General features: G+C 44.3%; 2 protein-coding genes and 1 long non-coding RNA gene across 4 annotated transcripts in view; all 3 read left to right on the forward strand.

Moving 5' to 3' along the window:
• Positions 1–4266: 4266 nt before the first annotated feature.
• On the forward strand, positions 4267–7960 carry Rpl34 (ribosomal protein L34). Of its 2 annotated transcripts, none has more exons than XM_021158141.3 (5): positions 4267–4307; positions 5473–5546; positions 5626–5725; positions 5909–6012; positions 7831–7960. In XM_021158141.3, exons 2-5 carry the CDS (start codon positions 5482–5484, stop codon positions 7913–7915), a joined length of 354 nt encoding a protein of 117 aa, XP_021013800.1. In that variant the 5' UTR covers positions 4267–4307; positions 5473–5481; the 3' UTR covers positions 7916–7960. The 2 variants fall into 2 exon arrangements, with proteins under 2 accessions (XP_021013800.1, XP_021013801.1); XM_021158142.2 differs by lacking the exon at positions 4267–4307 and adding an exon at positions 4327–4504.
• Positions 7961–25264: 17304 nt separating this feature from the next.
• On the forward strand, positions 25265–37991 carry Ostc (oligosaccharyltransferase complex non-catalytic subunit). Its single transcript, XM_021158204.2, has 4 exons — positions 25265–25462; positions 27584–27677; positions 30122–30319; positions 37433–37991. Exons 1-4 carry the CDS (start codon positions 25324–25326, stop codon positions 37449–37451), a joined length of 450 nt encoding a protein of 149 aa, XP_021013863.1. The 5' UTR covers positions 25265–25323; the 3' UTR covers positions 37452–37991.
• Positions 37992–60376: 22385 nt separating this feature from the next.
• Positions 60377–71254, forward strand: part of LOC115030590 (uncharacterized) — a 129525-nt gene continuing 118647 nt past the window's right edge. Inside the window, exon 1 of the long non-coding RNA XR_003836171.2 lies at positions 60377–60685. This is a non-coding gene — a long non-coding RNA (uncharacterized LOC115030590). The remainder of the gene's footprint in view (positions 60686–71254) is intronic.

Below are 71254 nucleotides of genomic sequence, written 5' to 3' on the forward strand. Positions count from 1 at the left end.
TACAGAGTGAGCTCCAGGACAGACAGGATTACACAGAGAAATCCTGCCTCGAAAAACCAAAAGAAAGAAAGAAAGAAAGAAAGAAAGAAAGAAAGAAAGAAAGAGAGAGAGAGAGAGAGAGAGAGAGAGAGAGAGAGAGAGGGAGGGAGGGAGGGAGGGAGGGAGGGAGGGAGGGAGGGAGGAAGAAAGGAAGAAAGGAAGAAAGGAAGAAAGGAAGAAAGGAAGAAAGGAAGAAAGGAGAAAGAAAGAGAAAAAGAAAAAATGCTGATTGTTGTTAACTGCAAAATTTTGTTTATACCTTCTCTTTAAAGTTTTCTGTTAGCATACAAAATAATGGTTTTACTATGCTGTTTCATATATGCCATTGTACCTTGCTAGTCACTCTAACTATTCTTCTTCCTTCTCCCACCTCCACTGGCCCCCTTTGTGCCCGTTTATGCTTTCATGACCTGCATGTACACACACATCTAAATCTTGATCTGCACATGAGAACAAACACGGAATGTGTTCTTTTCACCTTATAACCTTTTCTTGGCCCCTGCCTTTAGTTTCCATCTACTTTCTTACCATATAGTCCATGCATGAGAGAAAACATGATATTTGTCTTTCTGACTTTGGCTTATGTTGCTTAATATCATCTCCAGTTCTATTTATTTCCCTACAAATACTATAATTTTATTCTTCATTACAGCTGAATAAAATCGTGTACATACGTGTAGGTGTGTGTGTGTGCACGCCAATCACATTTTCTTCATCTAGTCATCTGCTGAGAAGAGTTTAGACTGTGTTTATATATGTGGCTAAGTATGGAGCCACACATCTGTAATTCCAGCATTTGGGAAGCTGGGTGAAGAGGAGTATGAATTTGAGGCCAGCTTGGTCTACATAGAGAGACCTTGTTTCAAAACAAAATAAAACCTATTTACAGATTCATTTAGACTTCTCTCTTTCCATATAGAGTGACATAATTTTTTCCACAAGTGTAACTGTTTCCAACGTTAATTACTGCATTTTTATTCAAGTGAATCCAATATGTAAGCTTTGTCTTCAAAGCCACATCCATCTACTAAGCTGTGATCTGCCTTCCTATTTTGTTCCACTGGTTATGATGTCTTTGCTTTATCAGTTCCACATTTTATTAACTCTTTGTAATTAATAAATCTTAACCATGGAGATGGCATGTATGCACCATATTTTCTTCCACAAGAGGAAAAATCTTATCTTTTCTAGATTACATTTTATAGTCAGCTCATATGAACTTTGCATTTGTGGGATTTTTTTTTTTTGGGTTGTTTGTTTGTTTGTTTGGGGTTTTTTGGTTTTTCGAGGCAGGGTTCCTCTGTGTAGTCCTGGCTGTCCTTGAACTCACTCTGTAGACCAGACTGGCCTGGCCTCGAACTCAGAAATTCGCCTGCCTCTGCCTCCCAAGTGCTGGGATTAAAGGCGTGTGCCACCACGCCGGCATTTTTTTTTTTTTTTTTTTGCATTTGTGTTAAATTCACAAACCAGTTAGAAAAGAATGGATGTTTTATAGCGTAAGTTTTCCTAAGTATAATAATTTATCTTCATGTATTCAAGTCCTCCTTAATACTTTTGAATATGATTTTATAGAGATTTGAATAACTTCTGTTAGGTCAGCTTCTAAGCATTTGACATTCTCTAAATTTATTGCAAATGGTACCCTTTACATCAGTGGTTCTCAACTTTCCTAATGCAGAGACTCTTTAATATAGTTTCTCATTTTGTTTCTTCATAACTATAATTTTGCTACTGTTATGAATCATAATGTAGATATCTGATATTTTTGAAAGGGTCCCTAAGAACCACTGCCTTACATTATTAATTCTATTTTGTTGCTGGTATTCAGAAATGTAATTTATTGTATATTATTTTTCAGTTGTCTTGGTAAATTCCTCTATAACTACTTGTAGTTTATACAAAGATTCTTTAAAACATTTTAGATTCATTTTCTTTTATGTGTTTCGGTGTGTGGTGTGCTTGTATGTCTGTGCTGTCTGTGTGTTTAGTTCCCACAAAAGTCTGAAGATGGCATCAAATCCCAAGGATGATTGTGAGCCACCATGTGTGCTGGAAATTAAACCCAGTGCTCAGGAAATGCAGTGAATGATCTTAACTGCTGAGCCAGCTCTCCAGCCCTGTCCTCAAAGATCCTGTAGATGCAATCATTAAAATGTTTTCATGAGTGATAAGTATATAGCTCCATACAGATTCACAAACTTAACCCAGAAGTCAAAACATTATGATCATCACTCCAGATATGTCCTCTGCCTTCTTTTCCTCCCTCTTTCTCCAAAGATAACACAGTGCTGACCTCTGACCGTTTGAGGTCGCTCTTCTCATGTTCTTTTACATATATGCTGTCTCTTACCTAATTTTTATACCATTCATCTATAGTCTTTTTAAAATTTTTTTCTTTTTAAAAAATTTAAAAAATAATTTTTGTTTTGTTTTGTTTTTTGAGACAGTTTTCTGTGTGTGGCCCTGACTGTACTGGGACATGCTCTGAAGACCAGGCTGGTTTCAAACTCACAGAGATCTGCCAAAAGGTGTGTGCCACCACTGCCCAATTATTTTTTATTCTTATTGCTACATAGAATTCCACTGAGCAGATGTATATAGATCAAGCTAGCCTCGAACTCACAGCGATCTATCTGTCTCTGGTGAGATAAAATCATGGGCTATCCGTTTTTGTCCACACTATTTTTTTAAATGAATGACTGGGTTGATGTGGATTTAACTAAGGGAAGGAGAGAGGGAACATTCCTAACTGCATCTCTTATTTGAAATGAGCTGCAGATATAGTTTTTAATGTGATTTCTAAGTGTGGCTATGTTTATCTGCATCGAGATGGAGAGATTGGAAGGTTTTCAGTGTCGACTCTTTTTCCTTTTACACCATTACTAGTCAGAATCTGTAGTGCTCCATGGAGTGGAACACTTTATTAACTGTGTGGTTGTTAGCGGGTAGCTGATTATATCAGGGCGTTATATATTATGCAATGAAAACATGAATTGACTGGATGAAAACATTTAGGTCATTAATTTGATGACTTTTTTTTTTTTTCTTTTTCGAGACAGGGTTTCTCTGTGTCGCCCTGGATGTCCTGGAACTCACTCTGTAGACCAGGCTGGCTGGCCTTGAACTCAGAAATCTGCCTGCCTCTGCCTCCCATGTGCTGGGATTAAAGGCGTGCGCCACACTGCCCGGCTTAATTTGATGATCTTGCCTTGGCATGTCTTCATTTAAAAATGAATAAGAAAATGTATTCATTCATTTATTCAAAACTAGGTTTGTCCCTCTACACCAGCCTTTATCCAACGCCTAAAGCAGAGACTGGAGAGATTCCACAGTGGGAAGAACAGAGACCACAGGCGCATGCATACTAGACAGCTATTTGAGAGAGACCCGAGGAAAGGATATAATCAGAGCGGTTTACCTAGTTTCTTGACAAAGATGACAGTGATAATGGGCTCTTCTTTCAAGTCCAAGGAAGGTGTTCATTACTTTTGACAACATGATGAAAACCAAGGACCCATAGTGTAAACGTTCACATAGACATTTGGAGGTCGCTGACCCCCTCTGGTCCTCCTCTTCATCTCGCAGACAAAACTTTACCATCCAGGCAAAGCCTCAAATAGTCGTTTACACACAATCATAAATTAACCACCCTTTATAGCGCCCGCTCTTGCTCTCTGTAAGACTTGCAGGTTAAGTGCTTTAACTTCGGGAGACCTTTTGATCAGAGCGCCGCAGGGGTATTTAATAATATCTTCCTTTTAGAGACTTACGGACTTGCCCAAAGTGAGATAGCTAGTAATTAGCAAATGTTCGGTTAAAAGTCTGTAAAGTGTGTGCTCTGGCTGAATAACAGAAGAGGCCGGGAAGCAGAAGGGCCCGGGCTACCTTATGTATGGGATGCCATAGAGATTTAAAACCAGGTCTAATTACCCTAGGCTAAAGGCATCGTGGCCCGTGTTTTCTCTTAGGGAAGTGGGGACGCCTCCTCTGTCACTCGCTTTTGCTCCCACCAGGGACCTTACACCTAACTTCTCACGTGACGTTCCTACGGGGGCTAGAGAACGCGCCCGCCTACGGAAGCCGCACTACACTTCCGCCGCTCAACGCGGCGCCACCCACACAGGTCCCCGCGTCCGCTTCCGTACAACATGGCGGCGCGCTCGCCGACGCGCCGCTTTCCCTGACGTACTTCCTGTCCGGCGCCGTCACACTTGACCCCTGAACTCACCCGCCCCTTCCTTTTCCTCTTCCGGGGACGGTGCTCAGAGGTATGGTGGCTTTCTTCTGCTCTGTTTTTTTTTACCGTTTGCGATCCGTAGCCATCCGAGGCGTCAGGCGGGCGGGACGCCCTTGGGGACAGGGCTGTCGCTGGGGTCGGTGGTGAGGGACGAGGAGAGGTGCGTACCGGCCGGGGCCTCGGCTCGTAGATTCGGGAAGCCCGAGATCAAACCCGGCTTCCGAAGCGGTGAGTGGCGGGAGCTCCGGGACCCCTCGGCCGCCGGCTACGGCGAGCGAGAGGCCGAAGTCGTGGTCGTGAAGCGCAGAGCGAGCGGAGCGCGGCCTCCGGCTGCTCTCCTGGTGCTGTCTGCCATGGTGGCTAGTCAGCGAGCGGGACGCGGTGGCAGGGACGGTGGCGGCGGCGGCGGAGCCTAGCTTGGTTAGGAAGATACGAATCAAGCAGTGGCGGCTCAGGGCCCATGGTCGCGCTTGGCGTTTGGGCTCCTTTTACGTAAAGTGGGTGTTGGGAAGGTGTGGAAGACAGGTCACCTGTAGCGTTTATTAATCAACTCCAGCCATTCGTCCCAGGGTGTGAGATTTAAACGAAGTCGCCTGTGTGTGAAGCTCTCGGGTAGAACGTTTGTCTGGCACGTTGACGGTCTGGATTCCACAATGCAGCATCGCTGCTGCGGGCGGGAGAGTCGTTTAGTAGCTGGTCTGCTAAGGAATGAACGAAGTTGGGTTTGAAACAGCACGAAACCCGGTCCCAGTAGTAAACAGATTTACTTCGCCAGGATGCTGCTTTGGGACAAGATAACTTACCAGCTGCCGGCACTGGGGTGGTTCGGAGTCTTCATCCTACTGGTAGCTGTATAAATTAGGGGGAAATACTGTCTTAGAGCCCAGGAGCCGGCTCTGTATTGCCAGGAAATAGCACTGTTGGAGGTTCACCCAAAGGTCCCATTTGTCATCCTTTAAATAAACTAGTGTTACCAAAGCCCATGATCAGGATTCTAACCAAGCTCCACACTTGTCTACCAGTAGGAAAGTGTCTGGTATTTTATTCGTCTCTAGTTTAAATGTGGGATTCTTTAGAACCGGGCCTTTGTAAGAGCACAGTGTGAATGAGTGTGTGTATGAATGTAAGATTTGTTATGTGGTGATGCTTTGACTTTTATTAAGGTGAAAGGTGATTGTATTCTCTCTAAATTGTAGGCACTCAGGATGGTCCAGCGCTTGACATACCGCCGTAGGCTTTCCTACAACACAGCCTCTAACAAAACTAGGCTGTAAGTATCTGCAAGTTTGAAATAACTGTCGTCAGTTTTCTCTGCGGTATGCTGAGCTACTTACAATCTCCCTTCCTAGGTCTCGAACCCCTGGCAACAGGATTGTTTACCTCTATACCAAGAAGGTTGGGAAAGCTCCTAAATCTGCATGTGGCGTGTGCCCAGGCAGACTTCGAGGGGTGAGTGTCCTTTTGAGAGAGTTTTAATCCCTTGATATCTGCAGTCCCGAAGTAGCCAATGTGAGAAATGACCAAAATGGCTTCCCAGTAAAAGCAGACATCCCTTTGTAACCTAGTTCCCCGTTACTAGGAAATGCCTTTTTCCTTGAGCATCCTAAGGTAATCACAGTCTTTGTTCTACAGGTTCGTGCTGTGCGACCCAAAGTCCTTATGAGATTGTCTAAGACGAAGAAGCACGTCAGCAGGGCCTATGGTGGGTCCATGTGTGCCAAGTGTGTCCGTGACAGGTGAGTGCGTGAGGGGCCGAGGCAGGCTGTGTGTTACATGGTGTGCCAGCCTGGAGTCTCCCCTTGACACCTGCTAGGAGATGGGGTCCTGTATAAAACAGTGGTGCTCCTGTTGTGTCAGAATTTGGGGGCGTCTTTAAAGTAGTTTTGGTTTACAGAGAGCAGACAGGAAAGAGATGCTGAATTAGTGTTTGATAGTAGGCAGCTGGGGAGGAGTCTTAGAGGGTTAGGAACAGTGTTGGTTTGGGTGGCTGATTGAGGAGGTGACAGGCAAAGCTAGAAAAGATTGTGAAGGGCTTTAGTCTTAGATGGTGGGACCAGGTGACTCGCAAGCAAAGCTGAGGGTTTGACTTGACAAGATGAAGGTTTGGGATCTACAGAGGCTTTTAGGCAGCAAGCCTTTGCCTTACTACCTGATGCTGGCCTAGAGAGGGTTTGGTGGTGAGGGGTTTAAATCATTTGGATACTGGGAAGAGTACAAGGATGGCTGTGGTTTATTTGCCGAGCACCAGATGACAGTTCAGAACTTCTGGATGGACTTTCTGGCTAGGTGGAGGTGTTTGGAGGAGGAAACCGGCACTTCCAATTTCATACTCATAGTACAGTGCAATGCTCGGTGTCGTTAAGGGGAGAATACAGAAGCTGGGCTGGACTCTGATTTGTTTGGTAGTTTTACAGAACGCTCTGACCAAGTGGGATATTTTGTTTCTTGACAACAATCTGCCTGCCCTGTTTGTGGTAGTTGTTCACTAAAAGGAGGAAGGCCTCGTACCTTAATACAAGCACAGGACAAATGTTCTAATGCAGGCCATCTGAACTTCATAACATAGCAGAGATATTTCATGCAGTTGTAGAAACTGGGTTGGCATTTGAGGCCAAACCGGAATGATGCAAATGGAAAAGAGTTCCAGGCTCTGGTGATTGACCTTAAGGTGGTGACTTTTGAGCTACAGGGATTTGCTTGGCATATTTGATTCATCCCCTACAGAATCTAGATTTGGGCCTAACAAGATGGTGGGAGGCAGAGGCAGGCGGATTTCTGAGTTTGAGGCCAGCCTGGTCTAGAAAGTGAGTTCTAGGACAGCCAGCAGCCAAGGCTATACAAAGAAACCCTGTCTCGAAAAAAACAAAAACAAAAGAAAAGTGATGGTGTCCTTGTCTTTAACACATAACACACACGTTCTAGTTCATAGCTGGTAGCTAGGTATTATGGAAAACCATAAAGTGAATAAAACATTATTTTGATATGTCCTGGATCCTGATGCAAGAAATAACGTTAGTCAGAAACTATCTTAAGTGATGGTCTTGTCTTGGGTATTGTCTGTTAGGTTTCTATTGCTGTGATAACTGTGACCAGAGGTGACTTGGGGTGGATGTTATTTTGCACTTGGAGGTGCTAGTCCCATCACTGAGGGAAGTCAGGGCAGGACCTGAAGCAGAGGCCATGGGGAATGCTGCTTGCAGGCTTGCTCTCCTTGGCTTTTTCAGACTGCCTTCCTAAAGCACACATTCACCGCCCAGTGTGGTACTGCCCACAGGCCAATCTTGGAGGCATTTCCTGATTGATGGTCCCTCTTCCTGTATGACTCTAGCTTGTGCCTAAGTTGACAAGTAACTTGGCCAGCACAGCCACTTTATTTTATATGATCATGAAGCAGTCAAGATTACTTGGAATTGGAGAAGTCCTCCACAAATGTTCATGTAACTTCATAAGCTTTGTGAAATTTTTTTGTGCATTTTTCTAGGCCCTTGATTGCTTTGCTTCATCTTATAGAGGTAACGTTCCCGTGTTAATAACTGGGTTGTTTTTCTTTCTAGGATCAAGCGGGCTTTCCTTATTGAGGAGCAGAAAATCGTTGTGAAAGTGTTGAAGGCACAAGCACAGAGTCAGAAAGCAAAATAGACATGCAAATTTTTTAAGTAATAAAAATCAAGACTTGGTCTACTCTTCTGTTATCTGTGATTTGTTTAGGACTAATTTATAATTGGGTCGTTCTTTTAAGGAGACGCTGGCTGGAGGTCACTGGATACTAGAACCTTGGGTGGTTCTTCTGATTAGGATGGGTCCTTCTGCTCAACTCTTAACGACACTTAGACCACTTCTTAGTATCTCCTTTGCAGTGTCAAACCAGGAGCCAGCCTCAGGCTGTTTTGAATGAAATCTTTAAACTTTCTAAATCCTCTTTTGGACTTGGAGCACCTAAAACAACCCCAAATGATTCTCGGATTGTGATTTTCATTGTGGTTTTTCCGGGTTAGGACATTGAAATCCGGGCTTTACTTTGGTGCTGATGCTCACTAAACAAATTCCCTGACGCTCCTTAAGGCTAAGAGAACTAACACTGGTACAAGAGCCGTACAAAACCTACTTTTATTTCCTACTGTATTCTGTAGCTCCACATTTAGCCATTGCCTCATGAGCTGGCGATATGATAGGTCTACAGAGGGGGGTTTCATGGTAAAAGGCAGAAATCTACCACATACATGCCAGCAAGCACAAGACACTAAAGTCTTTTAAGAAGTGAAGCATAGTTCTGAGTTTGTTTTTGAGACATGATATATGGCTCAGCTTGAACTTGGGGTTCCTACTTAGAGTAGAGGAGCCCCTTTATAGCCTCCCCAGTACTAGTACTCTAGGTGTGTGCCCTGGTGCTTGGCTAAGAAGGCAGTTTGTAGAGGGGTTAAAGGGATCCCAGAAAATGGATAATGTCACATTAGAACATTCTCAGAGTTTGAAAGGTGGCTTAGGAAATAAAAGCATGGCCTGAGTAGAATCCTCAGCACCTTTACAGCCTAGCAAGATGGTGTCTGGTTCCAATTGTGGATTGGGAGGGTGTGTAATAAAGGCCTGCTGGCCAGCCAGTGTAGCCAAAACTCCACAGTTAGTAACTGACCCTGTCTCCTGTAGTGAGAAGAGGACAATACTTAGTAATGGCCTGTGACCTAAGGGTTCACACAAGAAGACTTCAGTGGGAATAAATAACCTTGCGTTCAATTCTTCCCATGACAGGTTAGTGAGATGGATATAATATGTTCAGTGTTTTACACTTAACATTATTTGTTCACTGATCCACAGGCTAGATTTTTAAAAGCTTGAAACCCAAGGTTTATAAACTGGAAGGGCAAGCCTCAGCTCTCAGTGAGTCCAGGCCCACTATTAGTGTTAGGTTGGGTAACTGAACACAGCCTTTCCCCACTGTTATGTATTTTATTTTTAATGATAATGTTGGTAGTATGTACCTGTGTGTTTAGGTATCCTCAGCATAGTGTTGGGCACTGGACATCAGACTTGGGTCCTCTGAAAGAGCAGTAACAACACTTAGCTTCTTGGATTCTGTCAAATTTCAGCAAAGTTTTAAAAAAAAAAATGGGTTAGCAGAGCTTTGAGAAAGCTACTGTGTTAACATGATATACTTCACAAGCTATTCATTTAACCTGTTCTAAGTTAAAGGTATTTATACTTTCCTTCAAAATGTCTTTGTAGACAATTTGGAAAGTATGGAAAACATTTTATTTCAATACTTAGAATATTAGTAGTGGATATTTTCCCTTCCATTTTGTTTGTGAGGCAAAAATGTAATGACAAAATTGAAAGCACAGTATATTTGTAATTTTTCATTTCCCTCATAAAACCCCTGATAGCTTTTTTGAAATGCCTGGTAATATCTTGGTATGACTATAATTTAAATATTTTCTTTCTTTTGGGAAGTCAAGCTAGTACCAGCTTTCTGTGACTAGAAAACCTGTGAATACTTTCACGTGTGTTTTTCCGGCCTGTAGTACCACTCTTACGATATTGTGGTGTGAACATAGTACCAACTTTATATCCCTGGTCACCCAAGAGGATTTTGTAACTGCTGTTTCAATTTGGCGGGGGTGGGAAATCAGGTTTTTATTGAATCCAGTTCTGTGTGTGACAAAGTAGTCTTGACAGGTCCCCTAAAAGGCCATATGAATGTACTCAGTGGTTTTCTTTTTAAAGTCTAGGATTTCTCCTTCCATTGAATTGCTTATAAATTTCATCAGAAGGTTGAAGTGGCTCTTTTACCCATAAAAGCACAAAAATCTCCATATGTTTAAGCAAATCAGGTTTCAGCAGCCGAGTATTAATGGCATACCATTTTTAGCCTAATGATTGGCCTGAGCATGGCTACCTCCAGGCGTAACTGCAGTTCCCGAGGAAGTCAGTCAGTCTTTAGGTTACGATGCTGCTTAGTTCTGAATGTTGGTTATTCTCTAGGTTGCATCACTTGGTGGTAGTGATCATTATTTTATAACTATTGGCATCACCGCTACCTCGTCTTGGCTTGTGAAAGCAGTCGTGTGTGTCCCTAACCCTGAACTGCAGTGTGTGCAGAATGGCTACCCAGCCCTTTTCCCTGGAGCTGGGTGCTGAGCACAGCCCACCCCATTATCTCATGGTCTGTTACCACTGAGTACACAGGATTGGACTTCTTTCAAGAGCTCTATTTAGTACTTAACTTGATAAAGATGTGCGCTTAAAATTTGTAAATAGTTACTAATAACTTGATTCTGTAAGACTCAAGGTTTAATTTTGGTTTCTCTGTTGCTTTGGAGGCAGGGAGATGTTTTGTCACTTTGGCTGACCTGCAGCTCACTATGTATATATACCAGGCTGGTCTCAGTCTCACAAAAATCCTGCTCCTGCCTCCAGGTGCTATTAAAGGCATGCACTATTGTACCTGACTAATTTTGAAAAAATCCCAAATAAACCATTTGCTGAATCCAGTTCTGTGTGTATAGATGTAGGGGGTAGTAAAAAGTCTTAACCCTTTACGCAATGAAAGTTGAGTGTGGTGGGGAGTCTTGGGTTGAAAGTCAGGAACCGAAAAGTTCACCTTGTCTCTGAGCTTGCTTTCCTGGTTTGTGCTGCTGTAACAACCATATACCCGGCAGCTTAACATTACTTCTCAGGGTTGAGGCTAAGGTCAGGGTGGCAGCCGATGTAGCATCTAGCAACACTTCTTAGCTTGTTAATCTTTTTCTGCTTTATGAAGGCTCAAATCTTATGACCTAACTTCTTCCCCAAAGCCCAGATCCTATGGCCATCCCTTTGGAAGCCCGTTCAACATAAACACACTGAGGACAGATACTTCAGCCTATAATGCTTCCCAAGTTAATATTTACAATACTGAGTCAAAAATTGCTTCTGGCCTCCCAGATCCCAGCTGCCCGTCATTGACAGACTTTCTTGAGTTAGTGTGGTGAACTTAAAGGCTTGTACGAATGGTTCCCCCCCACTCATATCCATTTTGTAACGGGCCTTAGTGCTCTCTCATTCATTCAGCTGACACTTAAAAACTTCCAAGAAGTGCTGAGGATAAATACTGGTAGCTAGCGCACGTGCACACACACACACACACAAAATGTAGGGAAAGCCCTGATGTTAAGCCAAGGAAGGAGCCTAGTGGGAACCAGGCTTTTCTCGAAGTAGGATGTAGGTTCGAGGTAAGGATGAGTGCCGAGTCGCTAACTAGTAAGCAGTGCATTCCAGACAAAGGAACCGACCTAGGCAAATACCAGGAGTCAAGAAGCAGCTCGCATAAAGACACAGTTAATTCAACACAATGCTGTTCTCTGTGTCTACAGCCCCCAAGCCTGCGACATGGTAACATTATCAGTCACAAGGAACATCCCTGTCACCATACAGATTTTAATAACAGGGCCACATCTGTAATGCTTTTCACATCCTGCAAGAGATCAGTGAGAAAGAAAAGCTTTCTATACTGCTTATTTCAGCAAGGTCGAAACTCCCTTTGCATTATGGAATATTTAAATTACAAAAAGCCCTGGGTAATTTGCACAGTGGCCTACTATGCTATTAAGGAGGGAAAGGATCAAATGTATTGACTGAAATCCCCTGACACTCATCTTGCTTCTACATTCTGTGGCCCATGCAAACAGCCTGAGGGCTCTGCTCTCTAACTCTCTCTAGGGTTAGAAATAAGCCTACAGCTTGGTGTGCCTAAAGAACAAACGGTCTTGAAGAAAATTCAGATATTTACTGCATTTGAGTGTTAGTCATGCAGAGACTGTGGGACTCTTCCACTGTAGAGTGAAAGTAGCTACAGACAGTGCACACACGAATGGGTGTAGCTGTATTCCAATAAATCTCGATTAACAAAAACATGTCAGATTTGGCCCACAAGTTGTCGTCTGTGGACCCTATATTTTCTGATTCCACTTCTAGCCACAATTGCACGACTGATTTCAAATAAGACCAGAGTATCGTTCATTGCCTTGTTAGAGCTCATCAACCCGAGGACGGTAAGATGAAAATGAAAGGACTTCTTGTCTTCATCCCACTTAATTTTGCAGTGATTGGTTACAGGGTACCACATCACTAAAGTTGGAGTACAGTGTAGCGAACAGTACTTGCTGGCACACCTCTTCCTTACAATGTTTTTGAAAAGTATATAGACCCTGTCAAATGTTTAGATTGCCATCTAAAACTTACTGTTAGGATTTCAAATCGTGCAGAATGTCATTTCCAATGGAGTAGACGTTTGAATAATTTTTAAAGACTTATTTATTTATTTTATGTATATGAGTACACTGTAGCTGTCTTCAGACACAGAAGAGGGTATCAGATCCCATTACAGATGGTTGTAAGCCACCATGTGGTTGCTGGGATTTGAACGCAGGACCTTCGGAAGAACAGTCAGTGCTCTTAACTGCTCTTCTCTCCATCTCTCCAGCCCCTTGAATAATTTTTTAAAAGAAGGTATTTTTATTTTATGTACATTGCTGTTTTGACTGCACGCATATCTGTGTGAGGGGCGTCAGAGTTCCTGGGACTGGAGTCACAGACAGTTGTGAGCTACCATGCGGGGGCTTGGAGTTGAACCTGGGTCCTCTGGAAGAGCAGTCAGTGCTCTTAACTGCTGAGCCATCTCTCCAGCGCTGTTTTGAGTAATTCTAGAGTAAACTGTTCCACCAACCTTTCAATAGACGGAATAAAGCTACACAGTGGCAATTTTAAAAGAGCCCAAAAGAGAAGCCACAGAGCTTTGCCTGGCTTGGTGTCTCACAGACAGAATAAGGAACCATTGCCTCTTGAACTGGCTTCTCTTTGCTTCAGTCTTAAGGAACTCCTCAAAATGACCAATTGCTTTGCCATTTGAGACAATAGTGAGGTATTTGGTAACATTAGCGAGGATATTAAATAAAAAATGACCGTAACCACTCTACCCCATTCTAATCTCTTCTGCGCTCCGAGAAGCCTCAGAGCGGTCCAGGACAGCCTGCTGCAGCGCCGAGTGCTTCTCTTCTGTGTCAGGCAGGGAAAGAACGCTACCAGGCGCTGCTGCTTTCCTCACAACCATTCAGACATTGTAATGCATTGTGGGTGTAAAGGCACCCTTCTAGGCACTGGGGTTAACAACAGAGACGGACAGACATCTCCTCAGCGGAATGATTTCATTCCCCTGAGAATTGGCAATAAAATGAAGACGTGGGATAAATAAAACGCAGGATACACCCAGCAAATGCTCTGGAGACAAACAGAGCATTTTCCCAAGGAGCAGAAGGCGCAAGCAGAGAGTCGCAGAGCTCTCCCTGAAGAATGGCATCCCCAACCTGCTGTGTCTGAGGAAGGAGCCACAGTTCTCCAAGAAGAGAGCTCTTGTGAACAGGGTGGTGTGACGCGGCTGAAGCAGAGGGAGGGAGAGCACTCTGAAGTGACAGAATTCACAGGGTATTGGATCATGTCCCTGATAGGACCTATGTACCTATCAGTTTTGGGCAAGACTCTGGGCCTAGACTTTAGAGGACACGGCTCTAGCTTCCTCCTGGAAATACTTCGAGGCCAGGAGACTTCCGGTTGCCGCGCGTTCCCTGTCTACACACTGGCCCAGAAGCTCCTGCCCTGGGATCCCCAAACTCATCCTTGAGGCCTGAGCATCCCTGTCCTCTAGAGCACTTCTCGGGAGAGGAGTGTGTTATTGAAGAGTTCCCCTGAAGGCCGTGGGTGTTTGAGGGGTTAGGAAAGAGTGTGGGTGTGTGCCCAAAACATCTGCAGATAAGGCCCTTCAAGGTAGAAATCGAACCAGAGGTCTGCAAAAAGCAGGGTTTTCTGCTAGACGGGAAACAAGCTGTGCCTTTAAAGCTATATTTGGATGGAGAAATCTGAAGAGGTTAGGAATCTAATGTCAGACCCATTTTAAACACCTGTCTGTCCAATCGGTAGGATGGAACACACCTTTCTGAGTTACGTGTTGGCATGGTTTGTATGACTCAGGCAAGCATTTGATATAAAGTGTTCAGTATTCTGTATTCTGAGTTCTGCAAATGTCAAGGCAGCTCTGGGATGCTGGCTCCTGAGTGGGTGGGAAGCCATCAGAACCACAGAGCCTGAAAGCAGCTGTGCTGATCCTAGAAGCAAAATTATTCACTGTACTGCCCTCAAACTCTGTGTCTCCAGTCAATTCACCACGGAACATCAGATGGGTTTGTGGTTTCCTTTCTTCTGTAAAATGGAAGAAACGTGGGACAGTTGTAAAGGACGGGCTGGGGTGGAGAATTTACATGCCGTCTTCTTGGGGGAAATCAATTTTCAGAAACAGTATGTGGAATTTGAAAATCTAGAAATCACTTTCATTAAAACTGACAATCCTCCAAGGCCCCCTGGGCTATCCTTAGGTAACTTTGCAAAGACACCCCTATGAAGAGCTCAGCTAGAATGGAGACAGTGTTTACTGGCAGCCCGGAGGCCTGGGATACAGTGCTGGTTCAGACTGTTTCTGTCTCCTTGGGTAAGTCGCTTGTCCCGGTCTTTGGAGTTTGGCACAGTGATCTCCAAAGTGTCCCATTTGTGCATCCATTGATTGATTTCACTGCCTTGATGGGAAATTGGCATCTGCTGTGTTCCAAGCACTGCAAGGGGACCTAAGGGTTGATACAATAGCCCCAGTGCCCCCTAGGAGCTCGGGTCTAGCTCTTGGTACATTAGCTTAGCCATGGTTCCAGATACGGTAGCACCTGTGACACATTAGGGAAATTTGCTGGACACCTATAGAATGTACTGGTCTGTCCTGCTAACCAAGCTGTCCTGACTCCACGACGTTCCAACATCTAATCGGCTTTTTATGTCGTTTATTTTCCTGGCCTGGGTAGATCCCATGTAAAGAAAGGTACACAAAGCATTTTCAGAATGGCTGTAATTAATACGTAAATTTCTAAGAATGAAGTCTCTACATAAAACTAGGGGAGATTATATTTTTCTTCTAAACATTAATCCAGAGAAATCTAACATTTGGGGAAGAGGTAGGAATCCAGAAAACCTTGATCTCTTACCAGGTAAACTGAGAATCCCAAAGGTAAAAACCTTTTTAAAAAATGTAAATGTGTGGGTAAAACTTCCTGGTTTACATTTTTAAAGAATTCTTTAGTGCTAGATATTGTTTGCACAAAAATCTGATTAATGATGAATTGGTTCATAGCATAATACAAAAAAACAAAAAACAAAACCACGTCTATCATGTTCTGCCAAGAGCAATATGACTCCTGGGTTCTTTGCCTTCTTATAAATTTGTGAACCTTGACTGTTGGCAATTGGAAAACATCAAAGGGTTTAAGCCCATTAGGATTTAGAAGGCTCCTTTGATGACTTGAAGTACTCACAGTCATTCATTCAGCAAACATTAACTGTGTGCTGTGTGTGTACCAGGCACCGTGTTAACACTGCCTCTGAGGAGAATTTCTGAAGCAAGTGAAGGCTCCCGCTCCTCCCGGTCCCTATGATATTCTGTTTCCATACAGTACAGGGTGTGGCACGGTAGAGAGAGCACAGATTCCCTTTGCTTACTCAGTAGGCCTTGAGAAGGTACTGCAAGTTAGTGTTTTTATGAAAATGCTAAGAGAAAATACAAATATTTTTCCAAGGTTGTCATAAGGATAGATGGACATACCTGATACTTACTTCGTGTAGTTAATATCCATTACTTCTGGTTCCCTTCTCTTCTCATCTCTCCGCAGAAACCTAAACTCAGAACACACCTACCATCAAACACGGTGAGTATGAGCCAAATGGGTTTCTTTAAGAACTATTTTTTTTTATTTATTTTTATTTTATGTAAGTACACTGCAGCTGTCTTCAGTCACTCCAGAAGGGGGCGCCAGATCTCGTTACGGATGGTTGTGAGCCACCATGTGGTTGCTGGGATTTGAACCTCGGACCTTTGGAAGAGCAGTCGGGTGCTCTTACCCACTGAGCCATCTCACCAGCCCAAGAACTATTTTATATTTGTAGTTTTATAGTTGTATAGAAGATGAGTCTCTGCTAAAGCAGGGCAGAGCAAGCGAGGCTGGCAAATCAATCTGGTCAAAGCCAGGCATCGCCTGTTCAACAGAGACACAGGCCGTGTGAAGAAAGCAAGGATGAACACCCAACACCCTGTTGGGACCAATGAGTGATAAACACCAGAGGGCTGAAGAAATGGCCCCCGCCGTTAAAAGCACTCACACAGTGACTAACAAGTGTCTGTAACTCCCATTTCAGGGGACCTGAGCCCCCGCTGTTAAAAGCACTCACACAGTGACTAACAAGTGTCTGTAACTCCCATTTCAGGGACCTGAGCCCTCTTTTTGGTCTTCATGGTACATGTATATATGTAAGCAAACACTCATTCACATAAAACACGGAAAAACTAATCTTTAAAAAGAGACATCGGGGTTCCACGGGGTTCCACGTTCAGAAGGACCTGCCCGACCTTCCCCCCTTCCATCTCAAGACCCTGAGCTTGACCGTGTGGTCCACAGTCTCCCACTTGAGAATCACCTTAGGGAATTCTGGGGACACTATTCCTTAAGAGATGGTTGAACATGCAGCCAAGACATATCTCTATCTCTATCATGCTATCTAAGGCTCAGAGAACACATGGGAAAGGGGATGGGGGGTGGGGGAGAGGGAGACGGGGAGAGAGAGAGACAGAGGGACAGGGAGAGGGAGAGAGGAAAGGAGGGAGAAAGGAAGGGAGGGAGGAAGAGAGAGAGAGAAAATAGGAAGAGAAAGAATAGGGAGAGGGGCTGGGAAAACAGATCTGTATGGCATAATCATGCTCCCACAGCAGATGAGAGCTTGTCTAGGCCTGCACAAGACTAGACTGGCCACTAATCTTGGAAGGACTTGTGCAGCCCTGTCCCTCCCTGCTGGTGGATTCTGGAGGAGGGACAGTCATTGCCTTCAGCTGTGTACTCAGAGGTGAGTCCACCAGGCACCCGAGGAGAGCTCCAAACCTGTGGTCCATAGAAGACTGGGATTCAACTCAGTGGATCACAACACAGAACCAGAGGACTGGCTGTGAAAGGAGACTTCTAGGGAAGAGGTGGGTGACCGTGTGGGGAGGGAGACTGGCGCTCTGTGGAGAGAGTGACCAGATGTTTTAATAAACATATGACACTGTCAAGGAACAAACCTAATAAAGATCATAATTAAAAATAGACCAGGTTCCTAGCCAGGCATGGTGGCACACACCTTTAATCCCTCACACTCAGGAGACAGAGGCAGGGAGATCTCTGAGTTCAAGGCCAGCCTGGTCTGCAGAGTGAGTTCCAGGACAGCCAGGGCTACATAGAGAAACCCTGCCCTGAAAAACCAAAAACTGAAAATTAAACTAAAAATATCAGACTCCTGAACTCAAGTAAGGACCATCGCCCCAGTCAGAACCTCTAAAATCTGGGCCCTAAACCTACATTTAAAGATATTCTCATCAACCTGGGTCTTGGACTGTCCTTTTATAAAGATGGGGGTATGGTGTAATTTGTTTGATGGAAAAGACTTTCATCATCGTTGGAAGAGTCTGACTCATCTCTGTCTGTCTGTCTCAGTCATCGGACTTATAAATACAGAGAAGATAATGAGGATCTCGGAGAAATGGTGGTCTCTGCTGTCCGTGCCTGAGTTTGTGTGGGCAGGAGTTCTCTTTGAATGACTAAAAGAAAGTGACCATGTTGGAAATAAGCAAGAAGTCAACCGATACCATCCAAAACGTTTTTTGTGTCTTTGTGAGGAATGGTAGATACACACACACACACACACACACACACACACACACACAGACACACACACGTTGACGTGCCCAAGCTGTATGTGATTAGTTCTGGGCAGAAGCGCATTAGGGCTTCTGAAAACCACAGCTGGAGACATCTATTCTGATGGGCCTAATGTTCGGCGTATTTCCTTTCAACTGAACTGGAGGGAAAGTACTTTGATACAATGTACATATGGAAATATTTTACAGCATTCTTAAAAAGTTAGATATTTCATTTAATATATATAAAACATACTCTTTTCTTTTCAATGCACACAAGTACAGCCAAATCAATGCCTTCATGGGTCCCTCGTCATTTCAGCCCATGTATTTTTTTGTTTTGTTTCTCTCTGTGTCGGCGCTTAGAGTTTGCTGTGTTTGGAAGGCCTGGCTGACAGCCCTGGAGCCAGGGTTGCTGCTCGAGCCTTTTGGCCAGCAGCAGCAGCAGCTGCTCAGATGCACTCCACATACTCACCTCTGGAAAGATCATTTCTGGAGGCGAGAAGGCTCTTTGATTTCCCAGCAGCCCCGAAAGCCATTGATGAGAACGGCCGTGGTACGGCTGCCCATTTGCAAGGACTTTGAGTTCTGAAGCCATCGCCATATTTCACATATGTAGTGAAATTGCAATCTGGGTTTTAGTTCAAATTCTTTGAAAAGATTAAAGTCTGGGCTTTTAGATGCTATTCCTAACCTTAGGGTAAAGTATGCCTAGAAAGCATAGTCTTCAATCAAAAGAATCCATTAAGACTGGTAACATTTTTTTTAAAGGCATCGGGAGATGGAACAGATGATAGGGATAGCATTTGCTGTCAGGTTTTTAATCTTGTATATTAATGACTTCTAAAAAACACTTATTATTGTATGTCTGTGTATATGTATGTATGCCTATGAGCACTTGCATGCCACAGCATACACATGAATATCAGACAACAACTTGCGAGAGTTGGCTCTCTCCTTCCACCATACGGGGTCCTGCATATTTATTAAAAGATGTATCGTGTTAAAAATTTAATCGAATTATTTTTTGTAAAAAATATTCAGTTGGCCAAAATTTGCCAAACCCATTTTTAAAGTTTTATAAATCTATATGATTTTCAAGGCAGCTAGATACATTTTTTTTAAAAATCCTGGGTTTGATATTTTATTCATTTGAAAATGATGCTTTCAGGAGGTTTTTCTTTCATCTTTAAAGGAATAAACCATTTGCATTTTAAAGATATGCTGGAGCGCTCCAGGAAGCAGCCTTTTCTATTTATGTTATATTTAATTGCACTTACTTGATCATAGCATCCAGGCAAGTTTTTAAAAAACAAGTTTGCCTTTTTACTGTGCTTGTGAACACAGCTGACAAATCTCAACTTATCAAAAGTACTGTTTTTTGGCCAGAGTAAAACTGCGCCTGACGGAATGTACTAGAAAAGAGAAACCCTGCCCCACTGTGGCCACAGGAAGGAATTACAAGTGGGAAGTTCAGATGGTTATTTGAATTATACCAGCTTTGCCGAAAAGATTTAATTTCAATGTATATAGATTTTTTTCTACAAAAGTCTATATGTTCGCGTTCATGTATGCATATATTTTAGTCTAACTCACTGCTATGTAGCAATCATTCCTCTCTTGACAGTCTGCGGCTCGTTCACTTCCAGCGGCCATCTAACCCTCGAACACGTAGAGAAACTCAGCCCCCTTTCTCATTAGCGCCTCAGAACTCAAATCTACAGGAGACACGGCGGAAGGCTTCCGCTAGTTTCTGGCCATGTCAGCGTCAGAATTTTGACCATATTTATGGTTAGGAATCGTCTGTCTAAAGAGTGACCTTGACATCTACTCCAGAGAATTATTGGATGGGTTGGACAAGATGACGTGGCACTGGGGGTGGCGGTGCACACCTTTAGTCTCAGCACTCAGGAGGCAGAGGCAGGCGGATATCTGTGAGTTCGAGACCAGTCTGATCTACAGAGTGAGCTATAGGTCAGTCAGGGCTACATAGAGAAAGTCTGTCTCAGAAAACAAAACAAAACAAAATTAAAGAAAAAAAAAAAAAGACAGCATAATTCCTATGCACAACGGACATATATGTTGGTTGTCTAATACCTCTGCTTTTTTCTGTCCTCCCCCCCCCCCAGGCCATGTGTGTGTGGCAGCACATGTCTGGAATCTTGGCTATATAGGAAAATAAGGCAGGTAGATCAAAATTTCAAGGCCAGTCAGTCCAAGCATCTGACACTATCTCGTCTCAAAAATGAAAATGGGAGGGTCTGGAGATATGGCTCAGTGGATAAGAGCCAAGACCTGCTCCTGCAGAGGACCTAGGCTCTATTCTTGACAGATCACCACTGTTTCTAACTCCCATTCCAGGGTATGCAAGGCACACACATAACCAGGCAAAAGACATATACACAGAGCTGGAAAGCTGGCTCAGTGGTTAAGAGCACTGATTGCTCTTCCAGAGGTACCTCTTGGTCTCTGTAATGGAATATGATGCCCTCTTCTGGTGTGTCTGAAAACAGCTACAGTGTACTCATATACATAGAAAGTAAACACACACTGTAAAAACTTAGAAAGTGATAATAAATTTTAAAGGGGTGGGGCTGTATGCATACATACCCTTCCCTGGTCACGTTACTAGTAAAGATTTTTTAAATTTCCTCTTCTGGGCTGTACTCCCCACTCTATTTTAATCCCCTTCCTTCTCCCTGGCATCTTTAGTCTTTTTTCTGTGATCTACCTTAATTTTATAGAAACATGACCAAGTTTTCCACCCTTAGACATCTCTTCCTGCTACCACTTGAACTCTATTCATATATACACATACATTACACATATATATGTAATGTACATGTGATGGGTGAATGAATCCATTCTTTTAAAAGATTTTTTTTTTTTAATGTGAGTACACTGTCACTGTCTTCAGACACATCAGAAGAGGGCACCAGATCTCATTACAAATGTTTGTGAGCCACCATGTGGTTGCTGGGAATTGAACTCAGGACCTCTGGATGAGCAGTCAGTGCTCTTAACTGCCGAGCCATCTCTCTAGCCTTGGCTTTGACCTTTTTTTGGTTTTTGTTTTTCGAGACAGGGTTTCTCTGTATAGCTCTGGCTGTCCTGGAACTCACTCTGTAGACCAGGCTGGCCTCGAACTCAGAAATCCTCCTGCCTCTGCCTCCCGAGTGCTGGGATTAAAGGTGTGCACCACACGCCTGGCTGGCTTTGAGCTTTTAGCTTTTGGCACCGTTTTAGCCTTCAGTTGCTGGGATTACAGGTGTGTGCCACCCACACCCATCTCACGCTCATTTTATTGTTATTTTCTTTTTTCTAGATAGTTTCTCTGTGTACTTGCTCTGTTAACCAGGCTGGCCTCAAACTCAGGGATCTGCCTGTCTTCACCTTTTAAGTATTGGAATTTTAAGACTTGAGCCGTTCACTATCATCATTATTATTATTTTTTAAGTTTCACTTTTTTTCCATTCTGTACTTTGATTTCTGTCACTGTGCTGCTGAAATTAGTGAATTAAATTACCAAATATTTATAGACACAGAGTGGCCAGTAAGGATTCAGATCTGTTTTCTGGCCATTTTAACACTTTGTGCTGGACATGTTCAATGGCTAACGGTCACTGAGGGCTGGCTTTCTGTCAAATGCAGCGGCTTCTTTCCATTTTCCTTCATCTGACATGTGGAAACTCTCTTCTGCCGCTTCTGTATGTATGCCTGCCCAGTCTGAACCTTTGATCTTCTGTATTTACTTTGTAGTATCCTCCTCATCATGTGGGCGAGTCCCTAGGCATCAGTCTGCAGCTCTCTTCCTTCTCTTTTAACTTTGGTCTGGGAACTTCCTATAATTTTATTCTACGTTGGGTGGATATGTGTGGGTGTTTTTTTTTTTTTTTCTGGGAAGAGAATTTATAGGTTGTTTTTTTTTTAAACAGCTTCACATGGTCTATGACCCTTCCAAAAAACAAACAACAAATCCAAAAAACAATAAACAAAACCAAGTGAGCCTTCCAAAAAACAAAAACCAAACTAAAACCAGCACCACCTCCAACAAAAACTCCCCCAAAGCAAAACAAACAAACAAACAAACAAACAAACAACTCAAAAGACCCAAAGCCCAGTGTGGTGGACATGTCTTTAATCCCAGCATTGAGTTTGAGACCAGCCTGGTTTACTAAGAAGACAGCCAGGGCTACACAGAGAAAAACTGTCTCAAAAAAAACAAAAAACAAAAAACCACCACCACCACAACAACAAAACCTACCAAAAAAACTGACCAAACAACAACAACAACAATAATAGTAACTACACAATAAACAAACCAACCAACCAAACAAAAGCCCCAATCCTTATTAGCTCCATATCACACTCAGGTGCATCAATTATGTGTGAGTTTCCTATGCTCCTATGACAGCTACCGCAGCCTCATGAGGCTCCTGCTTGAGCCTCCTGAGTGCCAAGAGGACAGGCTTATGGGTCTGCACCTGGGGGCAAAGCTTTGCTGAGGGCGAGAGTCATGGGCTGGTTACCTTGAAGCCAGCAGCACACAGGCGAGAACTCATCCCTGCTACTTACCCCACCCATGTTTGGGGAATTGATGGAGGAGTGAACGGTGAACAATACCAGCACCCCACTGAAGCCCAGTGACCCCAAGCACCGCAGGGATGGGGAAGAAAGTGTGAGAGGTCAGGCGATGTCTTCCGAGCACGTGCACAATTTCCACAAAGCAATTATCGAATAAGAAGAGAAGGTATAAGACAGAAAATGGAGAGTGAGCAGAGACTGAGACTACATGGCAAATCAACGTTCCTGCCCAGCCCACGTCCTTACTTCTCTGTAGCTAGCAGTAGAGATGGTATCGCCGTGGATCTTCTGAAATCTGCCCGGTTTCTTAGAAATAGCACCTTGGAAACAATGCGGCGTGATCCAGAGGCCAGAGATGATGTCTCTGGGCTGCTGATGCCAGAGATGCAGAGAAAGAAACAAAACCAAAGATACATGAACAAAGCACAATCGTCAGGGGACATACTGAAGAGTCTGAAGCTATGGAAGAGGCTCAGTCACTGATCCAGTCAACACGTAGCTAATGGGTCCTACTATGCCAGCTGGTCAAAAGGTCTGAAGATTCAGTAATAAAGCAGACATTGCCCCCGAACTTATGACATCGAGTTTCTGATCATAACAAATATCCACCATCTCTTGGATACAAGCAGACCTATATAACCTATACTATACTATACTATACTATAACCAACTAATCCTTAGAGAACACAGCACTGTGTTCTTTGGTAGAAAGTAACTGCCATGTGATAACTTTGGTAGAAAGTAACTGCCATGTGATAACTGGGAAATCTTTAAACTTTTTTAACATAGAATATAACATACATTGTTCGTATGTAATTGGTAATATTTGTAATTTTGGAAAAGGCATAGTCTACAATTTCATCACACACGTTTGTTTTTATGTTCCTTTAGACTTTCTTCAGTGCACGATGCCTGAAAAATGCACACATGAATGAGTCAGTTCTCCACGGGCCTCTTTTTCACTCCCGCTATTCTTCATTTCAGACCTGCCCTGAGCATCTCTCCATTTCAGGAAAAATGAACTTCTTTGGCATCACATGTGCTGGTTCCCCAGTATCTCACTATATTGATGCTTCACCAGGTATTTATTTAGTCTGCCCATTTTCATTTTGGTATTTTAAAGTTTTAGAAATAATGACCGTAGTTTAAAAAAATACTGTCTCTTAAAACTAATGATGTTTCTTCTAATTAAAAACTTTTCAGAGTTTTAACTCAGCCTAGCATATTGTAGCACTAAGTTTGATCCTGGCACCTTTTAAAAAGGAGAAAAAAAAAAAACAAAATAATTATGCAGTGAGAAGGATCTAGGTAATGTTACTCCAGATTTTTAATTTTTTTAATGGTTTTTTTTGAGACAGGGTTTCTCTGTATAGCCTCAGCTGTCCTGGAACTCACTCTGTAGACCAGGCTGTCCTCAAACTCAGAAATCTGTCTGCCTCTGCCTCCCAAGTGCCGGGATTAAAGATATGCGCCACCATTGCCCGACGGTACTCCAGCTTTGTGAGTTAATGAAATACAAGCATGGTATGACACAGCTTGACATGATATTCATATTGTATGTTTATATATATTCATCGCCGGTTCATACTTCATATTTCTGTTGCTTATAGTAAAACTAACAGTAGATGATTTTAGTTCCCTAACTCCTGCTGTGGCCCAAATTTTAAAATCTGAATGGTCCAAGCCACTAACATTTCTACCCCCATTAGCTTGTTATGTTGTTTAAGTTTTTTTATCATAGGATACCGAAACGATAAGAGGCACCGCAGCGGAGCTTCTGTATTCCAAAAAATAGCAACCCGTTATTTCCTTGATTGATCAGGATTACTGCCTCTAGCTAGTAAAGTCCTTTCTTATTTACATTTGATACCTTGGCAGGAGGACATCTGAAGTAGCCAGGTGGCAGGATTTTCCGTTCCAATTTTAGTATTTATGCTGCTGAAGCCAGCGCCCTACTAAGCAGGTAATTAAGGTGAGAAACCAGAATGACTTCAAGGTTTTTGGCCTGGGTGATTTTTACTAACTCAGGCGTGACTGAGAATGGTTTAAAGTAATATTTTGTTCTGTCACAGTTTGCGGTTGACATGGACTGGGTGGGTTTTATTCATTTATTATTATTATTTTTTTAATAAAGCCCATACTACTTTGGCAATTACTGCCAATTAGTGTCGCTAAACAGCATGAAGAAAAAGCTCAGCGAATTAGAGCTTTTTAAAGCCCGGAGGGGAGACCTCCAATACTAAAAAGGAGCACACATCTAAACTTTCATTCATCTTCCAGCGCTGTGAACTTAAGAGTTTCCAGCAGCCAATCAGCTCCCAAGTAGGTGGCGTCAGCAAGTGGGCGGGGCAGTGGGGATGCTAATCTCTCAGCTTCTGTGGCTTGGCCACGTAGGACGCTTTGCAGGTCCTGCAAGGTGTATAATAAACAATTATCTCTCAGTAAGAAAAAAGCTTCTAACCCACACTCAAGCCAAGAACGCTCGTTTTTATTTATTTTTAAATATATATGTTATTTATCAGGTTAGTGCAATTTCTTTCTTTCTACAGTGAATATCTTGTCTCCTTCTGACTTCTACAGACCTGTGGTCCTCGGCTCACGCATGCGCAGTAGGCGGGCGTGTTTCCGGGCGGCGCGGGAGGCTGGAGGCCAGAGGGCTGGCCCTACCGCCGGGGACATGGAGACTCTGTACCGAGTCCCATTCTTAGTGCTCGAATGCCCCAACCTGAAGCTGAAGAAACCGCCCTGGGTGCACATGCCGTCGGCTATGACGGTGTATGCCCTGGTGGTGGTATCTTACTTCCTCATTACCGGAGGTAACTCGGCCGTGATGGGTCGGGTGGGCGCGCAGGCTGCTCGCTCCGGAGGCGCGTGGCCGCCGAGCCGGGCCCCGTAGGCTCACGCCTTTCCCTGGAGAGAGATGGTCTCCTCTCTGCCCACCCTCTCCTTCAAGAGCTGAGTTGGATATAATTGTCAAGCCCAGCTAGTTGTTATTTCTTGCTGTGCATTGTTTGACCGGGGTCTTGGGAACATCATTTTCGAATCACTGTGTTTCCTTGGTTGGTCGAGAGGGTGTGGGACTTTTATTAAACTAATGGTGAGGTCCCTGAAATCGTGGACAACCATGAGTTTGTTAGTTCAGACCCCAGGGGCTTGGGTTGCTTTATGTCAAATCGCAGGAATGAGAAGGGAACTTACCGAAGCCACGGTTTTTTGAGAAATACGTGAGATTGGAATTGAGGCTTGCAAAAAGATGGAGTATCTCAGAGGAGAAAATGGGACTCAGAAAATAGAAGGAAAGTAGCGCTTTTTAGATATCTGTCACCGAATCCCTTAAGTGGAAAATGCAGAGGGGTGTGGCCTTGCCTATTGGTGAGTTGGCAGTCCGTCTGCAGGCTCGAGAGCACCCTTTGGCGCACCAGTTCCAGGATTTATCCAGGACTGGGCTTCAGGAATTTAGGAAGTAGTGTCCGTACTTCAGAAAATTAAAAAGATCTTTGGTTAGCAAAAGTGGTTCAACTTTTTTTAGGGTGTGTGTAGACATATTGGTATTGCTTAAATGCCTTCTGAGACGACTTGGCATATTTGAAGAGGTAGGAGACAGTATTTAACTGTAGGGTTGGCATTCTACGGAGTGTACATTAACGGAAATCCTAAAGGCCACTTTAAACATATTTGTTGTTGTTGTTTAAGAAGAAAAGACATTACCTGGTGTGGCGTTAACATTCACTTTTGCTCAGCACAGTGAGTCGTGAATATGACACCTAATGCCTTTGGCTTTAAGAACTTAATGTTCATTCTTGCCAGCCTGTTTCTTGGCTTTTGCTTCCTTTGGAGACAGTTTTTGTGAGAAGCCTCAGCTTTGCATTGGGCCACAGTTTTGATGGTTTTGAAATGGGGTTTGGGGGGAATTCTCTGCCCCAACCACTGGGTCAAAATGGAAGGGCGGATCTTGTGCATTTACCGTTTGGCTTCTGGAATGGCTTCTTCTCAGCACAGCGAGAAGCATGGCAGTAGTGTGCAGGCAGACGTGGTGCTGGAGGAGCTGAAAATTCTACAACTTGATCAGCAGGCAGCAGAAGGCGACTGTGTGTGTGTGTTTTACACTGGGCGTAGTTTGAACATTTAAGACCTCAAAGCCCACCTCCACTTGACACACTTCCTTTGACAAGGCCACACTTCCTCCAGTAAGCGTACCTCCTAATAACACCACTTCCTATGGCCAAACATTTTAACATACGAGTCTATAGGGTTCATAACTATTGAAGCCACCTCACCAAAAATCAGATTAGCTGGATCTTCTTTGACTCTAATAATACAATCAAAGAAGCCTTCTTTTTTTGTTGTTTTTTGTTTTGTTTTGTTTTTTAGAGACAGGGTTTCTCTGTGTAGCCCTGGCTGTCCTGGAACTCACTTTGTAGACCAGGCTGGCCTCAAACTCAGAAATCCTCCTGCCTGTGCCTCCCGAGTGCTGGGATTAAAGGCGTGTGCCACCACCGCCCCGCCTTCTTCTTCTTCTTCTTCTTCTTTTTTTGATATTTATTTATTTTATGTATATTAGCACACACTATAGCTGTACAGATATTTGTGAGCCTTCATCTGGTTGTTGGACCTCTGCTCGGTCCAGTTGGCCCCATTCACTCCAGCCCAAAGATTTATTTATTACTTTAAATAAGTACACTGTAGCTATCTTCAGACACACCAGGAGAGGGCATCAGATCTCATTACAGATGGTTGTGAGGCACCATGTGGTTGCTGGGATTTGAACTCAGGACCTTTGGAAGAGTTGTCAGTGCTCTTACCCACTAAGCCATCTCCCAGCCCAGAAGCCTTCTTTATGTATGGATAAGTCCCATTTAAATGTAATTAGAGACAATTAAAACTGGAGACCTACTTTTCAAACTAAGATCTAGTATGTATTGTTGTCTTTCATTTAGGAATAATCTATGATGTTATCGTTGAACCTCCAAGTGTTGGCTCAATGACCGACGAACATGGGCATCAGAGACCAGTAGCTTTCTTGGCTTACAGGTAAAAAATACCGTTTTGTACAACTTGGTGATGGGAAAGAAGGTTGTTGGCATGCCTAATTATTCAAAGCTGGAAAGCAGAGTGTGGTGGGTGGCACATGACTGTAACTCTAGCAGGAGGGTCTCTGGTTTTAGGTAGTCTGGGCCACATAGTAATGTTAAGGCATCGCAAATGAAATACTGTAAAAATGCTATGGGGCTTATTTGCATTTAGAATCATTTGTTTTAAAATGTAGCATTCTTATCATAAAACAAAGCAAGAACATAACAGAAGTAGAACCATATTATTAGGCAGTAAGATATATCTTAGTGATTGGTGTATCACCAACCTAAAGGTTGATTTAAAATGAAGTTGACAGACTGTTCTGGGGTCAGCAAACTACAGCCATTCTTAGTAACATTTTATAGGAATTAGCAAATCTATTTAGATTACCATATAAATACCAGACACTAGTTGGTTGTGCCACTGGAGTGCCTAATTGATTAATTATATGTTCTGAAGCTGGGGTGAGTTACATCTACAGGCCCAAGTGATCTACAGGACCAAGGTATTTGGTTATTTAGGTCCTGGAGAGCAACCCTGGGGTCTCGTGTGTAAGCAAGGACCCTTTATGATAACTATGTGGACACTTTGCAAAACAAGTTATGGGCCCCCAAATACTGTTACTGTTAAATAGGCAATTTTGAGACCTTACGAATTCCATTTCATCAAGGAAACACGTTTTAACATGGTTTGACTAACCTGAGCAGTGCTGAGCCCATTGCTTTCCAGAGTCTACTTGGTATGTAGCCGTCTAAAGTCAGGTCTATTTATGTTATCATATACATAGACTGTTCCTGGGGAGGTTTACTGTGCTTCCCTGGGGTAGGAGTTAAACTGACAAATAAGATCTTAGGGGAACTTTTTAAAGTAGCTTTTTACTTCTTTAACATTTTAAAAATTACATTTTGTGTGTGTGTATGTGTGTGTGTGTGTGTGTGTGTGTGTAAACACCATATAATAGTGGAGGTCAGAGACAACCTGCAAGTTTGTTCTTGCCTTCCACCATGTAGAGTGTAGGGATTGAACTCAGGTCTTCAGGCATGGCATCAGGTGTCCCTCCCTGGTGAGCTATCTTGATGGCACTATAGTTTTTTTCCTGCATTGTTGAATTTGAACATGGTATCATGTTTTGTTTTATTTTTTTTTCATATTATGTTTTCAATGAAATCAATTAGTTAATGAAAATGTCACATACCTTCTTTATTAATAGCTGTTGATAACTATCTCTTTCACAGAAATTGGCTTTCTCTAAGAATTGAGCATACTATATTCCTGAAAAATCAGATATGGCTCAGCAGGGGAGGCCACACGATGCCAATTTTGAAAGCCTGAGTTCAGTCCCCAGAACCTCCATATGCATGCGGTACACGTGTGTCCCCCCCACTCCCAAAACACACACAGATATGCATGAAACAATAAAAACTAATACAATTTTAAAGAAAGGGAAATCAGATTCTTGCATACACAGCTTTACATTAAGAGTTTGCAGACTGTCGGAGATACTGTGGGGTCACGGGGTCTTTGTTACAAATGCATGCTTTAAAATGCTTTACTTTGAAATGAAAAATTTATTAGTTATTATGACTTCAAGAAACACAGCTAGTTCAAATTTCTTTGCAGCTGATAGAATATTTATTTATGAATAGGTAGGGTCTCACTACATAGCTCTGGCTCTTTTGAAGCTCCCTCTGTAGGCCTGAGTGCTGAGATTAAAGGCGAATGACGTCATGCTTGGCAAGATGTTCAACTTTTTATTTTCTTTAAAGATTTGTTTACTTGTTTTATGTATGTGAGTACACTGCCGCTATCTTCAGACACAGAAGAGGAGATCGGATCCCAGTACACGTGGTTATGAGCCACCATGTGGATGCTGGGAATTGAATTCAGGACCTCTGGAAGAGGAGTCAGTGCTTTTAACCACATCTCTCCAGCTCCAAAATGTTCAACGTTTAGAATAACTAAAATGTGTATTGTTTTTTTTTTTCAAGACAGCTTTGTTAGTTGATGCTTTAAAACTCTTTTTTAAAGTGAGCTACACGATGACCAGGTTTCATTATTTTATTTTTTGTAGTGCTTGGGCTAAACCTTGAGTGTGTTTGTACTGGGTAAGTTCTCCCAGGGAACTGTATCCCCCAGGCAAGACAGGCTTTTACCTGTTTTGTTCATTGTCATATACCTAGAACCTGCGCTTGCTGTGCCACATACTTCTCAGTGAATGTCTGCTGGATGAATGAGCAGGTGACTGTCTAAAAGCAAAATTAATAGTTGTAAGGGTGAGAATAAAATGTCAGCATAGATTGTTTTAACATAAAGTAGAAGCAAGGATTTCAACCCAAAGGGGGAAAAAAAAAACGTTAATTTTTTAGTAACGTTCATTGCTCTGCTGTGCTTCTGTTTTTCAGAGTAAACGGACAGTATATCATGGAAGGGCTTGCGTCCAGCTTTCTCTTTACAATGGGAGGTTTAGGTTTCATAATCCTGGACCGATCCAATGCACCCAACATACCGAAACTCAACAGGTTTCTTCTTCTGTTCATTGGCTTTGTCTGTGTCCTCCTGAGTTTCTTCATGGCCAGAGTGTTCATGAGAATGAAGTTGCCGTAAGTCACATACTTTGTATAATAAGCAATTTAACTTTTGTTATGAATTGGCATAACAATTACTTGGGCAACAGAAAGTCATAGATTTAATTTAACACTCATTTAAATGTGAAAAATATCCAAGAACTAAAGAACTCTGTGACTTGCCTCAGTTATGACTACAGTTACAACAAAGCTACGGCCAGTAGGTCTCCTGGCTTTCTCCCCATGCGAGTTTCTGAGAGTTTAGTTCTGCTGCCTCAGACTCACTGATGGAGGGTACTTGTTTCTCTGTCATGGGCTTTCTGGTTACTTATCAGATTCCAGTAATAAAAATGAGAGCAAAGAGGAGCTTTCAAGCCATGGGCTGCTGCTGCGACTTCATCATTGCTATAAGTTGCTCATTCCTAACTGAAAAGCTAAATATTTTGGCAGCTAGTGTGATGTCACAGAGGAAAATGCTACTGCGGAAACCTTGTTTCATGTACAGAACTGCTGGGTACATGGACAGGATCCATAAAACACAAACGATTCCTCTGGGTTGGTTTGTGATTGGAGTTTTTCAGTGCTGGGAGCCCAGAGCCATCGTGCATGTTAGGCACTGTCTAGAGTTACTGTGGCTTTGATAAACCATGTTGCCAAAAGCAACTTGAGGTTGAAGGGGTATTTAATTACATATCACAGTCCGCTGAGGGGAACCAAGGTAGAAACTGAAGCCATGCAGGAACCTGGAGGCAGGAGCTGATGCAGAGGCCACGGAGGGTGCTGCTTACTGTCCAGTCCCTCATGGCTCTCACTCAGACTGCTTTTCTACAGAACCCAGGACCAGCTCAAGGATGGCCACACCCACAAAGAGCTGAACCCGCCCACATCAATCACTAATTAAGAAAATTCCCTAGTCTTGCCTCCACGCCGACCTTGTGGAGGCATTCTTTTCAGTTGAGGTTCCCTCCTTCAGATGGCTTCCTCTAGTTTGTGTGAAGGGGACATAAAACAAGTCAGGACAGGGAGGTCCTGCCACTGTGCTGTACTCCCGGCTCTTAAAAATGAATGTTTACATGGAGGTCCCATCCCTACGGTGTTTTCCTATCTACGCAGATATTAGAAGGTAAAGAAATGTCCATTAGGGAGATGGCTCTGTAAGTAAAGCGTTGCTGCCCAGCATGAACAAATGTGCATATATATATATACACAGGTGCCATACACACCAAACAAAGAAGGAAGAAATAACAAACGCATCTGGCCCCAGGCATTTTGGATATGGATTTCAGCCTGCATGAAGAGAACTGAAACAGGAAAACTTAGACAGGAAAGAACTACTGTCACTTAAGATAGGAGGAAGGATTGCATTTTGTATTGTTTTGCTTTTGAGACGGAGTTTCTCTGTGTATCCCCTGTTTGTCCTGGAACTTTAGACTAAGCTGGCCTTGAACTCAAAGGGATCTGCCTTCCTTTGCTTTCTGAGTGTTGGATCAAAGGTGTGGGCCTGGCCTGGATTGCATTTTTTTCTTTGTTTTCCTATTTATTTATTTAACATCCCGATTTCCTCCCCACCCCAATCTTACTCTTTTAAGTCCCTCCCCCATTACCCTTTTCCTTCTCAGAGTAGGGGAGGACCCCTCTCCCAGGGTACCACCCCAGCTTGGGACATGTAGTTGCCACTGGCCTAAGTGCATCCTTTCCCACTGAGGCCCATCTAGGCAGTTCAGTTACGGGAAGGGAATCCAGTGTCAGGCAACTCAGTCAGAGACAGCCTCTGCTCCAGTTAGGGGACCCACAGGAAGACCAAGGTGCACATCTGCTATAGATGTGTCTAGGTCCAGCCTCTGTACACTCCTGGTTGTCTAGATTGCATGTTTTAATGTAATATTATTTAAAGAATTTTTTCCTTTTTATTGAAAATAGATTCTTTTCTCAAATAATATATCCTGATAACAGTTTTCCCACCCTCTGTTCCTCCCAATTCCTCCCATATCCCCCGCCTCCTAACTGGAGTCTCTCCCCTTCTGTCTTCATTAGAAAAGAACAGGCTTCTAAGAGATAATTTTAAAGTAAAATAAAGTATAATAAGGTAAACCCCATTATACTGAAGTTATACAGACAAACCAAGAGAAGGAAGAGAGCCCAAGAGAAGCACAAGAATCAGACCCACTCAGGAGTCCCGGAAAAACCGTAAACTGGAAGCCAGAAAGATAATTGGAATCCAGAAAACTGTAAATGTTTTTAGAAGGAAGGAAGTTGATTTGTAGAAGTACATAATTCCAATTGAGGTTCAGAATAATTTGAAATTCAGAAACGTTTGCTAAAGAAACAAGTAGTTCTGGCTTAATTTGAGGTGATAGAACTTTTTATGTATCCTGATGTTACCTCTGTCAAGCCAACATACTAAGATTAACTTAGTAATCTAATCTATTTTTAAAGAACTCTATTAAGCATCTATGTTAGTTCCTGTTCTGCTGCTGTGATAAAAGTCCACGACCGGCTGAGAGCTCCAGAGCCATCACCGTCCATGATGGTGATGATGGATCACGGTGGCAGGACAGGAAGCTGAGGACTCACGCAGACCGTGAACTACAAGCACAAAGCAGAACGAGCAGCTGGGAGTGCTGTGGGTCCCGAACTCCCAAAGCCTCCCTCAGTGTCACTTCCTCCAGCAAGGCCACGTGTCCCAGGCAGTGTCCAAAGTGTTGAAATGCCCGAGACTCTGGGGTACATTGTCCTCCAGACTCTCACAGCGCCATGTATCATCCATGCTAATCTTTTAGCGTTTCACATGTCCTGTGGATTAGTCTGTCCACTGCCTGTGCTAGTGAGGCGCTGATCCTGGTGTCATATCCCAGCTTAGTCCTGGCAGCATGGGCAGGTCTCACAACGGGTCTTTGTCAGCTAAGTGTTGTGTGGCTCTGTAGTCCTGTAGACTTCTGTGACTATTGTCAGAGGGAACACGCGCAACCACCCTTGTATGAAAACTTGAACACTCCAGCTTTTTATTCTTTTCTCTACCCCTGTTAGAAATAGTCACTGTAGCCTGATAGAGTCTGCTAGTGTGGGAGAGACGGGTGGTTCCCATAGCATTGAGACATTTTCCTTTCTAAGCTATGTTGTATCTTACACAGCTATAATCCTAGCACTTGAGAGGTGGAGGGATCAGGAATTGAAGGCCAGCTTCAAGTTGAGACCACCTGGAATACCTGGGAGCCTGTTTTAAAAAACAGAAAACAAACAAAAAAATCTCAAAATCTCTTCCAAAGGGCTTAAATTTTATTGTCATTTTAAACATGTACACTCAGAAAATATATCTATTTTTCATTTTTGAGCTATAAGCTCAGTGTGTGAACCCAGGTGGTTATAAGCTCATGACCTTGAGTGACCTCCTGCTTCAGTCTTCTGAGGGACCGAGAGTGCTGGCACCTGCTCCATGCCCGGTGTGTCCCTGCTGCAGCAGGGCGGTGTGAGCATGAACTGTAAATTGGGTGATTTCTACTTGTATTTACACACAATCCTCCTTCTTAGATTTTCTTTATGCTTCAGTGATACTGACGCTTTTCTTGGTTGTCAGTGGGTGCCTATTTTAGGATATTTTTCTCTCTTGGGACTTGGCTGGTTATTCTGTATTTTGAGAAAATAGCCTCTTTTAATAAGTTTTATTGTAATTGAGACAGTAATTGTACATACTTACAGTCTTACAGAGACATAACCTACAGACCACATGCTGAGTAGTATTAGAGTTATCCAGGTGCACTCTGTATTTATTGGCTGTATTCTCTTCCCCCTCCTCACTCCCACCAATCAGATTGCCTTTCAGTTTAGTCCTGTACTAAAGCGAGCTTGAGGGGTCTGTAGCCAACCTTTGGGTATGTGAGGGTCCATTTCATTTGTTTCCATGATTAGAGCTGTATTCCAAACACTGTGTCTGTAGAGAGTCTGGCACGTGGGTCATTTCAGTGAGTAGACTCTTGAGTCCAGTGCTCAGGATCTGCAAATGAGAGACACCAGTGACACAAGATGTTTGCATGGCTGCTGGTGACAATGTGTGGTAGAGGAAGTGGCTGGAGAATTCGCCTCCAGGTGCTCTCAGATTGTGGATTGGTTCTATGAGCTTCTTGCAGATTCCAGATCTACTCAGTAAAGTTAACAGTGTACTTCTCTAGAAACTAGCAGGTTAAGGGAGATAGTGTTTTATGGGCCACCAAGGGTAATGTGTTCTGTGGTTGGGAACAATCTTAAAAGTTCTGTTGGAGTTTGATCACAGTGTCAGAAAGAGACAAGTGCCCACGGCTGCTTCTGAAAGTGAGGTGGGACTGTTTCTAGGACCCTGGAGAAGATGGGGAGACTGCTTAATGCCGCTGCTGTTCTTTTCTGGTCTAGTGTTGTGGACCAGTGAATGGCCCCATATAGTCTCGGACTCTTAGTTATAAAATGAGAATAGGGCTGGCAGGACGGCTCAGCAGGTAAAGGCTCCTCTGGTGTGTGATGAACTAGGCTCCATCCTGGAAACTCACTCGGTAGAAGGAGTTTCAAAATTCTTGGTTTGTTTTGATTGTCTTGCTCCTCTGAGTTTCCTCTCACCATGACATCTATGCACACATGTGCACACACACACACACACACACACACACACACACACACTTTCTTAAAATGTGAAGTGAGAAACCATTTACTTTATCTCACACTGTTTCTGCCTTCTTTTGGGCAGTACTGGGGCTGGAGCCCAAAGCCTCTCTCATCTAGACAGATGCTCTCCGCTGAGCTACACCCAAACCCAAGGATTACATGTGATCATATCATACTCTTAGAAACTCCTGCCAGGGCTAAGCCAGCCCAGTTCCTGTCTTACTGTGTATAGAAGGGACTTAGCGATTGTCGAGAAACGGCTGCCTGAAGAGAAAGGCAGCCATGGTTTTTGTGAACCAGGTTTTTTTTTTTTTAAAGATTTATTTACTTATTTATTATATGTAAGTACACTGTAGCTGTCTTCAGACACACCAGAAGAGGGAGTCAGATCTCATTACAGATGGTTGTGAGCCACCATGTGGTTGCTGGGATTTGAACTCTGGACCTTTGGAAGAGCAGTCGGGTGCTCTTACCCACTGAGCCATCTCACCAGCCCCAGGTTGTTTTTTTAAATTTACTTATGCGTGTGGATGTGTAGGGGGCATGTGCCATGGCACATGTATAGTCACAGGATAGTTTGTGGGGTTGGCCCTCCCCTTCTACCATGTTCTTCCCTGGTCTCAGAAGATCATTTTGGGCAGCAAGCAGTCTTACCTACTAGGCTGGTTTTGCTGGCTCCAGTTGTTTCTTTGAATTCTTGGTTTGTTTTGATTGTATTTATCTGTAGAATTCTCATTAGCTTGGGTATAATAACTAAGGATTACAAAATTGTCTGGTCTATAAGAAAGGGCCAAATGATTCTAGGAGTGGCCATAATAAATACATTCTAAGGTATTTACTTTGATTCGCTACCAAAAGTAGTTTATATTTCTTAATGTTCCCCCCCTTTAATTAAAAATGTATTATTTCATTTTGTGTGAAAGATCGTTTTTGCCTGCATAAGTATCTGTGCGACATGTGTGCCTGTGAAGGCCAGAGGCAGGCATTGGATTCCCTGAAAGTGGAATTCCATGGTGGTTGTGAGCCACCATGTAGATTCTGGGGATTGAACCCAGGTCCTCGAAGAGCAGCCCATGCTCTTAACTGCTGAGTCATCTCTAGTCCAGGCCCCTTCCCATCCCCAGTGTTTCTTAAGGTTGATAGTCCACAAGAGTAGGTCACACACTGCTTTCAGGAAGGAATAGAACAGTGTTTAACTGTCACCAGATGGGGCTTTGAAGTGCATATTCACATCACACAGCAGATGACAGGGACCTGTCCCTAAAGAGCCCCCTAGTGTCAAGGTGCCTGCCTTGTTTGGCCCTGATGTGGCCGCTTGCCGACAGTGATCCAGAGCCTGGTCTGTGCTGGGAAATTGCTTTCTTGTTCTGTTTTTGTTTGAATGCATCAGACCTTATGATGGTGAATGTCTGTCTAAGTCTGTGTGTACATACTCAGGGCTCTTTTTTATGTTATTCATTCTGAGCATGTGTGGGGAGGGCAGCTTGGGGAAAGTGAAAGTTCTCGGAGCAGATGTCTGGATAGATATAGTGCAGGAGCAGAGAGTGAAGTGTGGGCAGGTTGCATTGGCTGAGCATTGATTTAGAGTTATCAAGGGTCTAGAAGCTGGAAAGGAGGAAAACCAAGCCATTAATTGTTGGTTGTGCCACTCTAAGTCTCGGGGAAATCTACTTCCTACTTTACAGGTGAAAAAGCTTGACACACCAGATGCTACCAGCCTGTTGACAAGACTAACGTGCTATATAAAAACTGTCTGAGAGACTTTTCAGGCCTCATGGAGTAACTCCATTTTATAGTTGAGAGAACTGAGTGAGGTTTGAGCAGCCTCACGCAGTGACTAGTAAGGGTGCATCAGAGGGGGCACGCGGGGCCTCAGTGAGCTCAGGTGCACTCAGTCATTTGGTGGTGTGGGTAGTGGGTAGTATGGCAGTTTCAGAGTTTTGTTCTGATTCTGATCAAGCCTCCATGGTATTAGATCTCAGGTGCCTATGGCAGAAGGGAGGGTTGGGGCCTGAGTACCTCATTCAGCTCCTTAAAGGGGCTTCGGAGCGTCAGTGAAAGCAGCTTGAACTTTGGTGTCATCTGTGGGCACCGCTGAAGCCTGCAACTGCTTTCTGGACACTTGCAATGGAGGCAGATACCTTTGCAGTTTGGGGACTCAGGGTCAGCTCCAGGCATGATATTCCTGGCTTTCCCATGCCTCCTCTAGTATGACGAAGGGCTTTGAAATCCAAGCTAGTTTCCATAAAAAGATTTAATTTTTGAGAGCCCAAAGATTGATTCTGTTAAGCTTAGCTTTATGGTGTTCGTTTTTCTGCCTTTCTGTGTCTAATTGTGTGTTAGTTTGCATTGCTTTGTGGTGTTTCGAGAGGGAGGGGAACAGGAGGCCTGGTTATGTGTTATCACGAACCAGGGGTGATGATGGGGAAGAGCCGTGACGTCATCAGATTCATAGTCGCCAGGCACTCTTGAATGGCTGCTTCCTGGTCACCTTTTCTGATATGAGTTCTCTTTCTGCAGGGGCTACCTGATGGGCTAGTGTCTTTTGAGAGGAAACCAGTGGATCCCGGATTTGCTCCTGTTAATGAAGTTTTAAAGGCTGACCCACTCCCTCGTGCAACGTGGAAAAGAATGAAGAGCAGTGTAAACACTGCACTGAGCGACACCCTAGCAAGCATAGCAGAGCTAGGGCCGGAAGTCACGGGATCAGAGACAAGTTCATTACAGTATTTCCCTGATGACCTACCCCAGTGTACCAGCTATGTTAAACGGCATTTTTTCTTAGTTTTTTATTTCTTAAAGAAAATATACTCCTCCTAAAACTTTGGTATTGAATAAAGTGATTATTTTTTACAACCCCGTCATCAGGTTTTGGACATGATATTTCTGATTTTCAGAAATTAACGCAAATCGAGAAGTATATGGTGAGAGCTGAGACATTTGGACGACTGGCCAGTTCCTGCAGTGGTGCTTTAAATGGTGTGTGTGCTACTCTGCCATTTCAGATGCATATGGGAGACTTGTTTCCTGAACAACATGATGTATGAAAGGAGCAGAAATAAATGATTTTTCTAATTAACATTTTAGAGTGTGGACTTTTTGTTGTTTTGTTTCTGAGACAGGTTCTCTCAGGCCCTGTCTAGTCTGGAATTTGCTATATAGACCAATCTGGCCTTGAACTCTCAAGAGATCCGCCTGCCTCTGCTTTCTGAATGCTGGGATCAAGTATGCCACCAGAACCAGCCTAACTGAATTAACTTGATCTGTACGTCGGTAAGTTCCATCTTTCGTTGTTCCTCGGGCACAATCAGAATCTTCAACTACATCGTTAGGTGTCAGGTCCACAAGTGTCCTCTTCTCCCTCTCAGATGGGCAGACTCAGCCTGGGCTGCAGGAGAGCTTCTAGCAGTCAGAGCAAAGCCAGCATTCCGCAGGAAATCGGGAAGCCTGTCGCCATCGGCCAGGAGGAGCCACTTCCCTACGTCTTACTGCATGTGCCTCCACTGACAAACCTGTTGCTGCATAGCCAAGCCCGCGCCCGACTCCAGGCTCCCTCAGCCCCACCCCTGACCTGGTGTCCTGCTCCCCACTCTCTACTCCCTTCTCTGTCTCCATTTTCTTTCTTGTCTTCACTATTTTCTCCCACTGAACGGCTGCTCTAGCCCTGGCCGTGTCCAGTCTGTTTTCTCTTTCTGCTCTGGATTCTGGATGTTTCTCTTATTCACAATCAAAGCTTTAACCATACCATGGAGTGGCCATGCACAGTAAAGGCGATTTCTTTACTGTGCCCTCTCGTATAGCACATTAGGGTGCTTCCTGGGGCAGTGGTCCCACAGTTCCACGATGCAAGCACAATGTGTACACTCATTGGACTGGTAGTTTCTAATTGGCTGACTGGGAGGTGGCAGTTCCTTTCTCATTGGCTGACTGGGAGGTGGCAGTTCTTATTGGCTGACTGGGAGGTGGCAGTTCGTTCTCATTGGCTGACTGGTAGACAGTTCCTTTCTCATTGGCTATCAGTAACATGTCCTGGACACATCTCTAGACCAGTCTGGTTGTACAGTTTTTCTGGCCAGGTCTTTTAGTTCTCTGACAGGCCATGGCCTTCACTTCTTTCATAGCTCAATTCATTCTAATCATAGAATTTGTAAGTTTACAAGATTTGTCCCTCGGTTGAGTCTCCCACACCTTCCAGTTCCAAAGGTGATCATTAGCAGCTCATTAATAAAGATTCATTCATTTACTCAGAGGGTCTTGAACATAGGATTAAAAAGATGAACAAAGGCTCTGACCTCCAGCGCCGGCATTCGGTCATCAATAGATCAAACTGTTTATAAGCTGTGAGGTACTCAAGTGCAGTAGCCAGGACCAGTGTGGACAAGGAGACGGGGTAGCCGTGCTTTAAGCTCTGGGAAGGAAAGATGACCCAAAGATATCAGAGTTCAAGGCCTGATTCAGTATGCATACAGTCTCAGTTTGTTTGACTATGAGAACATCTTTTAAAGCCTTTTAGGCAGACAAAAGCAACTGCAATACAGCAAGGTCCCATTTTTCTCTATTGATGGAGTAGTAACAGTTCCTTCTGTGTACCACTAGGTGGTGCTATGCTAACGGTATGTTTCTGTTTCAAAAACTTGGAAATTTATTTCAAAAGCGTTTTTTGAGTAATCATTTCTTTACCCAGTACAGTGAAATATTAATTTAATTTAATTAATATTTAAATCAATATTTTGAAGCATATAATTATATAAAATGTCTTGTTGGTAAAATGTACTGTGTTTATGTGAAGAAAAAAAAAAAAAAAGACCAATACTAGGCATAAAGTATTTTACAGGAGCGTGAGCCGGCATCACAGTGCACAGGAAAGCTGCTACGACTTATTTGCTAGGCAGGTGAATGTAGAATGAGTTTTCCTGCCGGAGAGGAGACAAACTCATCTTTGACTTTTGGCTCTCCTGGGAGAGGATGCTGTCAAGTATAAAGTGGTTTTGTGGAGTGTGAGTCGTCTGAGAGGAGAAGGAAGAAAGTGGATTTAGGAAGGATAAGATGGCAGGTGAAGTCAAGATGTCATTGGCTGGCAGGGCAGTATGGCTAGACACTGACTGGGCTGCTGTTGTGACCTGGGTTGGAGACCATCTCAAGACTGGCACAATTTGCCCGTGGAGTTGAGGTAGACCTGATAAGGATCTGAGGTTGCCATCTTGCTCCACCCTACAGTGAGTCCTTCCTTCAAGAGAGCGCTGAACGACACGTAGGTTTATGAGTGATTTGTCTGATTTCTCTTCTGTTGATTGATAAGATTCTCTCACAAAAGTCCTTAAAGGGAAAAGAATTGATTCCGGTTTGCAGCTCAGTGGTGGGGAAATCAGGCCAGTGGAAACTTGAAGCAGTGGCTCACACCACAGCAACAAAGCAGACAGCAGTGAGTGTCTGCTGCTGCGGCCGCTCAGCCAGCCTCCCCCTTCTTCTGTGGTCCAGGACCCACCCCACAGAGTTGTGCCACACAGGAGGCAGCTCTTCCAACCTCAGCTACCTAATCAAGATAATCTCACTTAGACACGCCCAGGTGATGTGAGATCTAACCAAACTGACAATGGAGATGAACCATTCAGATTTATAAAGAAGATAACCTGTTTGTAGGACTATAAACGAGAGCCAGGGGTGACATGGGCTTGTTATTTCAAGACACGGAGGAAAAAGGACTCTTGAAGCCAGTAAGTTCCAGGCCGGGCTGGGCTACACAGCAAGATCTTGTCTCAAAACAACCGAAACCTCTCCCCGTAAGATAATAAAAAATGAGAAAAAAGCAAAAACAGTAAGAATCGAAAAGGAAGAGTGTGCTGGCGATCACTGTTACTGTTTACTTGAGTTATAAAATGGGAGGCTGTAACACAGGTGCAAAGTTGGGAGAATGTTGTCTGGATGGGAATGGAGCTGCTGTGAGTGCACGGCCGTTGTTTCTGTTGTATGCTGTAACCTTCCTAGCGCAGAAGGTCGGTCTGCATATAGAAATAAGAACGACACGTTCACAGAGTCCTAAGAGTGAGTGCCAGATAATGCGTTATATGAAGCTAGCTCCTGCCCAGGTAGCGCTTCAGCCCAGAGAACCCACAGGCTGAGATTCCGTACTGCTGGAGCAGCCTGCTCTGTAGTGCTCCACAGGACCTAACTTAAAGTTTGTGGGAATTGAACGTGGGTCCTCTGGAAGAGCAGTCAGTGCTCTTAGCTGCTGAGTCATCTCTCCAGCCCCAAAGGTCAGGGTATTAAAACTCTTGCCAAATACTTTTTTTTTTTCAATGTACTTACACTTTTCGTCATAATACTACGAGTTCTTAGTGGACCTGAATTTTAGCTCTTCCAATGACCAGCTGTGCAACCTTAGCAAAATCCTTAGGTTTTTCTGAGCCTCAGTTTCTCCTTGGAGACTGAAGGCAGCGATGCTGACTTCTTAAGTAAGAAATAAAGTAGAGCACAGCTTCTTGATATTACAATTCATAACAGTAGCAAAAATTACAGTTATGAAATAGCAACAAGAATAATTTTTCTAGTTTGGGATCACTACCCCGTGAGGAATTGTATTAAAGGGTCGTAGCGCTAGGAAGGTTGTGAACCACTGCATTCGATGCTCTTTAAAGATGGCTTCAGAGCTTTCTCGGAGTTAGGCTCCGCCTCATTTTTATCGTTTTTATTTAGTATATGGTTGCACATTCTCCTCTGGGGATGGAGGGTGGGAATGTGCACACACAGTCATGTGGGATAAGTGTGATTGACTATAGAATGCCTCCTTTTGTGTTTATGTCCACTTAACAATGTTTTTGAGATTTATGCAGGGTGGAAAGAGTTTCTATGTGGTGTGAAGGCCAAGGGGCTGTCTGGTGTAATGGTTGGCTCTTTACAGAGTCTGTCTTCAGAGCCCTCTGTCAAGGATGAAGCTCCAGCAAACTCCAGTAAGTGCTTGTGTTGGCCACTGGTCCACTTCGGGAACGTAGTCTCACAGCAGAGGGGGAGTGCCAGTCCAAACAGCTTTAGAATCTGACCACATCCGTGCACTGGAGAAGCTGTTAACCACTGTTTTATTTTAAATAGCATGACTGTTTCCAAACAGGATAGTAACAATAGCTCTTATCCATGTATTTTATACAAAGCAACGGTCCTGCTCCCCGTCAAGAAATGGGCATCATTTCCCTAGCCGGTGATATGTGCTCACCCTGTGCCTGCTTTGATCAGACGATGGCACACATGTCACTGTGCCAGTCCTGGATATTTAGCGGACCTGGCAGCTTCTGCTTCCTGCCTCTTAGAAGGCTGGTTCTTGGGATCTGCCCTCTGAAAACCCAGCTTCAAGATCATAAGAGTCCTAAACCACATGAGAAGCCGTTGGTAGCTGCTCCTGTCAACAGCAGCTGAACTTGGAGCTGACCGCTGTATCAGCTGCTGGCCCCGGGTGCTGGCCCCAGCTGCCCTCTGCCTGTAGCTGTGTGAGAATCTCCGAGGGAGGACCGCCTAGTGGAGCCCAGCTGGCTCCCAGTACATAACTCGGGAGCTAGGGCTAAGCTTGTTTTCTAAGGCTGTTAGGTTCGGGTGTGGCTTTTATGTGCTGAGATAACAGATGTAAACTCTGCTCGGCTTCCGGGACAGAGGTGGCTGAAGAGGGGCCGGATCTTGAAATAGAGGTGAAAGCCACTGGGAAAGGTTTCCAGAAGACCAGCAGGGACCCCGAAAGACGAGTGGGAAACTCAAGGCCCGAAGACTGGAAAATGACCTTGGAAGCTGGAACCAGGGGTCCTTGGTGTGGAAGGGTGACTGTTTTTTTTTTTTTTTTAAAGATTTATTTATTGATTATATGAAAGTACACTGTAGCTGTCTTCAGACACTCCAGAAGAGGGAGTCAGATCTTGTTATGGATGGTTGTGAGCCACCATGTGGTTGCTGGGATTTGAACTCCAGACCTTCGGAAGAGCAGTCGGGTGCTCTTACCCACTGAGCCATCTCACCAGCCCAGGGTGACTGTTTTGATAACGCTGTCTGCCTTTGCCAGTGTAGAAAACAGTTCAGCATGAACTCACGGGTCCAATAGAGGAGCCTCTCTGGCAGAACGCGCGAAGATCAACTTTAGTTGAATTTGGTGGAGTTGGAGGAGAGAGATGAGTTAAAGAAGGGATTGCCCAATTCCCAAATGTAGAAGAAATCGGAGAGAGCATTCCTTTCAGGCGATTGAATTCATGCTTTTTTTTTTTTTTAAATAAAGGGATTTATTTGTTTATTATGTATACTGCATTCTGCCAGTATGTATGCCTGCAGGCCAGAAGAGGGCACCAGATCTCATTACAGATGGTTGTAAGCCACCATGTTGTTGCTGGAAATTGAACTAAGGAACTCTGGAAGAGCAGTCAGTGCTTTTAACCTTGGAGCCATCTCTCCAACCCCTCATGTCGCTTTTTTAAAGTTAGAGTATCTGAGAAAATTTCCTTATTCTTTTAAAAGAGACTTTCTTGTTAACATTTGTCGTTAACTGTTGATTTGCCACTGTTTCTGTGTGTAGCTCATGAGGGTTCAGTGAGTCCTGGTCTCTTAGTCTTTTTCAGCTTCTAAAGAACCTTTGCTATATGTTGTCTCAATTCATCTCACCATCCTGGTACTGTAAGAGAGACATGGTTGGTTCCCGATACTGAGAACAGTCACAACCATCTTCCTTTGTCTCCAGTTGCAGGTCGCCTGACTTGATGCTTGCAGTAGGTTCCCTCCTCTCTGCATGGTGAAGTATCGCTACTCACTGTAAGGAGGGAGCACATTGAGTCAGAGACACAAACATTAGCCACCGTGAAAACACCACGGGATCCTTCCCGACACTCCCTGGCCACCCTTCACATCTCCCTTTGCTTTGAGGAGATAGCTAGCAATTTTAAACCCGAGGCAGATACTTTCTTTCATCTTACAAAGTTGCCACGTCATTATCTGTATTACAGTCAATATTTTCAAGAAGAGGGCTGGGCTACCAGACCAGTGTGTAACTTTTGATCAGAGCAGGTAACAGAAGTTGAACTGGCAGGTGCTGGAGACTTTTTATTATATGTGTGCGCGTGTGTATCGTGGATATACGTATATGTATGTATATACTATGCTATCTTCTGCCTCCTGCCTCTTGATAGATTGACTTTCTACATTCTTTGGGCTGGGAACATGTAAGTATTGTAATGAGTCTGTTCACTTGTGAAAATGAATGTATTGGTTTGGACAGACTCTCACGCCCCATTTGTTTTTGCTAGTCCTTTTCGTCTTTTCTACGCTTTCGATGCATCTGTTTTTCCATCAGTCTGCAGGCTGTGGCTCAGTTCCATTCAACCAGCAGATGGCGCTCTTGACATCCTAATAGGACTCGGGTCCTAATGGGCACGGTGATGGTCTGTTAGTTAAAAGAGTTAAAAGATTGCTCATTGTTCTTGTTAGACTTTGACCTAGGCATGATCCTTCAGCGGGTTTATATTTATGTAATTATGCTCTCAAGCCCACGTCAAATGATTGATTTTGTGTGGGGGGAGGAATTCAGTGATACTATTAACAGAAATGTCTCCCTGTGGGGAACACCGCCGACAGAGATGGAGATAATGTCCCAGTGATAATTGTCAATCTGATTTAGTGGCTCTTGCATTTCAAGATATCCCAAGAGGAGGAACTCATTTTTCTGATCTGTAGAACTTAGGGACTGGAAAATACATCTTATTAAGGCTATAATGATCATAAACAGGACACAGGAGCCGTGGAAATCTGATACATTGTAAAATCACATGTGAAGTTATAATTCTTACAGATTTTATCTTAAATGGACACTAATCACCCACTCCAGACGTTCATTAAATAATACTTCCAAGCAGGGACTTAGCAATCCTCAAACTCGATTTTCTCTGCTTTACTCAAGGCTCCCTGGGGCTCTCCAGTATTTATTATTATTCTTTATATATAGCGACATTCAGTTACAAGGTGTGAGCTATATTTCTGTTTAGGATTTCCAACAAATGCCCCAAGAGCTGCAATGAAGCTTCCAGGACCATTTCACAGTGTTTCAGCAGAGAAAAGCAAGCCAAACATTTAGGGGTCTCCTCAAAGTGAGGGCAGGACTGACCATGAGTTGGTCTCTCTCTCTCTCTCTCTCTCTCTCTCTCTCAAAGATTTATTTATTTTTATTTATATGAATACATTGTAGCTGTCTTCAGACACACCAGAAGCGGGCATCAGATCTCATTACAGATGGTTGTGAGCCATCATATGGTTGCTAGGAATTGAACTCAGGACCTCTGGAAGAGCAGTCAGTGCTCTTAGCCACTGAGCCATCTCTCCAGCCCCCCTGAGTCCTCTTTTTAAGCTTAGACACATCATGTTTCCCATGTCTCTTCACTGAAGTGTCCAGAGGTTGAAAGTAACCTGTGTAGGTCCTTTCAACACATTCATCGTGACTCGACCCAGTGGCTTCGTGTCCATATTTAGCCCTGCACCTGGTCAGTATTTTGAGAAGAAGGCTTACGGTGTGTCAGCACAGACTGAACATCTGTATAGGCAGGCTTGCTTTTTCTTTCTTCCCCCACTGCTGGGTCCTCGGAGAAAATGTCACATACCCAGTTATTACTAAAGTAAAACTTTAATCATCAGATTTCCTCGAGAAGGCTGATTGTTTTCCTCGTCCAGATTTGTGTTGGACTTCTTCCTTGGCGTATGTTAATCAGGGTTGCTGAACCCCATGGGGGAATAGAGAGCAAAGTCCTTGTCTGTATGGTGGAACTTTAACACATGAAATGCCTAATTCTTCTCTTTCAAAGGGTCTGTTGATGAAAAGCTTTGATCTCTTTTTCTTAGGGTTATTCTTGCTGTGGCGAGATACCATGATCAAAGAAACCTGGAGAGGAGAGGGTTTATTTGGCTTATACATCCATGTTACTGTTGGTCATATACATCCATGTTACTGTTGGTCATCAAAGAAGTCAGGAGTGGAACTCAAACAGGGCAGGAACCTGGAGGCAGGAGTTGATGCAGAGGCCGTGGAAGGGTGCTGCTTACTGGCTTGCTCACCATAGCGTACTCAGCCTGTTTTCTTATAGAACCCAGGATCACCTGCCCAGGGATGGCACCACCCACAATGGGCTGGGCCCTCCCCCATCAATCACTAACAAGAAAATGACTCACAGACTTGCCTATAGTCCAATATTTAAGGAGGCCTTTTCTCTTCTCTTCTTTTCTTTTCTTTCCTTTTCTTTTAAAGTATTATTTATTTAATGTATTTGAGTACACTGTAGCTGTCTTCAGACACACCAGAAGAGGGCATCGGATCCCATTACAGATGGTTGTGAGTCACCATGTGGTTCTTGGGAATTGAACTCAGGACCTCTGGAAGAGCAGTCAGTGCTCTTAACCACTGAGACATCTCTCCAGCCCCAGGGGGCATTTTCTTAATTGAGGTTCCTCCCCTCTTTGATCACTTTAGCTTGTGTCAAGTTGACATCAAACTCGTCAGCACACTCTCCAAAGAAGTATTGGTTACAGAATAGCTCAAGTTTCTTGAGAGCATGCTGTGTACACTAGATATTGCTCCAGCCACTTCTCATGCATCACTTGGAATCAGTCTCCCAGGACCGTTCTGAATCGCTGCTCTTAGCCCACTTCTCAGGTGAGGACACGAGGCTCAGACAGGTTTTGTGGCACCAAGTGACCAGCCACAATCTGAATCAAGTGTCTGTGCTCTTAACCACAATGGTGGTAGCCTTCACTTGCCTTCAAAGGACTAGGCATCTTTCAATACTGATTCCTATTTGTATTTATTGGTGGCTTTTTATTTGTTTGTTTGTGTGGCAATAGGGTCTCTTTATGTAGCAATGGCTGCCCTGGAACTTGCTGTGTAGACCAGGCTGGCCTTGAACTCACAGAGATCCACTTGGCTTTGCCTCCCAAGGGCTGGGATTAAAGGTGTGTGCGACCATGCTGGCTTCAGTTCTGATATTTATAATGTCGGTCTCTCTGTCTATCTATCTATCTATCTATCTATCTATCTATCTATCTATCTATGTTTTTCAAGACAGGGCTTCTCTGTGTAGCCCTAGCTGTCCTGGAACTCACTCTGTAGCCCAAGCTTACCTGTCTCTGCCTCCCAAGTGCTGAGATTAGAAAGGTGTGCACCACCACTTCCTGGCCAGTAACCATTTTTGTTTTAATCTACTAGAATGGAAAATTTTTAAATAATTCTGTTTTTTTACTTAACATTTTGTAACATTTCTTATAGCTTACCTCTAGCTATATGTTCACATTTACACATTGTATAATTTTAAATATATAGAAACATTGCTCTTATATATGTATTTTATCACTTTGGTCTTACTTGGTTTTGCTCCTAACACACACACACACACACACACACACACACACACACACACACACAGTGCTTAGTGCAGAGTGCCTTGCATCTATCTCCTATATCTTAATGCCTGTTTGGGCATTTAAGTCAAAGAACTGGTGCTGACTGCTACAACATTAGCAAAGTCTATGCCTGTCCCTCAGTGCAACTTATAGTTAACATGGTAGTTCATTGAGATTTGGAAAAATGTTTTCATACAGTTTTCTTTTGCAAGCATGCTTATCTGACTCTACCTAAATTGTGCATAGAAGATTACATTTGCACAGTTGGCTTCTTTTGCATGATGTAGCATCCATATTGATTTTAAAGAACTGAGGCACAAATCAATATGTTCATGAAGGTGGCTCACGTCTTCAGCCATGAAGTTACAGTGAACTTAAAGACGAGAACCTTTTATTAAACAATGAGAGCCCAGCAGTTGTGATAAGCCACTTTAGATGATAGGTCAAGACTCTCAGAACATGTTTGGGAACACCCAGCTCCAATCCAGGTGGCTTGGGTGTCAACCCAGCAGATGTGTTTACCGCAGATGGTCCACAGGTGGCTAGGGCATAGATCGGATGGATCTTCTTGGAGTGTAAGGAAAAAAAAAATCTCTCAAGCCAAGGTTCCTACTCTGGCAGGTTAGGTAATCCGGAAGACCTATTCGGCGAGATGATCTCAGGACAGGAGAAGTGTAACCCCAACTCTTAGATACTGACAGGATCACTTAATTCCCAGCCTTTGAGCCCCACTTGCCAATGGTATTTCATTTGACTGGTTATGACTGTGTACTTCTGGTTAAGATCCTTCAGATAAAATTCACGGGACACAAGCCCAAGTCCTTGCCATGGTCCCACAGGGAGCCTATATGTCCCTTCTTAAGAGCCCCTCTGCCCCCGTAACTACTGACCTCACCTCCTAGTCTGCTGGTTGGCTTCATTCCACTGCTCCCCTCGGGTCGTGACATTCATAGCCAGGCTTAGGGGCCTCGCTCTCACTCTACCTGAGTGGCTCTCGCCCTTTCCTCTTCCGAATACACATTTTACAATGAGGCCTTCCTTTATCTCCCGTTGAAAAATCAAGTCTCCCCTGTTTCTATAGCACTTGCCTCTCTTTAATGTGCTTCATAACTGACTTGTTTGTTTATCTAGACATGAACTACCTGAAATTGGAGGTGCAGCTTAGTGTGTGGGACACAATACATGCTCAATAACTCTTCAATACACAATACACGCTCAATAACTCTTCAGTACCTGGCTGCATAAAACTCGTTGGAAAATACACTCAGGAACGGTTGACTGAGAGGCCCAGGTTAGTTGGCCCAGGTTAATTGACTGAGTAGCCCACATTAGTTGGTGCCATTTCTACTTTTCCTCTTTGGTGGATTTCTTATTTCTTAGCCCCACCCCGTTTAAGGCTGGCAGTTGAATCTGGGACCCCACAGGCCCGGGAGGTACTCTGCCAGCCCCCTCCGTCATTCTTGAGCTGACTCTAAGTACTGGCATCCTTGGTTTGATCTGCACACGCCATTCCTCTGACTTCCTGTAGTTAATCTCAAGGGTTTCCACTGTTTGCTTTATTTCAGTGAGCGCCATTGGTAGAGGGACCGAGGCTATGCAAGCCTCATGGTAAATCAACCGCATAGTACACACATCACCAGGACAGGGCTTCTTTCTTCACCCAAAATGCTGACTCACGTAAGGTTTTATTTGCCAGTAAACAAGCTTCCAGCTAATTGATCGTCATCTGTGTCACTTGCGTTCCATGAACACTTAGTGAATTGACAGTCACCGTGATTTTTGACAGCATTTGTGTTTTTTTTTCTATTTTGTAACCTGGGTCACTTCTTCTAAAACAAACAGTGCCAGGCTCTGTTTGTCAGTTAATAAGCTGGGTCTGTTACTGTTTCATGGATATTGGCAGAAAACTTGAGACTTCTGGGTCAAAGACAAGGGACTTTGTTACAGTGGAGCAAGCAGCGTGGGGACAACACTCGCCAAGCCCCACAGGGTAGTGTTAGATGCTGCGCACATGGGTGGCTGGCTCCTAGCTGCAGAACACTGAGTTTAGTGATGTGCTGTTTTTTAGTGTGTGGAAGGGGAGGGAGGCAAACCCACACTTTGTCCAAGAGGGACAGTTATCCATCAATGTGGTGGGCTACAAAGATAGCCCTGAGAAGTGGCCTAGGGAAAGAGCAGCCACGGTGTCACATGCCTGGCAAGAAAGTGCAGGGCTCCTCAGACCCCACAGCTCTGGCCTTTCCCTATTATAGTCAGATAATTGGTTTTGACACTGGTTCACTCTTAGAAGCCAGCCCAGACAGGCTCAAGGCCCTGCTGTGTCCCTTTCTGTGTGGGAATTTAAACAAATACTTTCCATTCCCTCTGTCTTCTCTTCTTTACAGTGGTGCCACCCATCCCATTGATTGGCATAGTGTTGTATGCTGTCCCGAGGCCTACATGAACCAGGTACACCTGGGAGGCAGGCTGGGGCTGAAAGAGACTTAGACTTTGAGAAAAGATAATGAAGCCAAGACAAAGGTTCTGATCAAGGCCCGAGAGTTTACTAAGAGACCGTGCTTATAAGGGGGAAGCTCCCCCCCATCCCCCAGTCCATTTTTGGTGTCTGGAGCCATTCTGCCAGCACTTGGTCGCCAGGCTGGTTGCTTATTCAGGAATGTCTCAGGAAGACAGGTTCAACCTCTCGGCAGGTAGCAGAAGAGCAGGGCAGTTGTCACTTCAAAAGGAGCCAACCAAGTCGGAAAGCTGCACCGCAGGTGGGACAAGGTCTGTGCCAGCCCGCTTCAGGCTGGGGGAGGCTACAGCATAGGATAAAGGAGAAACTGCAATAGGTATAGAGGGCTGAAGTTGTTCAGAGTCTTCATGCACCCATCACCACTGACTTGCTCTGCTTACTGGGCAGTTTACTTCAGTGCCTGTGTTGCTTCTGAAATGAGGGATACTTTGTAACGCACGTTGTCATAGATGCTCAGGGGACTAAGTTTATCTCTTCTAAAGGATTCTGCCAGTTGTGAAGTATTCTTTCAAATGCAGGTGATAGGACAGTGAAAATAGAAATCCTTGCTTTCATGGAGACTACATTTGAGAAGGGAAGATATATCTCATAGTGTGATGTGGACAAACAGTATGAAGAGATCCGGGTGAGGATATGGTGATCAGATACAGGCAAAGCTTTTGTCAAACGCTGCGAGCTCCTGTGGTTTGTCTGAGTCCTAGGAGTGGCCATCGGTGGCTTGACTTAGGAGGAGCTTTGCCACAGGGAAGCTGGGCATGGACGGTTAGGTATCTCATAGGAAATGGAGACACATTCATGCCAAGTTGTGATTTAATGTCACACTTAAGGTGGAACACTTTTAGGTCCTTCAAAGGACTCTTCAAGTTGATTGTTTTAAATCCAGGATGTAAGAAGAGATACTGAAAAAGAGGGGAAGCTTTGAGTACCTGTCCACAATACTGTTCTCTATGTGACATTTCTCAGGGACGCTGTTCTTCATGGAAAGATGCAAAGAGGTCAAAGAGTTCAGAGCCGTGTAATAGATAAACCACTTGGGCTTCTACTGACATGCTTCCTGTCTGAGAGAAGTGATTACAGCCGAGTGTTAGCATCCAGGGCTCCATGCTCTGAATTCTGTAGCTCAGCTGCTCTGCTCTGAATCCATCCACAGAGGCTGAGTAAGCCTAGGGCAGCTCTACAGGGGCTGGCCGGCAGCTTTTTATCAAGACTATCAGAGATAGAACACAATAAGCTATGGAAAATTACACACACACACACACACACACACACACACACACACACACACACACGGCAGCAGGACTGGCAGAGATAGTGTTCACAAAAGCTACAAATGCAGAGGGACAGACAGTGGAGGTGACAGCAGAGACGACTAGATAGCCAGTCTACCATGACTACCCTGAGCAACGGCACAGGGCTGACAAGTTGGTTGCTAAGAACACTTCCTCCCCTGTCCTTGGTAGAGTAATCAAGGGAACTTGACCATGCAGGCTGAAAGAGCCCTGTCATCTGGTCTGGATGATGCTGGTCTACACCTGACTGAATTTGTCCTCTACAGTTAGGTCAGGTCAAGGACAAGAACAGAAGGGACTACAGTCAGTCTTTCCATGTTCTTTGTTGTAGGTCAGGACCGACACTTGAGCCTGGTTCAGAGAGGACTACCCTGGAGGAGGACTGTAGAACCCCCCCAGTGACGAGAGGTTACTACGATTGAGCATGCCAGCAGACTTGGGTTTGGGATTTGACTCACAGCCCTGGAAGCTGCTCTGGAGGCTCTTTAAAGGAAAAGGCTGCCTCCAAGATCGCTTTAGACAAGAGAGAGTGTCCAGCTCAGGCTCCTGGCGCTGGTTTCTCCTGGCTGCAGAGACCCTTTGTAATTGAACTCACAAGGGAGGAGGAGGGAACAGGATTGAGCTGTGTTGGCCAGTTCTAGTCTGGAGGAAAAGTGAGGCTGCTTTGTGTTAAGTAGGGAATAAACAGTAGAAACTGATGTATTTGCTTGATATGTCTTCAAATTAGGTACTGCTGAAAGCCAGGGTGACCTAAGTCAGCAGGCACGCTGGGGAAGGGCAGCTGTTTTTCCAGGCCTTTGGCTTCTTCAGCAGTTAGAGGGTCAAGTGTGGCCTCTGAAGTCCCAGTGACAGCAGTTTTGGAATCAAATGGGAAAGCTTAACAAGAAGGTACCCTGATCACTTTATCCCAGCCAGGGACTACCACAGGGGAGAGTTCCTCAGGACAGATCAAATGCCACAAGTATAGAATATTATATAAAGTTGATATATACATATAACAAAAATCAATTTTTCACCAGAGCTTTGAAACATTGTTCAGGTTCAAGGCTGTCCATGGACAGCTCTCATTTTGAGTTCTGTTGGTGACTAAGGGCCCCAGAAGCAGGAGCAGCAATGCAGAAGTTTTGGGGATTCTGGACCCTGATTTCAGAAAGCAGTTTGTCACTCTTAAAAACACGTTTCTTCCTGTCTGTCTCCTCACTCTCTGCTCACACTGATCGAGAGAGAACTACGAGAACAGAGAGTCACAGTCACAGAACAGTCGGTTTCTTAAGAATTTGCTGAACTCTAAAAAGAAATGACCAGTTGTTGATCAACTGGATTTGGGTACCAAACAGAGGCAAAGTCCAACCAAACTGGCATCTGGTAATGTTGTTGACTATCAAAGAATCCCATTTGGGTCTCTCAGGTAGTTAACAGTGAGATTGGCACACAACTGGTGGAGAGCCAGGCTTTCTTGAGTACATCCCTGTGTTCTGCAGGAAAATAAATTGTCAGCACACGATGCTGAGAAGCTGAACGGAGGGGCCATCTCCAGGGATGGTTCAGCAACACTGGAACCCTGTGGGCTGTGGAGGTGCCCTAACCCACAGCAAAGACAGACTTCAAAACCAATATGTAGATTTCTACAGTTTTAGTAACACAACAATTTTGATACACTCATCTATTCATTTCCGTATTCACTGACATATTCAGCATATATATATATATATATATATATATATATATATATATATGGCACTTCTTGTCATAGGGCTGGAGAGATAGTTCAACTGAAAATGTGCTTATGCTGTAAGCACAAGAACATGGAGTTCACCTTCAGAAACCAGGTATAAATGCCATGTGTGGTGCATACTTGTCCCAGTGCTGGGGACATAGACAGAAGGTCCCGAGGCTCCCTGGCCAGCCAGACTAGCCTAACTGCTGATGTCAAGCCAATAGGAGCTTCTGACTCAAAGGAAGCAGATGACATGCTTGAGGATGATGCCTGGGTTTCCTTTGGGTCCTCCACACACTTGTGCACAGATATATATGCACCCAAGTGTCCCTGCACGCACATGGACACACAGAAAAATTTGGTATTTTCATGAAACGTACATTCTAGTGTCAAGACAAACAACAAAAGAATTAAACTTGAGCAGAAATGATAAGTGCTATGGAGTAAAGAAGAAAAGCCAGACCTGACTTGAGAAAGGTGGTGACGTGTGATGATGTCCCTAACAGCTTTACTGAGAAAGGACCTCCTGTGATAGGGAGTGAATAAGAAAGGGAGTTTGTCTTGGCAGTATTTGGGAGGAAAGTCTAAGGAGGAACAAAGATGAAGTTCCTAGAATCAGTGTGGCCTGGTGGGTATGAGCCAAGGCGCAGGGTGGAGGCCAGCATGGCTGGGATTGGTGGGAAAGGTGGTAAGTAACAGGAGAGCGAACCCAGGATCTGTCACAGTGGCCTGGCAGGGTATAGCAATGACTGGTTTTTGCTTCAGTTGCGAGGGGAGGCCTTGGAGTTTTTTGAACAGACATCTTGATTTGAGCTCTAACAGTATGGATTTGACTGTTGGGGTGAGAATACGCTGTAAGGATAGTGGTGGAGACTAGCTGCAATAACAGAGATGAACGCTGATCAGAGCTGAGACAAGGCTGGGCGTTAAGGAGGCAAAACAGTGATCTGTACCAGAGACGAGTCAAGAAAGAGGCTGAGATTAAACAGCTAGAACCTCCGGGGGGAAACCTAGGCAGCTGGGTTGTTCTGGGAGCCAAGTGAAGAAAGTATCTAGGAAGGAACGAACTAGCCAGGTGTCACCTCTCTGCCAGGTGGCATAACATAAGGACTGAGAAATCATGAGAGCTGCAGTCAAGGCTGGCCTTAAGAAGGGCAGTTCCAGAGAACAGGGGAGGCTTGGGTGTGGATGTGATGTAGGAGTGATGGAGCGGGAGGAGGAGAGACTGGATCAGGGCTTACACAATGCTGTCAAGGACTTCTGCAAAAAGATGCAGAGCAAGGAGTGCCAGTCTGAGGGACAAGTGAGGTCTGAAGGATTATTTCCAGGTGGAACAAACAAGCAACAGCCATGTGCCAGGAGATGATTGGATGATAGAGGTGACAACAAGAAGGCTGGGCCAGTGTCTTAAGGCGGGGGACAGAAAGCACATGTGGCTCATCTGTCAACAGAGGGAGGAATAGGGACAGAGTTCACAGTCATGGAAGTCCCCTTGACTGCTTGCATTTCCTCAGGAGAGCAGGAAGCAATCGTGTCTGATCAGAAGGAGGGAGCGAGAGATGGGGTTACAGATGGAAGGAGACAACACCACGGAGCCATTTCCTACCAATAGCAAGACTCTTCCACTGGTTACAGAGTTTAGGGATGGAACAAGAGCAAACGTAGGTAGAGATGGAGTAACTGTTGTTGAGAATATTTTAGTTGGCACCAAATGACCAGAATGAGGGTAGGAGTATGTCTTAGGTCTCTCTGAAAATTTCTGGAAACTTTTGTCTAGAAGACATCTTTAGAAATAAGTAGAATCCTTGTTGTGGTAAATAAAATAACTCTTTACATGTAAATAAGTAAAATTAGTTACATTAACCTATCCTAATTTATGTGATTCTTTCAGAACTCTATTCATGAGAGAGAGAGAGAGAGAGAGAGAGAGAGAGAGAGAGAGAGAGAGAGAACTCACCAAAAAGGTGAAGGCAAAAGAAACTATATTCAAAAAATTTGATCTAAAAAAAAATTGAAATTAAGAATTCTTATCTAATGGACTGGGGGAAACGTCTGTCTTTTATAAGCACTGAAAGTGCTCAGTAGTCATGCAATCCCAGTATCCATCCACTCTCAGCACTCCAGGAACTGCTGGGAAATTGCCTCATTAACCTTTATATTACCCTTGTGGGGTCGGCAAGAATCTGATGAGATTTCCATTCTCTACAGTAGGCAAATGGAGACAGGGAGATTTGAAGAAAATTGTAGACATAGCTCAAATATAAATAAATCCTGTGTTGAATCCTGCGAGAGTATAAGAATGAATTCAAGTCTATTAATCACCTCAGGATGAACCCGCCGTTTTGAACCTGTACCATAGACCTCAAGATGAGAAAGTCGCCTTAGAAGGAATGGTGAGAAGAAGAAAAGGAAAATAAAATCTAGCGAGCACTCTGTGCTGTGGCTTTCAAAATTGCCCGAGCATAGGTACTGGAGAAGCCAGGACTCCGTTCCTGTGATGGTGGCAAAAGTCAGGGGAACAGTGTGCAGACTAGGAAGCGAAGCTAGAATTCTTTCGGGGGTTAAAATGAAAGAAAGGAGTGAAAATCAGGCAAGTTCAGGGGTGGGGTGGGGGATTTTATGTGAGGAACACCGGGAAGGGAGAAACTCAGATAGGATGACTCCGGGAAAGCATGAGCTGAGATCATGCGGTCTGGAGTTGGAGCGGGTTTGTTTTGGGCGGAGGTGGCTTGGAGCGCCATGATAGCCTTCTACAAACCCACTCATAGTTTGACACACAGATGAGCATCCATTAAAGAGCAGCAGCTAGCATTTACTTAGAGCATATTGTCTTCCAGGCACTCTTAGCGGTTTACACGTGGTCGTTCTGTCTTGCTGCCTATGAGGGAAGGTGGCTCTTTGGTGCCAGTTACTGAATGAAGGCACGGATGAAGGTGGCAGGCTCAAAGTTGGTCTAGTAATGCAGATCAGTCATTTATATAGAAATAGGAAGACTCTCGGTTGAATCAGCAAATGAACGAACCAATAACTGCACAGTCTGGTGTGGTACACTGCAGAGGCGAGACCTAGGCAACGCTCACAGAATTCATTATGGTTTGCGTTGGAAACACCCACCCGCAGGCTCATGCATCCTAGCCTGTGTTCCCCTGCTGGCAGCACTGCATGGGTTTGGTTTTGGGCAGTTGTGGGATCTTTGGCTAACAGAAGTGGGTTTGTGGGCGGTGCCTTCACGGTGACATCAGCTTCTGGTTCCAACTGGTGCTCACTACTATCTAACCTACTGAGATGTGGGGAGCTGACAGTGCACACTTCCGCATCTAGAGATGGAGCTGCCCCAGCTCTCATGACTTCCGGGACATGATAGATGGGTTTCCCTGAAACCAGGAGCTATAATAAACCCTTCCTCCCTTAAGGTGTGCGGTCAGGTATCTGGTCACAGTGGTGAGAAAGCGGCTGATGCACTGCTCCGGGACCTGATGATGCTCCACCTTCTCTTTCGTCATCTTTTCTTCCTCCGGGGCTCCAGTCAGCCACATGACCCAGACTGCTGAGAAGTGTTCTCCAAGTGCTAAAACATCTTCAAGTTTGTCCCTCAAGCTACCAGCCCTCAACCTTTTCATTCTCTTTGCTTAAAGGATCAAAACTATATTTTTTTAAATTTATAAATTCTATGAAACTTTATTACAATAGAAGAGCTATAGTAGCACAACTCACTACAATGAAATCAATCCAGAAAGCTTCGGTGATAAATTCTTCAGAGAGGCATTGGAGGAGGAGGAAAGCTGTGAGGGGAGAGACAGAGCCTGGAGAGGGAGAGAGGGGTAAGGAAGGGGAGGGAGAGGGGAACGGGGAAGGGGGGGGGGGGAGGAGAGGGGGAGGGAGGGAGGGAAAGAGAGAGGGAGAGGAACAGAGGGAGAACAAGATAGAGCGAAAGGGGGAGGGACAGAGGGAGGAAAAGGAGGGGGAAGGGGAGGGGGAGGAAAGAGGGGAGGGGAAGGATAGAGGGAGAACAAGATAGACATCCTATTTTCCATTGTAAAGCCACCATAACTATTAACTAAGAGTACTTATATACCCAACCACCACCACCAAGAACAACAGCAGTAGCTCAGAATGCAAAAAAAAATCATATGTCATGAATAAAAAAATGAATTTTCTTGGAATGTAGACATACTCAATTATGAATAATCTCTTAATCTATTGTGAGTTAATAAAGAGTAAGAACAGCTGGGTGTGGTGGCGCACGCCTTTAATCCCAGCACTCAGGAGGCAGAGGCAGGTGGATTTCTGAGTTCGAGGCCAGCCTGGTCTACAGAGTGAGTTCCAGGACAGCCAGGGCTACACAGAGAAACTCTGTCTTAAAAAAACAGAGAGAGAGAGAGAGAGAGAGAGAGAGAGAGAGAGAGAGAGAGAGAGAGAGAGAGAGAGAGAGAGAGAGAGAGAGGAGAGAGAGAGAGAATGAGAGAGAGGGGAGAGAGAGGAGAGAGAGAGGAGAGAGAGAGGAGAGAGAGAGGAGAGAGAGAGGAGAGAGAGAGGAGAGAGAGAATGTGTTTAAACCTCCAGACTTGGAAAAGTATATGTAATAAAGCTCACCCTCTATTAGAAATTTATTTTAAAATAAACTATAAAATGTGAACTTCCTGTAACATACACACCAACACACACACCAACAAACACACACCAACATACACACACCAACACACACACACACCACTTTCAAACTAGCATCAAGTTTAAAGATACGACAAATACCCATTAATCATGAAACTCGTATCTGGAAAAGAACAAATCAATGAACTCAAATTGAAAATATGGGGTCATGGGAACTTTGCCCCACTAGTACCTGACAAGACTCCCGTGATATTTAATCTCACATCTCACAATGCTCATCGAGCTCAGACTCCTTCATCTGGATGAAGGACATCTATACAGCTGTATCAAAACTACTCATGATCTATTCTTTAGCCCCCTCCCCTCCCATCCCAGCATATCAGAACAGGGCTTAGGTACAAAAAGGATTCTTTATTTTCTTTTTGCAGTTGACATGGCCCTTAAGCAGTAATTACATTTATTTCCAGGGGCTCACTCCTGCTTGTTGAACTTTTACCCAGTTGGCCTTCTTATTACAGCGTTTGAGGGAGGAAAGGTGGTTTTGATTATCTATTTTGGGTATGTGTGTATGTTTGTTTGTATTTTAGGTGCTGGGAGAGAATCCCAGGATTCATGCCTGCTAAGGATCTGAGCCACATCCTTAGCCCATGAAGAAAGCTTTAATGAGTACTTTGTAGTTGACAAATCTGGAAGGGGCTGGAGAGACAGCCCAGAAGTTCAGAGTAATTGATGGCTTTATTCTGAGGACTGGAGTTTGAAGCGTGGCCTCCATATTCACTGGTCCACAAATGTTTATAATTGCAGCTCCAAAGGATCCAACACTCTCGTCTGGCCTCTTGCACTTGCACACATATGTGTATACACGCGCACACACACACACATACACACTCACACACACTTAATAAAAACAATCTTAAAAAAGAAAATAATGACGGAGTGGAAATCCTAAAATTCTGTAGTAGAAATCTTGTCAAGGTGTCAGCCATACAAATGACTATTCATCGATTTAGGTGGAGACAGATCTTTGCTCCTTTTTTTGCATATCTGAGACTAGTAGCAAGGACTTACTGACCTCCTATGCTCTAGTATGATTCTGCTAAAAACTTGTGGGTTTTTGTTTTGTTTTGTTTTGTTTTTTTTTGCATTTAATGTCCCCAATGACCCTGATAGGAAATCCGAGGCCAAGGAGTTCCTTTGCCTAGTACAAAAAACAAGTGGAGAAGGGGAGATTCCGATGATTCTCCAATAAATCCAAACCCGTGCTTCTTGCATTCCAGCCAGTAACCGTTCACTTTCTTCTGGTGAGAAAGATGGAGTCACTCACGCCTGGCTTCCTCCCCCCCCCCCCCCCCCCCCACCGGGAGACTTTCACAGCAAATGCTGTTCTGACAGCAATGTGAGCCTCACTCACCCACTGCAGTAATTACATTTATTTCCTGGAAATTCTTCAGCAAATTGCATCCCATAGGCCCTGGGGCAAGGCACAGTTCAATTCTGGAGGTCAGGAGGGAGAAGCTCTCTGCCCCCCTCAGAACTTCCATGTGCTGACCTTCAAGCAAACCTGGGGCTCTTCCCTTCAGTCCACTCCTCCACCCCACACCCAGTGCTGGGATGAAAATAGGCCTTAGCCCACATCCCAGCACCTCTCTGAATTCTAGTCAGAGAGGGCTCTGTCTGTAAGTCAACTCTGCCCCCTCATCATCACAACAGTCGTCTCCTCCCTCATGAAGGTAGGTTTCTTTCCTGAGTTATTTTGTCCCAGCAATGAACCTTTCAAATTTCCCCAGGTTAGGCCCCAAGGGACAGAGACCCTGACTTCCCTGGTTATATTGGATGTCTAGCACCTAACTATGTAACTGATACAGAGTTAGTAGAAAGAAGCCCGGTATCTGTTGAAAGAAAGAATAGGTCAGAGGTCATCAAACAGGAAGACTAGAAAAGGACCTTACCATAACCTTGGCCCTTGGCTCTGTTGTATTTGGGAACACACACACACACACATTTACAAATATAGATTTTTAAATTTAGGCTTTGTCGAAGATCTAGAAAATAGACTGTTCACATCAGGGATTCAGGGGATGTGTTGGCTAGTTTTATGTCGACTTGATACAAGCTAGACTCATCGGAGAAAAGGGGTCCTCGGTTGAGAAAATGTCTTAAGATTGGATGTAGGCAAGCATGTAGGGCATTTTCTTAATTAGTGATCCATGGAGGAGGGCCCACCCCTGGGCAGGTGGTCCTGGGTTCTATAAGAAAGCAGGCTGAGCAAACCATGAGGAGCAAGCCAGTAAACAGCGCTCCTCCACGGCCTCTGCATCGGTGCCTGTCTCCAGGTTCCTGGTCTTGTTTGAGTTCCTGTCCTGACTTCCTTCAGTGATGGATGACAAAGTGGAAGTGTAATAAACCCTTTCTTTCCCAGGGTTTTGGTCACAATGTTTCAGCACAGCAATGATAACCCCAACTAGAACGGAAATCTGTACCAGGATAGAGGGTTCTTACTGTGACAGACCTGAGCATGCTGGTTTTTGGAGGACGGTGGAAGGCTTTGGAATGTTAGAAAAGTCATTGAGGGTTATGAGATTGTTGGGCTGATCTGTAGGACGTGAGAGCAGTGTAGGCGACGGAAGTCTGGCTTGTAAGTTTCAGGGGGAAGCAAAGACTCTCTACTGGGCCTTTTGTGTTTTTCACAATCTGTGGAGTCTGGTCAGCTGGGGCTGAAGAATCAGCTGTGATTAACAAGAGACCAGAATTACTCAAGTAAATCCTTTGCTTTGCTGGGACAATGGGTGCTGGTCAGCTGGGACTGAAGAATCAGCTGTGATTAAGAAGAGATCAGAATCCTTAAGGTGAGGTCTTCTGGAAAAGTCAGCGGGGTCAGCAAACAGAAGCTCTGGTCCAGAGGTGACCAAGGTTGTACCATTTGTTGGCAGCTGAACCGGGTAGTGAATCACCCAGGTGGTTCTGGTTTTGAAGGCACGAAGGCGTCATGAACAGCAGTGGAGGGCTGGCCCTGTGCGGCAAGGCTGGAGTCCCTGAATAAAGCCCAGGACAGGTGAAAGTACAGCTAAGTTGCTGCAGGGGATCCCAGCATTTTTTAAATGACGGTACTATGGGATGACCACAAAGGACGGCAGCAGATGTGGTGTGGAGATGGCCTGAGCTTAGGAGACAGTTTCTGTGTGCAGCAGAGGGAGGAGCCAGAGAAGCAACCCAAGCCCTTTGGAGGAGCCCAGGAGATCATGGTGAGTGGACCCCAGACATCGGATTCTGAATTACTGACAGTTTGGGATTTGGTTTTGATTTGATTTGTGATTGTGCCCCTGGTCTTCACTCTTGAAGTTAGAAACTATTTAGCTTATTTTTGATAGGAACCCATAGTTGAGAGACACTGTGTTTTAAAAGACTTTTAATTTTTTAAAAAAGATTTATTTATTTTATATATGTGAGTACACTGTAGCTGTCTTCAGACACACCAGAAGAGGGCATCAGATCTCATTACAGATGGTTGTGAGCCAACATGTGGTTGCAGGGAATTAAACTCAGGACCTCTGGAAAAACAGACGGTGTTCCTAACCACTGAGCCATCTCTCCAGCCCAAGACTTTTAATTTTTATTACTTAATTATTTAAAATTTGTTTTAAAAAATTAGTGTTTTAATGTATTATGGGTGTTTTATCTGCATGTAAATCTGTGCATTAAAAGAGAGCATTGGATCTCATGGGACTACAGTTACAGATGGTTGTGAGCCACCATGTGGTTGCTGAGAATTGAACTCAGGACCTCTGGAAGAGCAGCCAGTGCTCTTAACCACTGAGCCATCTCTCTAGCTCAAAGGCTTTGGATTTTAAAAGAATGGGTATTTTAAAGATACTGAATTTTTAAAGACTGTGGGTCTTTTCAAACTTAGAATGTTTATAATGTAGTATTGATATTAATGTGTGACCTTGGGATGAACAAGAAAGGAAAGGCCGTGGCCTAACAGTAACGTGTTTGTGGTGTAAAGTTGACAAGGGAGAAGTCGTACTGGCTAGTTTTTAACCTGACACAAGCTAGAATCAATTGAGAGATTGATTGAGAAGGTGCTTCCATAAGGCAGGGCTGTAGGCTAGCATGTAGGATATTTCTACATGATCCATGGAGAGAGGCCCTGCCTGTTGTGGGTGGTGCCATTGTCTGGGCTGGTGGTCCTGGGTTCTATGAGAAAGCGGGCTGAGAAAGCCATGGGGAGCAAACTAGCAGCACCCCTCCATGGTCTCTGCATCACTACTAAGGTTCCTGTCCTGTTTGAGTTCCTGTCCTGACTTTCTTCAGTGATAAAGAGCGATGAAAACATAAGTCAAATAAACCCTTTTCTCTCCAGCTTGCTCTTGGTCACAGTCGTTCATCACAGCCATAGGGATTCCTACCAAGGGGAGGAGGATTGATTGTTAATTTCGATGGGACTTGAAGGACCCACATTCTGTAGCTCAGTGCCTTGCCAAAGGAAAACCAGAAGGCAGGAGCTGGTAAAGAGAAAGGGCTTTACTTTCAAGTTCTCACCAAAACTGGGGAGAGAAAGACTTCCATTTTTTCTCTGTAGCTCTATTACAATCAATGAAAATTCAGTATCAACCTGGGAAGTGTACTCTTGGGGACTTAGCTGAGAGGTATTCGTTCAGCCAGGGGGTGGGGAGGGGACTGTGCGGTGGTGCCAATGCCTCAGCTGTCAATCGCAGCGCGAGGGCTCTGTTTCAGGGCCAAAAGAACTCCAGACGTTTCTAGGAGGAGGGAGATCTTGGAAACGAGGCCCTGGGGGTTGGAATGAATCCGCTTCAGTACCTCCTCCTGCCGGTCGACCGTCTTTTATTGAGCAACTACTGAAGTATTTCCGAGTTGATGCCAAGCAATTATCCGTTCTGCAGCCCTGTGTATAAGATTGCTTATATTGTTTCCAGGCTATCTTTAGGTTAATGCGCCTTTCATTTATGAATTTATTTGTTTGCTCACCCAGACAACAAACACCTATGAAACATTTGTGATGGGTCAGTTGTTCTAGGTAGGGTTTTGGCTGCCTGAGGGAACTTTCCCTGCAATTATAGCTCTGGGCTGGGGGTCAGCTGTTTTCACTCAGCATGACAAGCGATTTATGCTGATGGTGGAGAACTAGGGAGGGAGGAGAAGCAGGAAGAGGTGAGTCTTGGCCCCGAGTCAGTATTAAGATACCACTCTGCTCTTGGCAATGAACAGACTCTGAGGGACTGAGGGACTGTCCAGATTCGTGACTGCCCATAAATGCAGCCGGATAAAGTATGGCGTCCTATACTGGGACTTAGAACTTACATCTGTCTCATACATGCCTTTCTTTCTTTCTTTCTTTCTTTCTTTTCTTTCTTTCTTTCTTTCTCTCTCTCTCTCTTTCTCTCTCTCTCTTTTCTTCTTCTTCTTCTTCTTCTTCTTCTTCTTCTTCTTCTTCTTCTTCTTCTTCTTCTTCTTCTTCTTCTTCTTCTTCTTCTTCTTCTTCTTCTTCTTCTTCTTCTCTCTCTCTCTCTCTCTCTCTCTTTCTTTTGGTGGGTGGTGGGGAGAGGCCATGATAGAGTGTTACAGTTTGTGTCTCCCCAGTGATCACACAACAAAGGTGTATCTCACCAGTGCTTGCACTGCTGCAAAGTGGTAGGAACTTGAAGTGGGGCCATCATTGTCAACAAGGCATGCCTTTGAAGGTTGTTTTGGGAACAAGGTCCCTTCATCACTCTCTCCTTTTGCTTCCCAGCCACTAGGTAACTGGGCCAAGGAACAGATGGAATCCCCCCCCCCCCCCAAACAGGGCTACTCTTTTTCATCTGATCTCTCTGCTGTTGTCGCAGTGACTGGAAGGCATGCACCATAAGGAATATGTCTGATTTCCGGTGCTTGCCTGCTTGTGTGGAGACTCACCACATCTTCAGAGCTCATTTGCTTTTTCCACTCTGCCTTGCCCTGCCATGGCCTGGGAACTCTTCTTGTTGGATTGTAGCCTTATTAGCCTCAGTTGAAATGCTGGCTAATGTAGGCTTGACCGTCTGTGCTTCTGTGTGGGTGACAGTTAATCTTTATCATGAATGTATCAGGAGACACATCCTCTAGTTTCCAAAGGAGGATTAGGTAAGGAGGGAAGTCCTACCCTGAACACTCATTTTCTGTCTTTCTCTGTGTATATCTAATAGCATTGTTAAACACCAACGTTTTTTCCCTCTCAGGAGAAGAGAGCGTGTAGGTCCTCTAGCCATCCCAAATGTTGTCTTTGCTCTTGTTTTTTATTTTTATTTTGTTGTTGTTAAGACAGGGTCTTCCAATGTACCTTTGGCTGTCCTGCTACTCCATGTGCACCCCAGGCTGCTGTTTAACTCATAACAATCCTCCTGCCTCAGTCTCCTGAGTGCCAAAATTATAGGACCACACTTAGTTGTCCACCCTGTTGACTGGAAAGCAGACACTAGTGCACCTATGCATGGGGCGTCTGAGGGGCCTGGTGAGATCTAAGATTGAGCAGTATTTGGTAAAGATGGTGGGGCAGGGGAGGCCTACACAGGGCAGGGAAAATGCACCATCGCTGGAGGACTGGCAACCAAGTGCTGAGCTTTTACTGGGAAAGGAGGAGGTTTGCTTTTTATTCCCCCATTTATGCTGTAGTATAAAGCAGGACAGAGATTCCAAGGCTTGTGTAGTGATTCCCCCAGGAGGTACAGAGCTCTTCTCCTACCCTGGGCTTCCTGCTACATTCCTTTGCCTTTCCTTGCTAACCAGGATCCTTGGGCACAGCACAAGTTGCTGCTTCTTCATAGCTCCTAAGCACTAAATTTCCCATTATATGAAAAGATTCAAACTATTCAAACTTCTCTATGTTCCATGCCAAATTTTTCAACATATATTTTTCCCCCAATAATATATTTTTTTCATTCACTTTATATCCCAATCACAGGCCCCTCCCTCCTTTCCTCTGAGACCTGCCTTTACAAATCCCTCCCCCCCATTACTCCCTTCTCTTCTCCTCAGAGAAGGAGAAACTCAGCTTGGATACCACCCCCTACCCCTTACCCCCCACCTATATCTAGTCCCAGCAGGACCAGGCACATCCTCTTGTGCTGAGGCCCAACCAGGCTATCCAGGTAGGGGAAGGGAATCCAATGGCAGGCCAAAGAATCTGAGACCAACCCCACTCCAATTGTTAGGGGACCCATACAAAGACCCAGCTGCTACAACTGTGTAGGGGGCCTAGGTCTAGCCTGGGCATGCTCTTTGGTTGCGAATTCAGTCTTTGTGAGCCTCCATGGGCCCAAGCGAGTTGACTCTGTAGATCTTCTTGTGGTGTGCTTGATAGCCCTGGCTCCTTCAGTTCTATCCCTGACTCTCGAACAAGATTCCTTAAGCTCCACCTGATGATTGGCTGTGGGTCTCTGCATCTCAACTGGGGCCTTAATGGGCTCTGGTCAGGCATCTCTTGAAGTCATGCAGTAGCTCCCTCTGAGGTCTAACCAGCTCCTCATGATGCATTTTAAATGTGTTGTTAGATTTCTTTCAGATGGTAAGACAGTTGGGTTATAAGATGTTCATGTGGTAGCCTGTGTTGTATGTTATGTGCTTTCCTTCATCCAACCATCTTTTTTTATTATTAATTTTATTATTATTTTTTTTTATTTTATGTGCATGGGTGTTTTGCCTGTATGTATGTCTGTGGACTTGGTTTATGCCTGGTACCCACTGATGCCAGAGGAATGTGTCAGAACCCCTGGGAATTGAGTTATAGCAAATGTGAGCTGTCAAGTGTCTTGGGAATCAAATCTGAGTCCTTTGAAAGAACAAGTGCTCTTAATTGCTGAGCCATTTCTCCAACTCTAACATCTCACTTCCGTGGTGATAAATTGGTGCTCATCACTTGGGAGAATTCTTATTTATTATGATGGGTGTCCTCCAGTCATAGATAAATCACACAGACTGGATGGCCACTGTTCATGACATAGCTACAAGGCATGGCATACAACATATGAGCCTGTGTATGCATGAACCATGCTTATTCACAGCTTTTGCTTGCTTGTTTTGTTTTTCAAGACAGGGTTTTGTTGTATAGCCCTGGCTGTCCTGGAACATAGTCTGTAAGCCAGGCTGGCACTGAACTCAGGAGATCCTCCTGCCTCTGCTTCGAGAGTACTGGGATTAAAGGTTTGCACTGCCACTTTGTTTATTCACTTTTTAAATCCATACCGTGGCCCAATACAAGATTAGACACTTAGTAAATGTTTTTGTGGTTTACTAATCATAGTAAGGAATGTTCCAAACATAAATGGGGCTAAAATAATACTACTTCTTTTTTATTTATTTATTTATTTATTTATTTATTTATTTATTTTTTGGTTTTTCGAGACAGGGTTTCTCTATATAGCCCTGGCTGTCCTGGAACTCACTTTGCAGACCAGGCTGACCTCGAATTCAGAAATCCTCCTGCCTCTGCCTTCCAAGTGCTGGGATTAAAGGCGTGCGCCCCCACACCCAGCTCTAAAATAATACTTCTTTTCAGGTGACTACAACAGAGCAATAGACCTGACGTGCTCAGAAAGATGCTCAGGAGATTTCGTAAATACTCAAGATCTCTTCACTCTACTGCTTCAGTTTTGTTACTAAGTGACCTGACTTGGTCCCCAATGTTAGCATCTACAAAGGCTATTATTTTTAATGGCCATATTATAAATGGCTCTCAACTGAGGGTGAATTCTTTTTTTTTTTTTTTTTTTTTCCGAAAAAATCTTTCTTGATTTGTTGCCATCCTGTAGGGCATACCAGAGCCACAGCCTAGGGGTTCCCTTTCTTTAGACTCACAAACAGGGAAGGGAAGTCATTTGCCAATGTGTAACTGTGGCAGCAGGCTGGTAAGAGATAAACATAGGAAAAAAAACCCCTTCACTCTGCCCTACCCCTAAGGTGATGAAACTGACAGATGGTGGGACATGACCTCTCTGGTGGTCAATATTGCTTTTGCACAGGACAGAGTATAAGCACACAACCATCCATCCTAGACATCCCCCTCCCTCCTCTGGCTCTGGCTATAGAAGAACCGGAAGGAAATCAGTCTTTCCTGATTGTCTGTCATAGGCAAACTCTGAATTCTGTGTTGTTTGCCAAGTTGTGTGGGAGACTGGGAGACAGCTCTGTGCCTTTAATGTAGATATTAGCGCCAGTTACACGTGGGAAAGCTGAAGCTTGGCTCAGGGAGAGACAGGCAAACGCAACAAGTCCTTGCAAACATTAGATAAGAGGCTAGGGAGATAACTCAGCAGATAAAGTGCTTACCATGCAAAGCCAGTGACTACAGTTCAGATCTACGGAACCAACTTAAGAGCCAGGTAGGCATGGTGGCAGCCAAGTAGGCATGGTGGCAGCCTGTCCTCCCAGCACTAGGAATACAGAAGTGAGGTTCCTGGACTAAGGTAGCCAGCTAGACTTGCTGTTGGCTGAGTTCTGGGTTTAACTGAGAGAACTTGCCTCAATAACTTAAGTGGAGAGTGATGGATGAAGACACCCAATGTGCATTTGGGGCCACCACATGCCTGTGCACACACACATGTAAACACTCATGCACACATACACATGAAAATAATCCTTGAATTCATAGAAAACATTAATATACCTCTTCATAAGCAGTTCCTAGCAGACAGCCATCTAACTACAACCAAAGAAATTAAGCCAAAGCTCTTTATCTCATTTGTAGTTCTCCAAAATCAGAATTTCTTACCTCCCTTTAGGGCTGACCCCTCTTCTGTCTTGTAGCAACCAGTTCCTTATAGCATTAAGATTTATCAACCCCTATGGGGGAGCCAAGGAAGGTGTAGGGGTATACCAGAACTTCATACTGTACATGAAGGTGTAAGGAGTGAAGTCCTGGGTGAAAGTGTGCTGTTGATGTGGTCGAGTTGAGGACCGGTGCCTCAGACCCATGGCAATAGCACAGCATTTTCTTTGGTCCAAGTATGAATGTTTATGAAGAATGGTTGCCCAGTGTATGCAAAAGGCAAGCAGCTGCAGCTTCCTCCTCACAGATAACTGCAGCCCAAACCCACATCAAAGCCTGGCAGGTATGGTGGCAACCTGTATTGCCAAAACTCAAGAGGCAGGGATGCAGTTCCCTACGGAGACCTCCTACCAACACTAGCTTACTCCTTCTTGCGTTGTACTTAGTAAACACATGGATGGATGTTCTGGGTTTTTGTGCAGTAGGCACCCCTCCGTCTGAGTGAGCTTTCCTGTGTCCATGTGTCTGTCCTGGCTTTATTCCTCTGCCATACAAGAAAGGTATCCAGGCTAAAGTCGCGCTGGATGCAGTGAACCCCGACATATGAATAGGTTAGTTTTTGTTACTTTATGTAAATAGAAGCATACTGTATATGAACACACAGGCACACACATTTCCTGTTTATCTGAAAACAGATTTATACAAAATAAAAAAATCCCGATGATGGGCATTCTGACAAGGTAATTGTAAAATGTTTACAGAAGTGCAAAGGGCAGAGAATCGGTGAGATGGTGTAGAAAATTATGAGCCTTACTAAGACAGTGTGGGATTGCCTTAGGGCTATGCAAATAGCCCAGTGGGACAGAACAGAGTACAAAACAGAATACTAATATTTATATGCAATGTGACACTGCAGGCCACCAGAGAGGAGATGCCTTGTTATACACATTGCTTGGACAACTCACATGGAAAAAAAAATCCCAATATGCAAAAGTCAATTTTGAATGTACTACATGTCTAAATGTGAAATTCTGTAAAGTTTTGAGAAAATATACCAAAAAAAGGCTCGGGAGTGTAGCTTTGTGTCAGGACACTTGCCTAGCATACACAAGTCTTTGGATTTGATCTCAGACACCAAAATACACAGATCTACTTGTGTGTATGTGTTCATGTGTCTAGGTGCTGCATCTTTGCAGGGTCTGAGTACCAGACCCCCCCCCACCCCCCCACCCCATAGACACACACCTTAGAACTGGGATGAGTGGTCTGGGCTCTCTGATGGAGAAGCCGTAGCACTCTGGAAGCTTAGCATGCTTATTATATACAGTTAAAAAGGGAGATGGGGGGGGGGGCTGGTGAGATGGCTCAGTGGGTAAGAGCACCCGACTGCTCTTCTGAAGGTCCCGAGTTCAAATCCCAGCAACCACATGGTGGCTCACAACCATCCGCAACGAGATCTGGCGCCCTCTTCTGGAGTGTCTGAAGACAGCTACAGTGTACTTGCATATAATAAATAAATAAATCTTAAAAAAAAAAGAAAAGGGAGATGGGATTACTGCATATAGCTGAACAAGGAGGTGAGATTCTGACATACACATAGAGAAACAAGGAGGCAGCGTTATCATAGAAAGATAAACTAGGAGGCTAATTTCTGTATGAACAGTCTCTGCAGGGGTGTGGTCTTCAAGCCATAAACACCCAGGGGAAGAAAGTCTCAGTGGACATTTTTTTGCACACATAATTAATATGTGCACATGGACCAGAGAGAGGCCTTGCCATTTCCCAAGGGTCTAAGACACCAAGGTTACCTAACATGGCTGTGCCCATGTCAAACAATGCACATTCACTCCACAGTTCCTCGGCTCCCTACATCTAGGCATGTGTGTAGACCTCTAAACCTACAGGCTCCACATCCATAGATTCAACCAATTATAAATGGGACATAATTCAGAAAAGGTTGTGTCTGCACCAAATACATTTGAGCTTTGTTCTTGACAGATTTCCCAAACCATACAACGTAACAGCTAGCTACATAGTTACATGTAAGTATAAGTTTATATTAGGAGTCACAAATAATCTTGGCATGGTTTTCAGTAAGTGAGAGGACATATGCAGGTTACATAAAAATACAAGGGCTATGGTTATCTTCAGATCTTGGAAGAACCCCATTTGGATACTGTGGGGTTGGAAGTTAGACATGAAAAAAAATTATGGTTAAATCTAGATTCATTTGGTTAATTTTTAAAAAAGGTTTGTTTATTTATTTTGTGTATGTGAGTACACTGTAGCTTTACAGAGGGTTGTGAGTCTTCATTTGGTTGTTGGGATTGAATTTTAGTACCTCTGCTCACTTTGGTCAACCCTGCTTGCTTCGGTCATCCCTGCAGATTTATTTATTATATAAGTACAGTGTAGTTGACTTCAGACACACCAGAAATGGGTGTCAGGTTTCATTATGGGTGGTTGTAAGCCACCATGTGGTTGCTGGGATTTGAACTCAGGACCTTCTGAGGAGCAGTCAGTGCTCTTAACTGCTGAGTCATCTCGCCAGCCCCTAGATTTATTTGATTTGATCAAAATCTTTGCTCTTCTGACTCTGACATACTCTTTAAGGGATGGACAGATATCTCTGACCTGTGACATTCTTTTTTTAAAAATTGGTTATTTTATTTATTATATTTCAAATGTCCCCCATCCTGTTTTCCTATCCCACCCCTTCTCCCCTTTACCTCTATGAGGGTGCCCTTCCACTCCCCCACCCACCCCCACCTCACAGCCCTAGTATTCCCTTATGCTGGGGCATCAAACCTCCACAGAAACAAGGGCCTCCCCTCCTATTGATGCCAGATAAGGCAATCCTCTGCTACATATATAGGAAGGAATGAAAAACTGAAGAGGCTTGTAACCCCACAGGAAGAACAGCAATATCAACTAAACAGACCCTCCAGACCTCCCAGGGTCTGGTTAAACTGCCAACCAGAGTACACGTGGTGGGATCTATGGACCTGTGACATTCTTTGAGGCTTCATTTATGCTTGTGGAAAAATTTAATTTAAAGCAAGCCTATTTCTTTCTTTTTAAAAAAATAAATTATTTATTTATATCCCAAATATTGCCCCCTCCAGCTTCCCCTCAAAGAGCTCTTTTCCCCATCCCCTCTTTCCTTTGCCTCTGAGAGGGCGCCCCTCCTCCTGGTATCCCCCCACCCTGGGACATGAAGACTCTGCAGGATGAGGCTCACCCTCTCCAACTGAGGACAGAAAAGACAGCCCTTTACTACATATGTGCCAAGGGCCTGGGACCAGCCTGTGTGTGGTCTTTGGTTGGTGGTTCAGTCTCTGGGAGCTCCCAGGGGTCCAGGTTAGTTGACACTGTTGGGCTTCCTATTGGTTGCCATCCCCCTCAGCTCCTTCAATCTTTCCCCTAACTTCCTTAGACATCCCTGACCTCTGTCCAATGCTTGACTGTATCTGCATCTGTCTCAGTCACTTGCTGGGTAAAGCTTCTCAGAGAACAGCCAGGCTAGGCTCCTGTCTGCAAGCACAATATAACATCAGTAATAGTATCAGAGATTGGTGCCTGCCCATGAGGTGGATTCCAAGTTGGGCCAGTCACTGGTTGGCCATTCCTTGAGTCTGCTCCATTTTTATTCCTGTATTTCTTTTAGACAGAAGCAAATTTGGGTTGAACGTTTTGTAGGTGGGTTGCTATCCACATTTCTCCACTGGGGGTCCTGTCCGACTACTGGAGGTGCTCTCTTTGGGTTCCATGTCCCTATTACTGTTGGGCATTTTGGCTAAGGTTACCCATATTGAGTCCTGAGAGCCTCTCATATCCCAGGTCTCTGGGACTTTCTAGAGAGTTCCCCCCTCCCCATATAGCTGCATATTTCCATTCATTCTCCAGGATCTTTGGGCCTCTCTCCTGTCTCCCTCATACCTTATCCTGTCCCCTTCCCCACCCAGGTCCCTCCATCCCTCTGCCTTCCATGATTATTTTGTTTCCCCTTCTAGGTGTCCCCACTTGGGCCTTCCTTTTGGTTTGACCTCCTAGGGTCTGTGGAGTGTAACGT

This window comes from Mus caroli, unplaced genomic scaffold (genome assembly GCF_978045245.1).
Source record: "Mus caroli unplaced genomic scaffold, Mus_caroli_1 scaffold_3, whole genome shotgun sequence".
NCBI lineage: Eukaryota > Metazoa > Chordata > Mammalia > Rodentia > Muridae > Mus > Mus caroli.

Bases quoted from the DNA above. Each gene is read 5' to 3' on its own strand.
- Rpl34 (XM_021158141.3), top strand. From the start codon at position 5,482: ATGGTCCAGCGCTTGACATACCGCCGTAGGCTTTCCTACAACACAGCC. The intron at 5,547-5,625 runs GTAAGTATCTGC...CTCCCTTCCTAG, and splicing joins GCCTCTAACAAAACTAGGCT to GTCTCGAACCCCTGGCAACA. The intron at 6,013-7,830 runs GTGAGTGCGTGA...TTTTCTTTCTAG, and splicing joins GCCAAGTGTGTCCGTGACAG to GATCAAGCGGGCTTTCCTTA.
- Ostc (XM_021158204.2), top strand. From the start codon at position 25,324: ATGGAGACTCTGTACCGAGTCCCATTCTTAGTGCTCGAATGCCCCAAC. The intron at 25,463-27,583 runs GTAACTCGGCCG...TCTTTCATTTAG, and splicing joins TTACTTCCTCATTACCGGAG to GAATAATCTATGATGTTATC. The intron at 27,678-30,121 runs GTAAAAAATACC...TCTGTTTTTCAG, and splicing joins GTAGCTTTCTTGGCTTACAG to AGTAAACGGACAGTATATCA.